We start from the raw sequence: 72089 nt of genomic DNA, 5'->3' as shown, positions 1-72089 counted from the left end.
ATATAGACCAGGTATGTGGTGGTGTTGGTGATCATGCAATAAACAGTATTTATTGCATGCAACATTCTCTTCCCTCCATGACTACTTCTAACATTCCAAACTTCTAAGCATCTTAAAATGGCTGCTATTTATTTTATTTTTTTAAACCTGTCCAACAAATGTTTCTGTCCTTTCCTCAAAAACTTACTCTAGTCTGAGACCCAGCTCAGGGAGTCCTGGTGCAGTGACTGTTTTAAATTCCAATTACTTGCAATGTCTCAAGGCTATTCTTATTTAGCTTGGTGACTCCCAAAGGCCCCATTCAGGATCAAAGCCCCATTGTGCTAGGTGCTGCATAAACATAAAGGAAAACACAGGCTTGGTATCAAAGGCCTGCAGCCTAAATCTACAAGGGCAGACCCCTGCATTCACATAGCATCACACTGGGATTCTGCATGGGTATATGGATCCCCCTGAGCAGAGCACATTGCAGGATTGGGGCCTAAAAGTGAGCTCCATTTTTCACCATTCATCATTGATCCATTGGTAAACAAACATTTCTAAATTTTAAAGTGTGAATGCAAATAAGAAGTAATATAATTTATTTCAGCATTCTGTATTTTGTGTTGAAAATTGAAGGGACTGACTTTCAGTACTCGGTACTGGTTAAAATAAGGGTGCTTTTTGTTTTTCTCTCAAAAGATTAGCATTTCATGAATGTGATTAAAGAGATTTGAAGTAAACAAATACTCCCTTGTTGGATGATAAATTTACATAGTTTCAGATATTGTTTCCTGTTACATTGTTATTTGTTCCTTTCTGACACACTAAGAAAGATAAAGACTCAGAGTCTGAGGGAATTATATTGAGGTATTTTGCATTAATGACATTAGAGAAGCTGACTGCTGTGGGAGGTTACTAATCAAGCAAAGCATATCATCTCCATTACCCAGGGAAGCCATGTGTGAGAAAGAAAACAGGAGGAAAACATGCAATATTTGCCACGATAGGAAAAAGTACAGTAGCATTTTTATGATGCCTCATTTATAAAAATAGAATTTTCATTTGTGTGCAGGTACTGCTGACTGAATACTTTCCACTGTGCTAAAAAAATCAACCAAACAAAAACCAAACACACAAAAAACGAAACATGCCTGGAAGCTTAAGATTTGTAAGCCCAAAACTGTAGAGAATTTGGTTGTACTGTAGGTAAACTCCTGTCCCAATGAGGGTATGATCTCTGAGATGACGTAGCCATAAAGTAAATTTTTCTCAGGATGACAAAGACAGAGAGATTATCAGCAGGAAAGGAACAAAATCTGTTTGTACTCGAGGACATTTTTGTTATAAATTTGATCTATTTATGCTTCTAAAAGGTTGTTAAAAAGCCTAATTAGCAACCAGAAATCAGAAGGACATCAACTGCAATCTATTGTTTTGTTTAATGTGGAATATGATGTGAATCTAGCCCAAAGCCTCCAAGTCAGCAGTGGGAAAGCTGCTTGTTCTATACAGAATAAAGTGAAATGTCTGTTGCCCTCAAACTTGTTTCCTCTCCACCCCCGCCCAAGTCTTTATGTTAAAGAACTAACTTGAACTAGACAGAATTCATTCATTTTACTTAACTATAGCTCAGAGGAAGTGAGGTAAAATGGATAATAACTGCATCTGGAAATCTGGAATGGTTATTTATACAAAGAGTGCCTAAGCAAAACTCTTCCTAACAAATGTAGATAGTGCTAGCCAGAGGTAAATCCCAGCGGTTATACCTACTGTATTTAAGTAGGTTAGCATACACTATCATCTTAAATCAAATTAAAGTAACATTGAATGTGTAAAAAACCACCAACTCCTGTGGAAGCTGCAGACATTGGAGAGGGGTTTATATACTAGTTTTCATGAGGATTTGATTAGTAAATTAGATTTGGAAGGGAGAGTGCAGTATTCTAGTGTAGAATGCTTCAACATTTATTCCAGTTCTAGTTAATTGACTACCTAATGAATCACTTCTAAATTCATCAAAGAAAAAGAATTCCCATAGATACTTATGGATTTCTTGGTCCTGGCCAACTTAGAAACGTGTATATGATACTGAGGTACTGAAAATTCTAGTGACCAGGAAAAAGAATGTCAATGGGAGACAACAGAAGCTAGCCCTTAACATTTTTTCTATCCCATAAATCTGTCTCTTCACTCCACATGAGCTTTCTCAGAACAAAGAGAATAGGAAGTGCTCTCAATATAGCCTACATCAGTAATCAGGGAGTACACAAGATGGATTGACAGTAGTATTAATTATGAAATTGTTAGAAAAAGTTATCAGATTATATACATAATCTAAAATCTTTTTAGGGCCCTTAAAACACTTATGCATGTGCATATAAACTTAAAGTTTATTCTCCTAATTATTATTTACACTTTGCCTAAATTATTTTCTGTCACCCTAACATTCCCCTGCATTGTTGTGATCCTAGATAAAATAGCACTGCAGTTGTGCACTAGAATCAGAAATCAAAATGACTCTGCTACTAAGAAAAACTGGCATGTATAGCTCACCATCCAAGTTAAGTGAAATACAAAACCAAAAGGAAACACACTATACATGGTGAAAATAAATAAGATTGTAAAGTCACATTTGTAATGATTTAAGATGTTGTTATTAATTACACAGGTAAACATACTTAGCCTCATCCCCAGCTAGTGTAGAGTCAACTGGGCTCCAGCATTTTACACCAGCTGTGGATTTGGCCCATTATATTTTAATTATTTTTGTCCCCCTTTATGTTGCATCATCTTTATGAAAGATCTGTGCAGACAATGATCATATCATTCCTTCTCATTCTCTTGTTTCACTGTTTTTAACAAAATATATTATTTATCAGCCTCATTTAATTGATAGACTTAGTTTGAGTTATTGTTTGGCTCAATGGAGCTGATTCAGACACACAAGTTGTATGTAACAGGAAGGAAGATTAACTCAGTTCCTCCCAGGATCTTTGTCCGGAGGTGCTTGTGTCACGAGGATTTTTACAGTATGATTAGCCCTCTTTCTTCACCCTCCTATTTGGCTCTGACCCACCAGCACCCATAGCAACATGTCCCTTGCTACAACAAGGGTGTTATTCTACTGCAACTTATCGCCACTCTGACCTTACAGTTGCAGACCAGTGATCCAGCAACATATGCATGCTCCATGATGTAACTGTCCAAAACAGAGTGGTATTGTAATTACACAGAAACTTGTTTCATTCCTTTAGATGATTACTTCTTTCAAAGTCTAGACTAGCTATAAAACAGGCCCATATATGGGTGGTGAGAGTGGCAAGAGAGTTAATTTAAAACTGGAGAAAAATGACACATTTCTTCAAATAGGTCAATGCAGACTGAACAGCAGGAAACACTTTGGAGGGTACATTCTAAGAGCTGATGTAAAGAGATGTCAAAGGAAGTCATTTGCAGTGCACAACATCAAGTTTGATTGGTTCTGCAAAACCCAGGAACGACAGTAAATGCTTTTTTGAGTGCCTTCTACTAGCACTACTATTTATATATTCATAACTATTGAGCCCTCCTCTAATAGTATGTCAGTAAAGTGGGTAAAATTAAAAGTCGGGCATTAGAGAAACTGCTGTCCAAGTAGAGTCGGTAAATTATAAATTGTCAAACATTATTTGACGAATTAGGAGAATATTCACTGAATGATATATTTAAATATTTTATTTCTAGTATCTCACCAATTCTTCCTATGAGGAATATAGAAGACAGTGCTGGCATAAAAGGATCCTAGAACTTCTTAGGCTGTGTTCTATCAATGCAAATTGTGCTTCCCTCCCATTTTGTTTTAAAGGGAAGGTAATTCAATGATGATTTTAGAACAAGGCGCATATTAATCGAACAACAAATAAGTGTGTGGCAGCAACAATTGTCATGGGTTTTTTAAAACCATTTCTGTGTGGCAAGAATGTTGTAGTCTTTTCTTTCTGATGTAGCCCTTAATTCAGCTTTCCATGCCTTCATCATGATGAGGTTGGATTATTCTAAACCATATTAAACTATTAGTTCAGAATGTACCTGCCCACTTATTAAGTGATGTTTCTCAAAGGGAGTAAATTACCTCAGTGCTCAGTGATCAGCACTTGCTACCAGTTGATTTCCAGATGAAATGCAACATGTTGGTTTTGTCCTGGAAAGACCCTTTTTTGATGTCATGGCAAATGCAATCAGCTGAGAAACTTGAGCTAAGAGCCTCTGGCTTGAAGCTGGTCATCCATCAGTGTTGCTAAAGCAATCTCCTGTACCATGATCTCATCTGAATCCCGAGCAGGACAATTCTGGTAACTGATACTTTTTAATGATTTTGCCTAGGAATGAGACAATGAAGATGACATGAAGGTCCATAACTTATGAGGAGAGGCTGAGGGAACTGGGATTGTTTAGTCTGCGGAAGAGAAGAATGAGGGGGGATTTGATAGCTGCTTTCAACTACCTGAAAGGGGGTTCCAGAGAGGATGGATCTAGACTGTTCTCAGTGTTAGCAGATGACAGAACAAGGAGTAATGGTCTCAAGTTGCAGTGGGGGAGGTTTAGGTTGGATATTAGGAAAAACTTTTTCACTAGGAGGATGGTGAAACACTGGAATGGGTTACCTAGGGAGGTGGTGGAATCTCCTTCCTTAGATATTTTTAAGGTCAGGCTTGACAAAGCCCTGGCTGGGATGATTTAGTTGTGGATTGGTCCTTCTTTGAGCAGGGGGTTGGACTAGATGACCTCCTGAGGTCCCTTCCAACCCTGATATTCTATGATTCTATGATAACAACCTTAGCAACCTGTTTATCTTCCTGATCTCTCTCCCTCCTTCCTTCCTCATTATCCAGGATTTGAAGAGAAATGGCCCTACCTAGTGGTTCCTGAGACTACAGAAAGGGAGAGCAGACCATCCACTAAAGACCTTCAAAGAAGGTTAGCAGGCAACTAGTCATACTCTGAATGAAGAAACTAGCTACAATTTTCAGAGTGGTCATCATGTTAGTCTGTATCAGCAAAAAGAACGAGGAGTGCTTGTGGTACCTTAGAGACTAACAAATTTATTTGGGCATAAGCTTTCGTGGGCTAAAACCCACTTCAACAGATGCATGCCGTGGAAAATACAGGAGGAAGATATAGATAGATAGATAGATAGATAGATAGATAGATAGATAGATAGATACAGAGTACATGAGAAAATGGGGGTTGCCATACCAACTCTAACAAGACTAATCAATTAAGGTGGGCTATTATCAGCAGGAGAAAAAAAACTTTTGTAGTTGAAGTGTTCTCTGACTGGTTCTTGATATCTGATTTGTGTCCATTTATTCTTTTGCGTAGAGACTGTCTGGTTTGGGCAATGTACATGACAGACAGGCATTGCTGGCACATGATGGCATATATAACATTGGTAGATGTGCAGGTGAACAAGCCTCTTGTGGTGTGGCTGATGTGATTAGGCCTATGATGGTGTCCCCTGAATAGATATATGGACACAGTTGGCAACGGGCTTTGTTGCAAGGATAGGTTCCTGGGTTAGTGGTTTTGTTGTGTGGTTGTTGGTGAGTATTTGCTTCAGTTGGGGGGCTGTCTGTAAGCAAGGGCTGGCCTCTCTCCCAAGATCTGTGAGAGTGATGGGTCGTCCTTCAGGATAGGTTGTAGATCCTTGATGATGTGTTGGAGAGGGTTTAGTTGGGGGCTGAAGGTGACGGCTAGTGGCCATCTGTTACTTTCTTTGTTGGTCCTGTCCTGCAGAAGGTGACTTCTGGGTACTCTTTTGGCTCTGTCAATCTGTTTCTTCAGCAGGTGAGTGTTGTAATTTTAAAGAACGCTTGATAGAGATCTTGTAGGTGTTTGTCTCTGTCTGAGGGATTGGAGCAAATGAGGTTGTATCTTAGAGCTTGGCTGTAGACAATGGATCGTGTGGTGTGGTCTGGATGAAAGCTGGAGGCATGTAGGTAAGTATAGTGGTCAGTAGGTTTCCGATATAGGGTGGTGTTTATGTGACCATCGCTTATTAGCACTGTAGTGTCCAGGAAGTGGATCTCTTCTATGGACTGGTCCAGGCTGAGGTTGAGGGTGGGGTGGAAATTGTTGAAATCATGGTGGAATTCCTCAAGGGCCTCTTTTCCATGGGTCCATATGACGAAGATGTCATCAATGTAGCACAAGTAGAGTAGGGGCGTTAGGGGATGAGAGTGGAGGAAGCGATGTTCTAAGTCAGCCATAAAAATGTTGGCATACTGTGGGGCCATGTGGGTACCCATAGCAGTGGGTTTTAGCCCATGAAAGCTTATGCCCAAATAAATTTGTTATTCTCTAAGGTGACACAGGTACTCCTTATTCTGCTAGCTACAATAGTTGACAGGGAAGGGTTTGTTGGAGTGTCTGTTTGATGAAAAGGGAATTGTGTGGGCACAGAAAGCTGCATGGCCTGATGAAGTCCTTCAATAAGTTAAGGTCAGAACCCGAATTCTCCACTGTTTGCTCCACTGCTAGATTTATATGGAGTTTTGCAATGTGGAGGCTGATTTGCTGCATGCTGTCACATGTAATTTGGCCATATTGCTGCTGGAATTTGAACGTTTTTTATTTTATCTGAATCTTTTTTGTGGGGAAGGTGGCCCAAAATCTCCTCCTGCCAAATTTCCAGGAATGTTTGCTAATTCAGTGTATGCCTGTTTTGGGATGCTGACTAGGGAAACCTTGTGCCCAATATACAGAGGGGATAGGACAAAGCTACCTGTGGAAATTTGACACTATAGTTCTCATAGTTAGGAACCTCAGTATGGAGGCACACAATATCAACGAATGCTTCTGGAACATTTTAGCCTAAATCTGTTAAGTTCACTGATCAGAGAAATAATCACATTTTTGTCTGTTCGTTTGTTTTCTTAATAACAATATTGGCTACATTCTAGTTGGAAAATACTTTCTGCAAATCTGAGATTTATGTAGTCCAAAACTGGAAAGTCTTGGTACCGCAAAAGAAAGTGCTATGGGCTAAATGAAATGAACAGGGGCCTGTTCTACTGAAAATGTACAGCTGTCTTCTTGCTTACAGTTTGGGGCATTTACATGATTGCGAAGGTTTGGCAAATCTGCCTACGTACATCTTATTCATTCTGACTGGTACTATGTATAACTCTAACCCTCAGTGTGTACTGAATCAGCCATTTGCTGATAGGGACCACATAATATATTGACATACTATCTGGAAACAGCTACAGGACAATCAAAGAAGTTGTTAATGTGGAATGATTTTGCTCTGGTTGAACAATGAAGATGCTAAAGAAATTGGCCAAGTTGAAGGAAACTGGTTACCTCAGGTAATCTGCAAGGAGGGAGGTTTGGAGCAATGGAAACTCCCCAGGAGAAAAGGAGAACAAAGGAAAAGTGTTAGATGCTGCTGCTAAAAAGGGACATGCTCGCTGAGCTAGAGGGAACCTGCTGATTACCTTACCAGCCCTAAGCAAGCTAAAGAGCACTTATTGCAAGGGCAGAGAGAGAGAGAACCTGAGCAGGAGGAGTGGAGGATCTTGGGACACTGCAAGGATTGACCAATACCTAAAGGGTTCTCAGAGCAGTGAGGAGGGAAGGGTTTGTGTGCAGGTTTGATTATGTTTGCATAGATATATAAGGCTCTATGCTTGCTCTAGGAATAATGTGTGTATCTGTGTAAGTTGTTACTTTACAAATTGCAAAGCCTCTGAGTTCCTTGGTGCAATGCTCACATATCCCTAAAAAAGAGTTAAACTGTCAGTCGGAGTAACCACAAGGGTGCAAGTCTTGGAAAGGGGGTGATAGAGCTACTGGGGAAACTTGGGGAGTTCAGCACTGAGACTGGGGTGTAGGCAGCTAGACTGCAGGGACCCAATTTTAGCAAGGGGTACAAGACAGGGACTGTGCACCCCAAGAGTGATCCTGAGATGCCAGAGACCAAGAGAGTGCCTGGATATTGCTCAGACTCAGTGGGCTTAGAAGCAGATAGGATCCAGTATTTGGATCCAAACAGTTATCTGTGGGGTGTCCACAAAGGGGAGCTTGATCAGGGCTGTGGCAGAGAAAATAAAATTCCAAGTACCTTAGCCCTTTATAAAAACGATTTTAAAATGCAGAGTGGCACTTCAAAACACTCTAGAAAAACCATAGAAAGGTTTCATAATGTAATGTTATTGCATTGCTATGTAAAAACAAAAATAGATGACCAATGTAATTTGCATTCTTAAAGTAGTTAATGAAGCATAGTAAGGTGCAGTGAAAATTTTCACTTGGATAAATAATGTCACAGTGTCCACAACATATACTGCAGTGTACCAAATATTTGAACTATAACTATCAACATCTACATATAAAATCAAGACACGTTGAGAGGTTCACATAATATTATTCATGCATAATTTCCTGTTCCTGCTGTTTTATTTTCCCACTTTTCGGTGACTATTTTTATGCTTATTATGACTTACTGTTTTAATATACACTGTGTAGTTAATAAAATAAAATCTTTCATTAGTGCTACTTTCAGATTTTTATGTTTGCTTTAGTTGTAATAAGATTTTTGTGAAAGTGTGTGCTTCCAATGAGATATTGCAATGCTTGAGATGGCTTCTATTAACACCTGTCCAGATTTTTTGTTTGGTTGGTTTCTAATGATAGTGACTGGCTTGTATACTGGTCACTAAAGCACAGTAATTTTTTTTCTAAAAATGTCACCCGGAAATGCATTCTGAAGTCCAGGAAGGGGAGTCAAACATTTAGAAGATTTCCAGCTTCAGACAAAGGGCTGGATTTCAATGGGACTATTTGAGGAGTAAAGCCTGAATGCACAAAAGGAGTTAGGCTCTTAAGTCCCTGTTTTAGGTGCCTAAATCCTAGTTTGGGGACCACTGCGCTGCACAAAATTCCTGCTTAAACTCAGTAGGCACCTAAACTCACTCAGTGTCTAAGTTTTTGCAGGAAAAGTTCCCTAGGCACCAAGGTTTCTGCCTCCGAGTGTGCATAGCACTGCCTCCCTATAGGTGTCTGGGTATCTATCTCCCATCTAAACTTCAGAGCAAGTTACAGACTAGTGGAAGACAAGTACTTGGCCATCGAACTTGTCGGAGGCATGCTCAGAGACCACATCAGGTCAGTTCATGTGGCAGCAGCAGCAGCTCCCTAGTAACCTTTAGCCCAGCAGTTAAGGTACTCACCTGGGATGTGGGAGACTTTTTGTTCACGAGTCCTTACCACTTACTGATAAGAAGGGATATGAACAGGGATCTACCACCTCTTAGGTGAGTGTCCTAGCCACTGGGATATGGGATATTTTGATGTGCGGAAATCCATCAGTCTCTCCTATTGAAGTTGTTGGTCTGTGGATAAATCATTAAAGTCATTAGAGCAGGGGAACAGGATCCGAGGTCTCCCACATGCTGGATGAGTGATCTAACCACCAGGTTATAGAGTCATTCTCATGCTTGTATGTGCACTCATGTGCATTTTCTCTCTCTCTCACACACACACACACACTCTTATGCACACAGTCAGGCCTAAGGCACCATTCAAACTGAGTTAAAGGAATCAAAGTCTCCCAAAAAGGGGTGGAATTATTTTGCATAAGAGTTATTATCCTGTCCCCATCACTTCTGAATATGATCCCTTTAGGGTGACCAGGTGTCCGGTTTTCGACTGGAACACCTGGTCAAAAAGGGACCCTGGCGGCTCCGGTCAGCACCGCCGACCAGGCTGTTAAAAGTCCAGTTGGCAGTGCTGCGAAGCTAAGGCAGGCTAGTCCCTACCTGTCCTTGCTCTGCGCTGTGCCCCGGAAGCGGCCAGCAGGTCCGGCTCCTAGGTGGCTGGGGGCTACATGTGCTGCCCCCTCCTCAAGCACCGGCTCTGCACTCCCATTAGCTGGGAACTGCGGCCAATGGGAGTTGCGGAGGTGGTGCCTGCTGGTGAGAGCAGTGCACAGAGCCACCTGCTGTGCCTCCGACTAGGAGCCGGACCTCCTGGTTGCTTCTGAGGTGCAGCATGGAGTCAGGACAAGCAGGAAGCCTTCCTTAGCACTGCTGTGCTTCTGACCAGGAGCCTCTCGAGGTAAACCCATGCCCCAACCCTGAGCCTCAACCCCCTGCCCCAGCCCTGATCCCCCCAAACCCAGAGCCCCCTCTTGTACCCCAAACCCCTTATCCCTGGTCCCAGCCCAGAGCCCGCACCCCAATCCAGAGCCCATACCCCCTCCCACACCCCAATTGTCTGCCCCAGCCCAGAGCCCCCTGCCACTTGCTGAACCACTCATATCCAGCCCCACCCAGAGCCAGCACCCCCAGCCAGAGCCCATACCCCCTCTGTACTCCTACCCCCTTCCCCATCCCAGAGCCCGCTCCCATACCCTGAACCCCTCTGCCCCACCCCACAGCCTGGAGCCCCCTCTTTCACCCCCAAACACCTCATCCCTGGCCCCACCCCAGAGTCTGCATCCCAGATGGAGCCCTCACCCCCCCACACACACCCTAACCTCCTGCCTCAACCCACAGCCCCCTCCCACATCCTGAATCCCTCATCCCAGAGCCCGCACCCCCAGCTGGAGCCCTCACCCCCTCCTGCACCCCAACTCCCTGCCCCAGCCCAGAGCCCCCTCCTGCACCCTGAACCCCTCATTCCTGGCCCCACCCTGGAGCCTGCACCCCCAGTTAGAGCCCTCATCCCCTTCTGCACCCCAGCCCAGTGAAAGTGAGTGAGGATGGGGAGAGCGAGCCACCGAGGGAGGGGGAATGTAGTGAGCCTGGGGCAGGGCCTCGGGGAAGGCGTGGGGCTAGTCTGTTTGGTTGTGTGCAATTAGAAAGTTGGCAACCCTAGATCCCTTCAGCACATGTTAAAATCTTGCCACCCAGTTCCTCTACTTGGTGCACACTTTTAAAGAAACAGGAGCTGTTTTTTTTTTATTCTGTCTTGCCATTTGTGTGGTTCTGATCAGCTAGTTTTAAAAAAAAAGTTAGTGTGAAGGCAATTGCATTTAATAGGATTTCAGAAAGATTACCTATTACAAACCTGGATTAGGTTTAAACATGGACACTGTCAGCAACCCAGGTTAAACAGAATCTTTGTAAAGTTTAAAGGTGACCTGCAAAGGAATGTTAAAAAAAATATTCTGACACATCTCCCTTTTATTTTTGGTTCTTTATGATATATAAATAATATCTGATTTTTAATAATAATAACATTAACATAAAATAAATAAATACAATTAAAATTAATAATAATAATTTCCTTTTTGCATTTGCCTTAGAAATATCAGGAATTCCACACCTTGTATTCCCTGGTTTTCTAGAGGACTTCCTGGGGCATGGGGAGAGTCTCCAAAATGTGGTGGTAGTGTTTGTTGGGGGAAAAGGGACATATTCAGTCTTTAACAAAGGCATCTCTTCTCCCAAGTATATACTGTAGTTAAATAGGTGTCAACAAAAACGATCAAATACAAATAATCTAATTAAAAATTCCTCTCTCAATCACTCAGTTTTCACCCTCCTGTGATGTAATAGGCTGTGTCTGCACTATGGAGACTATAACAGCATAGCTAGGATGACATAACCCAACAGAGCAGATGTCCAAAGCCAAGGAAAAAGCTTTTCTATCAGTGTAGGAACACCACCTCTCCGAACAAAGTCATCTGCATCAACAGAAGCATTCTTCCCTCGGCATAGTTGCATCGACAAAGGGGGTTAGTTTGGCCTAGCTATGTTGGCCGGAGATATGTTTTTTTCATACCGCTGACTGATGTAACTATGTAAGCCTAAGTTGTAAGGAAAGACCAAGTCTTGGTTTCACTAGTTCTCTGGCTGACACAGAACTCTGAATTTTTAATGTAAACAAAGAGCAAAATTTTAAAAGAAACCCACCCCTCACATTTTCACAAGCCCTGTCTCTATGCCTTTATATATCATAGAATCATAGAATATCAGGGTTGGAAGGGACCTCAGGAGGTCATCCAGTCCAACCCCCTGCTCAAAGCATAACGAAGAAAATTAATGGAAGGAAAAATAAAGAGTCTTTCAGCCCCCCACAATGAGGGTGTATGACTCCTCCTCCTGCAGCTTCCACCCTTGATTTGTCCTCTGCCGCAATACACTCCTCTTCTTTTTGAATTACATCATCAACCTATACATTTTTCTCCCCATTATCTACTGCTCCCTGACTCCACCCTCAATCCCTTCTGCTCCGAGTTTAATGTCTCCCACCCCTTTTTCTTCTCTTCTTACTACCCTAGCCTCATCCTTGGTGACTTCAATTCCTATGTTGTTGTCACATCTGATTTAGCTGGGTGTTTCCTTTCCCTCATCTCCTTCTTTGATTCACTTTTGCAATCACCAAAATGGCAAGAATGAATTTTACTATTATATAAAGTTTTACCCCCTTCCTTTAATCTCTGAATACTTCTCTGTCCTCATACCACAAGCTTCTTGGGGCAAGGACCCTCCTTTCTGCATGTTTGGAGCTGGGCAAAAAAAATGTTGACCAAATAAAAAAAAATGGGGATTTGAGTTAGCCAAAGTATTTGCTGAATTCATATGGAATTCACTGAATATTTCTGGTTAAAAATTACTCTGAAAAGGTAAAAATTAAATGTTTCAATTTTTCTATTCAAAACAACTTTTTATTTTGCCCTTTATTTCAATTTTTCTTTTTAAAGTTTTAAGAAAACAAAAACTAAAATGTTTCATTCAATTTCAAGCAATTTTTTCTCTGGTTTACTGAAAAAAAATGTCTTTTTGTCAACCAAAACTGAAATATTTATTATTTGTTTTTTAATTTTAATTTTCTATTTTATATATATATATATATATATATATATATATATATATATTTGGTGCTGAACCAAAAAGTAGGTTATTCCCACAACTGTAAGTAAATAATAATAATTAGCTATTTTTCCCTTTACGGGTCCACTTTAATGCAACATTTTTAGGCTCAGGGTGGAGCTGGGGAAAGTAGAAAGAGAGCAGCATAAAATTTTCTTATAAAATAATCTACTGGAGTCTTGTCTAATTTATCCAGAAAGGAAAACAAAAATGACAAGAGTGTTATACTGTCTCAGCAAGAGATTTACTAATTATGTACTCATTGGTCCATTTACCCATCTCTGATGTTTTCAATGACAGGGCTAAAAATTAGGGGTTTCCTTATTTGTATTTGTTGTACTGACGGTGATATTGTGTCCTTTTAGAAATAGAACATGTGTACCTTCATCCTACAACTGAACCTAAATGTAGTTTATAGTACCTCAGATGAAATGATGATGATGATGTTTCAGTCAATCTGCATAGGCTTTTAGAAATTAACTTAAAGAATTTCCCATGGCATAGAATTACTTTTTCTGCATCACTTAGTGAATCTAAGAAAAATCAATTGCATAAAACCCACTGTAGGGAAAACTCCTGTTTTGAATGACTGCAAATGTAAAAGAATTGTATACACCTACTGTACAGTACAACGCTAAATAATATCTCAATTCTGATATTTTAGTCTTTTTTTCCTTTTGTTTAGATGGAAAACAACCAAGGGATAACATTGCACATCAGAGGTTTCATATGTTTAACCATATTTGCAAATGATCATACTATGACCTTAATTAAATTTAAAATATAAGTAGGAGGTGATGTTCCCCCTTCCATACTAAAGCAATAATAAGCTCATATGTTTAAGTATCTAGCAGGATATAATGTTGTTTAAATCTGATTATATTTTTCCCCCTATGCAAGCGATGTTCATTGAATTCTACATTAAGGGAAAATTAAGTTCACAGCAATAATTATAAAAAGCTTTAGGGCAAAAACAATAATCAATTAATGTTAACATTTGGTGACCTATCAGTTTAAATCACAATACACGTTCTCCCATAAAACTTGCCTAAGGGAAACATAGGGCCTCCATAGTCACTAATGCAATGTTTACAAATTAGTGAATTCTTCTTAAAATAGGGTCTCAACCATTGTTAATCTCCTTAAATCAAAATTTGGAATTTCCTATAACCCTAATTTGTCTCCTGGCCAGTCAAGGACCTTTTATGTAGTGTATGGTGATAGTGTCACACCCCAATAATCCACAAAAGGTTGCTTCTACCAGAAAATTCAAAATGCCAACAGTGAAAGTTCTATAATACGTTGCCCTGAGAATCAATAAACAGGGTAACTGGGCTCAGATTTCCTTTTCTGTTCCAGGTGTGCCTTGCTGAGCCAATTAAGAGGGAGAGGCAGCACCTGGGGAACTGTAAGAGGCCTGGTGAGAAAGAGTACTAGAAAATCAGAGCAGACTGGTTCACACAGGAAGTGTAGAAGATAAGAGCCAAAAGGGAGAGAAGGTGGTTTCTGCAGGAAGGCTGAAGGCAGGAGAGTTCTAAGAGGGGTTTGCTGACTGGTGTTTCTGAGCCAGAACTGATGGCAAAAGGACTGGAAGCAGGAAAGGGAGTTGCCTGTGGGGTCTAAGCTGAAGACCTGGACCCAAGGGCTAGGGAAAGCTGAAGGAAGGGGGAGTAGTGGATGAGTACCTGCTGGCATCTCCATGCTGAAGAGCTGGCCCCAGAAGAACTGTGGAACAATTAGGGAGAGTAAAGGATACTCCCCTTGCAAAGATACTTCCAGCAGAAAGGTTGTGGGAATTCCTACTGGGGAGAATGGTGTCGCAGAAGAAAGCGGTCAGGTGACTGTCCTGGCAGAGGAATAGACAAAGATTGACAAAGATTCCAGGTGTGATGAAGATAAGCTTTCATGAGATTTCTGAGGACTTAAAGGGAAACTAAGATGAGGGGCTATGGGAGGGCTGCCACGAGGAGGTGCCTGAAGGTGGCTGCTTATTGACAAACAGACTGAGCAATATGAGGGGAACCATGCCACTGTCTATTCTGGTTTACTATTAAAGTTTTTAATCCTTTAAAACAAGGTAGGACAAAGAAGAGTCATATATTCTGTTCCCTCATGCTTTCCCACAGAGATTATAATTACATCAGAGAGGTCTCCAACTGTCAGGGCAAATGAATAGCAAAAGATTGCCTGATATTGCAGCCTTTATTAGAGTGAGTAATCTATATTCAAGCAAACAGTCCTATTGGCTTCTTACTTACACCTCACTGCGACTGCTCAGGCAAGTAATCCTTCTCCTACTCATATGAGTAAAGGTTGCAGGCCTGGACATGCCATTAGATATTTGTGTAGTCCTTATCCAAAACCTTCTTAATTTGCAAACTGGGCCAGAAACTTGTCTTCATGTTTGCTTGTTTTGTTTAGTTTGGTTTTTTTTTTTTTTTTTACTTGTAGTCAGGTGAGAAATACAGAAAACATAGTATTTCTAGGTGTTTTCCTACATTCACTTCCCCCTCAGGAAGTGAAGAGGTGCACAAGAATGGGAAGGGGGAGGGAAGAATAAAATATGTCATGGTAATTAGGCTTTTTTGCCAACTTCATAAAAGATCCTATTAGCCATGATTGGAGTTTTGAGTTAAGCTATAAATCTGCTCTTACTTTATCAGAACCATTCTGCATATCCCAAATGAGCTATCCTTGAAATGCCCTATTTATACCAATCGTTGTGCCGTTGGTAAAGTTATTACTTTAATTCGGTTTTTGTTACGCTACAACAAGAACTTGATATCACTTTCATGTAAATTAGATAGTCATATGTGGTTCCTTTCCTTTTGCAATTGCTATTTGCTCTATACTAAAGATGACTGGTGAAATTGTGGCTTAGTTTCAGACCATGGGATTTTTATTATTTGTATTGTGGTAGAATCTAGTCCTAGTTATGGATTGGCCCATTGTGCAAGGTGCTGTACAAGCTCGGGGGGTTGGGAGAGAGTGTCTGCTCCAGAAAGCTGGATCATACAAGTAGATATTACCCCCCAACCCCCGGCCCGAATTTTTTTTTCTCTTATACCTTGGTTGAGACCTGGAGTTCTGTGGTACGCTGCATCTTTTTGTCTTCCTTTTGCTGCTATGCTCTGAGACAGGTCTATTTTAAATCTTCTAACTGCTATGATAAGGAGAAACTGTGGTGCATCCCCTTTTCCTTCCCTATAGCCCTAATCTTAAAAACACTTCTGCTCATGTGTAACTTTCCTCACCAAAGAAGTTCTACCGATAGTTTTAGCTTCCATATACTTTTTCAGCTATTTTGACTACAGTGAGAACTCTCACATGAGTAAAGTTACATGCTTGCTGGATTGGGCCTATGATTTGAAGCAACATTTGCATAATCAGAGTTTCTTAATGTAGTGAATAGAAAAAGCAATGGTTTCTCAAATAATGATTGGGTTTTCTTTGTCTTGATCAATGTTAAGCTTCACAGCATAAAAAGACTTGGACTCCTGTGAAATCCACAAATGCTTTCCAACGTCAAAATATTTATAATACAAGTACTGGTGTTCAGTGAATCAGGATACAATGCACTAACAAAACTAAGTGATCTCTGAATGCTTTCTTCCCCCAGTTAGTTCAGAGTATTAGTAATATTTTACATTTCTACAGTGCCCTCCATTTGAGGATCTCAAATCACTTTTTCAAAGGTTCAGGTGCTAGTCCAGCTCTGACTTGAGCTTTGAAAAATAGGAGAGGTTTGTAATGATGGCTCAATGCACACACAATGTAGAAAAAAGTATGTTTTGGGGATGAGGAGAAAGCTCATTGCAGTTACAACTTCATCTGCCACATCATATGTGTGATGATCTTGAGAGTTAAACACTGCCATTTTTCCATTGTGGCTTGTAAAAATTGTGCACTGTGAAATGAAGTGTTTACAGAGAACATAAAACCTGTTAGTTTACTGGAAGAGCTTGTAAATGCCTAAATTCTGATTCTATTGCAATGTATATTGGTGTTTCATATGGAAATTACAAGACACACACAGGTGGGCCCTTACAATCTTTGAAATCACAGCCTGGTAAGAGTTGTGAGGGCTCCATCATAGTAATGACACATCTGAGACTTTGCAGGCTTCATAAGCACAATAGACAATGAAGACATGAGGACTTTGTAGGCTTTACAGGTAGGATGCTTATTTACAGTATTTGACACTTTGGCAATCTGTCTATACAAATGTCTGAATTCTGGTTGAAGTGTTATGCAAATTGCTGTATTGCACATCACACTGTAATGACAGCTGGGATCAAACCTGGGACTTCTATGCATAAGTGTCTGTCTGGCCTGCTACAGCCTTAGCTCATGCAGTAGAGTGTCACACTGACCAGGTCTGGGTTGCAACAGTATTTATATATCTCTTCCAAGCTGCAAACTCCAGCTGCACCTTCAAAGTGCTTTGCCTTCTCTATTGTCTGTTTCCTTTTGTTATGATTTGGTACTGTCCTAACAATATATGAATACTGTATGAGACTATGAACTTGGAAAGATACATATATAAACAAAGCTGCCAACTCCATTTTGAATGTGCTTCTTCATAGTCTTTGTCCCTTTCTTCCACATTGGGTTGAAGTCCCAACACATAACATAGGGCTGACAATAGAGGGTAGTTGACGTAAATATCCAATTGTTGGAAATCTAGTCACTCTCTAACAAAAGATTGATTCCCACCCAGAGGAACTGGTTTAGGAAGGAGAAAGGTTGCTTTGTCAAAAGAGTCACCTGGCAAGAGTTTGTGTTTATATGGGGAAGTTGGCATGGGGGGGTCTCCTAACAGACAAGACTGGAAGATGTTAGTAAAAATATTAATCTCTTGTTAGTCTTTTTATATTAGACTCAGGGTATGTCTACACTACGAAATTAGGTTGAATTTATAGAAGTCGTTTTTTTAGAAATCGGTTTTATATATTCAAGTGTGTGTGTCCCCACAGAAAATGCTCTAAGTGCATTAAGTGCATTAATTCGGCGGAGTGCTTCCACAGTACCGACGCTAGAGTCGACTTCCAGAGCATTGCACTGAGGGTACCTATCCCACAGTTTCCTCAGTCTCCGCTGCCCGTTGGAATTCTGGGTTGAGATCCCAATGCCTGATGGGGCTAAAACATTGTCGCGGGTGGTTCTGGCTACATATCGTCAGGCCCCCATTCCCTCCCTCCCTCCGTGAAAGCAAGGGCAGACAATCGTTTCGCGCCTTTTTTCCTGAGTTACCTGTGCAGACGCCATACCACGGCAAGCATGGAGCCCGCTCAGCTCACTGTCACCGTATGTCTCCTGGGTGCAGGCAGACGCGGTACTGCATTGCTACACAGTAGCAGCAACCCACTGCCTTGTGGCAGCAGACGGTACAATACGACTGGTAGCCGTCATCGTCATGTCCAAGGTGCTCCTGGCCACGTCGGCCAGGAGTGCCTGGGCAGACATGGGCGCAGGGACTAAATTTGGAGTGACTCGACCAGGTCATTCTCTTTAGTCCTGCAGTCAGTCCTATTGAACCATCTTATGGTGAGCAGGCAGGCGATACGGATTGCTAGCAGTCCTATTGCATCATCTTCTGCCAGGCAGCCATGAGATGTGGATGGCATGCAGTCCTTCTGCACCGTCTGCTGCCGCCAAAGATCTAAAAGATAGATGGAGTGGATCAAAACAAGAAATAGACCAGATTTGTTTTGTACTCATTTGCTTCCCCCCCCTCCCCCATCTAGGGGACTCATTTCTCTAGGTCACACTGCAGTCACTCACAGAGAAGGTGCAGGGAGGTAAACCTAGCCATGTATCAATCAGAGGCCAGACTAACCTCCTTGTTCCAATAAGAACAATAACTTAAGTGCACCATTTCTTATTGGAGCCCTCCGTGAAGTCCTGCCTGAAATACTCCTTGATGTAAAGCCACCCCCTTTGTTGATTTTAGCTCCCTAAAGCCAACCCTGTAAGCCGTGTCGTCAGTCGCCCCTCCCTCCGTCAGAGCAACTGCAGACAATCGTTCCGCGCCTTTTTTCTGTGTGGACGCCATACCAAGGCAAGCATGGAGGCCACTCAGCTCACTTTGGCAATTAGGAGCACATTAAACATCACACGCATTATCCAGCAGTATATGCAGCACCAGAACCTGGCACAGCGATACCAGGTGAGTAGGTGACGTCAGCGCGGTCGCGTGATTAATCAGGACATGGACACAGATTTCTCTGAAAGCATGGGCCCTGGCAATGCATGCATCATGGTGCTAATGAGGCAGGTTCATGCTGTGGAACGCCGATTCTGGGCTTGGGAAACAAGCACAGACTGGTGGGACAGCATAGTGTTGCAGGTCTGGGACGATTCCCAGTGGCTGCGAAACTTTCGCATGCGTAAGGGCACTTTCATGGAACTTTGTGACTTGCTTTCCCCTGCCCTGAAGCGCATGAATACCAAGATGAGAGCGGCCCTCACAGTTGAGAAGCGAGTGGCGATAGCCCTGTGGAAGCTTGTAACGCCAGACAGCTACCGGTCAGCTGGGAATCAATTTGGAGTGGGCAAATCTACTGTTGGGGCTGCTGTGATGCAAGTAGCCCACGCAATCAAAGATCTGCTGATATCAAGGGTAGTGACCCTGGGAAACGTGCAGGTCATAGCAGATGGCTTTGCTGCAATGGGATTCCCTAACTGTGGTGGGGCCATAGATGGAACCCATATCCCTATCTTGGCACCGGAGCACCAAGCCTGCGAGTACATAAACTGCAAGGGGTACTTTTCAATAGTGCTGCACGCTCTGGTGGATCACAAGGGACGTTTCACCAACATCAACGTGGGATGGCCGGGAAAGGTACATGACGCTCGCATCTTCAGGAACTCTGGTCTGTTTCAAAAGCTGCAGGAAGGGACTTTATTCCCAGACCAGAAAATAACTGTTGGGGATGTTGAAATGCCTATAGTTATCCTTGGGGACCCAGCCTACCCCTTAATGCCATGGCTCATGAAGCCGTACACAGGCAGCCTGGACAGTAGCCAGGAGCTGTTCAACTACAGGCTGAGCAAGTGCAGAATGGTGGTAGAATGTGCATTTGGACGTTTAAAGGCGCGCTGGCGCAGTTTACTGACTCGCTTAGACCTCAGCGAAACCAATATTCCCATTGTTATTACTGCTTGCTGTGTGCTCCACAATATCTGTGAGAGTAAGGGGGAGATGTTTATGGCAGGGTGGGAGGTTGAGGCAAATCACCTGGCTGCTGGTTATGCGCAGCCAGACACCAGGGCAGTTAGAAGAGCACAGGAGGGCGCGGTGTGCATCAGAGAAGCTTTGAAAACCAGTTTCATGACTGGCCAGGCTACGGTGTGAAAGTTCTCTTTGTTTCTCCTTGATGAAACCCCCCGCCCCTTGGGTCACTCTACTTCCCTGTAAGCTAACCACCCTCCCCTCCTCCCTTCGATCACGGCTTGCAGAGGCAATAAAGTCATTGTTGCTTCACATTCGTGCATTCTTTATTCATTCATCACACAAATAGGGGGATGACTACCAAGGTAGCCCAGGAGGGGTGGTGGAGGAGGGAAGGAAAATGCCACACAGCACTTCAAAATTTACAACTTTAAAATTTATTGAATGCCAGCCTTCTGTTTTTTGGGCAATCCTCTGTGGTGGAGTGGCTGGTTGGCCGGAGGGCCCCCCCACTGCATTCTTGGGCATCTGGGTGTGGAGGCTATGGAACTTGGGAAGGAGGGCGGTTGATTACACAGGGGCTGTAGTGACTGTCTGTGCTCCAGCTGCCTTTGCTGCAGCTCAACCATACACTGGTGCATACTGGTTTGATCCTCCAGCAGTCTCAGCTTGAATCCTGCCTCCATCACGCTGCCCGCCACATTTGAGCTTCAGCCCTGTCTTCAGTCCGCCACTTACTCTCTTCAGCCCGCCACCTCTCCTCCCGGTCATTTTGTGCTTTCCTGCACTCTGACATTATTTGCCTCCACGCATTCGTCTGTGCTCTGTCAGTGTGGGAGGACAGCATGAGCTCGGAGAACATTTCATCACAAGTGCGTTTTTTTTTTTCTTTCTAATCTTCACTAGCCTCTGGGAAGGAGAAGATCCTGTGATCATTGAAACACATGCAGCTGGTGGAGGAAAAAAAAAGGGACAGCGGTATTTTAAAAGACACATTTTATAAAACAGTGTCTACACTCTTTCAGGGTAAACCTTGCTGTTAACATTTACATACATAGCACATGTGCTCTCGTTACAAGGTCGCATTTTGCCTCCCCCCACCACGTGGCTACCCCCTCAACCCTGCCCCGTGGCTAACAGCGGGGAACATTTCTGTTCAGCCACAGGCAAACAGCCCAGCAGGAACGGGCTCCTCTGAGTGTCCCCTGAAGAAAAACACCCTATTTCAACCAGGTGACCATGAATGATATCTCACTCTCCTGAGGATAACACAGAGAGATAAAGAACGGATGTTGTTTGAATGCCAGCAAACATACACTGCAATGCTTTGTTCTACAATGATTCCCGAGTACGTGTTACTGGCCTGGAGTGGTAAAGTGTCCTACCATGAAGGACGCAATAAGGCTGCCCTCCCCAGAAACCTTTTGCAAAGGGAGTACATCCAGGAGAGCCGCGAATGCCAGGGCAAATTAATCCTTTCACATGCTTGCTTTTAAACCATGTATAGTATTTTAAAAGGTACACTCACCGGAGGTCCCTTCTCCGCCTGCCGGGTCCAGGAGGCAGCCTTGGGTGGGTTCGGGGGGTACTGGCTCCAAGTCCAGGGTGAGAAACAGTTCCTGGCTGTCGGGGAAAGCAGTTTCTCCGCTTGCTTGCTGTGAGCTATCTACAACCTCATCATCATCATCTTCTTCGTCCCCAAAACCTGCTTCCTTGTTGCCTCCATCTCCATTGAAGGAGTCAAACAACACGGCTGGGGTAGTGGTGGCTGAACCCCCTAAAATGGCAAGCAGCTCATCATAGAAGCGGCATGTTTGGGGCTCTGACCCGGAGCGGCCGTTCGCCTCTCTAGTTTTCTGGTAGGCTTGCCTCAGCTCCTTAAGTTTCATGTGGCACTGCTTTGGGTCCCTGTTATGGCCTCTGTCCTTCATGCCCTGGGAGATTTTGACAAAGGTTTTGGCATTTCGAAAACTGGAATGGAGTTCTGATAGCACAGATTCCTCTCCTCATACAGCGATCAGATCCCGTGCCTCCCGTTCGGTCCATGCTGGAGCTCTTTTGCGATTCTGGGACTCCATCATGGTCACCTCTGCTGATGAGCTCTGCATGGTCACCTGCAGCTTGCCACGCTGGCCAAACAGGAAATGAGATTCAAAAGTTCGCGATTCTTTTCCTGTCTACCTGGCCAGTGCATCTGAGTTGAGAGTGCTGTCCAGAGCGGTCAAAATGGAGCACTCTGGGATAGCTCCCGGAGGCCAATACTGTCGAATTGAGTCCACAGTACCCCAAATTCGACCCGGCAAGGCCGATTTAAGCGCTAATCCACTTGGCAGGGGTGGAGTAAGGAAATCGATTTTAAGAGCCCTTTAAGTCGAAATAAAGGGCTTCATCATGTGGACGGGTGCAGGTTTACATCGATTTAACGCTGCTAAATTCAACCTAAAGTCCTAGTGTTGACCAGGGCTCACAAACATCACAAAATCTCTTCTTTGTTAACCAAAGGTGCTGGCTAAAGTATAATGTTAGAGGGCTATGTTTTGGATGTCTTTGTCCTAGTAGGCCTGTATTTTATTAACCACTCTGAATTTTCACTGAGCCTAGTGTGTTATCAATAGGCTGAATTTTAACTGTACATTTTAGCATGTTAAATAATGAGTTGTGTGTCCTTTTTTACTCTAAACTCTTTGGGAAATGTCCAGAAAGGAACCACTTGTAACCTATATGGGACTTAACTAACTCGAAGTTTTATTTGACAGCATATTTTATTCACTCCAAACACAGTACAAACGTTTTAAAAGGGCAGAAGCAGTCTTGTGATAGGGTCACTTTCCCCCTCCAGGAGGGGGAGAGACTACCCCGCTTGTAACAGCTGGCATGAGGCAGGGAGCTGCCTGTCTTCCTGGACCCAGATGGTTCCCCAAGAACTCAAAGGGAAGGGTGAGCTTGAAAGTGAGGGACACTGTAGTTTCAGATGTTTGTTTTTTGTGTGTGATCTGTACTTTCCTGTGCTTCACATGATTAAGTGTGAAAGAGCATAATGGCATCAAACATTTTTGCCCAGAGTCTCTGTATGTTACATGATTCATAATTAGTGTGCCTTCAGAGAGAAGTAAATGGTAAACCAGAAGAGTAACCCCTTCTGGGGGAGAGAGGTGTGTTTAAATACAAGGGAATCTGAGAGTTGAGTGCTCTTCCCAGTGCCTAGGCAGTTGGACAGCAGGCTCCAGCTCTCAGGAAGGGATTCCAGATAGTGTTCTTATGGACCCCCGGGATTGGGGTAATAGATGGACTCCATTCAGGGTCTGTTAGCTTAAAGCACTTGAGGATCCAGGGACATGAAAGCTTGGATGCATCTCACGGCAGGTGCGTGGCTGGAAGGGAGTGCCCAGCTGGATCCATGACACTACCATGTTAGAATGAAATTCCAAAGGCTGGTGGCAAAAGAATAACAATCAAGGGTTGTTTGATGTTTAGAGCTATCCCATTTCAAAGGGAAAGCACTGAACAAATAGAATGGCTCTCCTGGTTGGGAACTGGTTTAGTAGGGGAGACGTTGGGTTAGCAGCAGTCACTGGCAGGGTTTGAGATCACCTGTTGATGCTGGAAAGGAGGGCAGTCACTTGACAAAGGCCGCGGGGAGAGGGGGGCGGGAAAAGTGTAAAAGTAAATGATTGTCTCACTTTTTATATCTGGGTGTTTAGCCATCTTCCTCCGGCTCAGGGGAGAGAAGCATTCCAGAGTATAGGGGCCTATATGAGGCAGAACAGTGGGGGGGGGGGGGGGGAATAAACATGGGGAAATAGTTTTATTTCCCCCCCACACACTGTTCCTCACACATTCTTGTCAACTGCAGGAAATGGCCCACCTTGATCATCACTACAGAAGGTGTGTTTTTTTTTTCCTCTCCTGCTGGTAATAGCTCACCTTACCTGATCACTCTCCTCACAGTGTGTATAGTAACACCCATTGTTTCATGTTCTCTGTGTATATACAATCTCCCCACTGTATTTTTCACTGAATGCATCTGATGAAGTGAGCTGTAGCTCACGAAAGCTTATGCTCAAATAAATTTGTTAGTCTCTAAGGTGCCACAAGTCCTCCTTTTCTTTTTGCGGATACAGACTAACACGGCTGCTACTCTGAAACCTAGCACAGGATAGCATACTCTGAGCGTAAGACAAGAATGTAGCAATAGGAGTGAGCTAGTTTCTATTGTCTTTTTAGTTCCTTTTTAAATATAGCTAGGGCCTGCAAGTCCACCAAACAGGAGGACAACAGAGGCAGTACATAGCAGAGATTCCTAGAGCTTATGTTTTTATAAGGCAAGTAATTTTATGTCTGCAGCATTGATCAAAGAATAAAATCTAGATCTAAGTCACCTTTCACTGTTTGAATAATTTAACCCTCCTGTACCTTTAACTGGTTTATTTGCCTGGACACTTTTTTTCCCCTCACCAGCCTTGTGAAATTAGCTAACCAGTTGCTTAATGTGGTAATGAGTAAAACCTTTATTTTATCTTTTTACTTCCTTATGAACTGATAGCATAGCACATCAGAGGAGACAGTCAGTGTCAGATTTCAAGGGCAATTTTATGATGCTTAATCGTCTTTCCAGTGGTTAACCACAGCACCCCTTTAGTAACAAACAAGCAATTATCATTTTAATTATTTTTTTTCTTTAGTCATTAAGATCGTAAATGAAATGAATAGCTTGTTAATACCAGACTGTGGGAACTTCTTGAGAGCCAGCATATTATGAAAAGAACGGATTAATGTTCTTTCTGCTGTCTTTCTATGTAGCTCACAGATGATACACTTGAATCTGATTTGTTGCAAAGCAGTGCAGATTAATGTAAATTAAGCCATACAGATAAGAGAAGCTCTAAAATAAAAATATTTTTAAAGAGTCTTTGTCTGGCAAAAGAATGTGCATTCCCTGGCATGTTCCAGCCTTTTTAAAAGGTAACTTTGCTCAGCCCATCAGTGGTGTGTGTGCTTTCTATTTATTTTATTTATTTATTTTTAACATTGAAAAGGTAAGAAGCATTTAGGTTTTTATCATCAAATACATTTCCCAGATAAAGTTGTAATTACAGTTGGCAGATCTGACCCTGTTCTTGGTGGCAGCAGTTTACAAAAGAAAAGAAGTTACATATCTCTTTCATTTTTTGTACATCACTGTCCAACTTCTGCCTGGTGCTTTTCAGTACAGTAAAAGAGAACTGGGTACAAAACATTGCAATTAAATAATTTTAGTGGGTTTTGTGGAAGCATGAGAAGAATATAGAAACAAACATGGTAAGATTTAGTATTTACTATAATGCAAGCAACCACCTAAAGTCCCTGACCAAGACTGGCACCCTATTGTACTAAACATTGAACAAACAGCATAAGCTCTTCAGGGTGATGGCTTTCTATCTAAGGAGACAAAGCAGATAAAGGCGGGGGGAAACATTCACAGGGTGGCAAAGTGACTTGCCCAATTTCACATAGCAGAGCTCTGAATAGAGCCTAGGTCTCGAGTGACAATCCACTGCCCTGCCCATAGGGACAACATGGTTTTCTTCCTCTCCATGGATTGTTGGAAGAATGGACTCCTCTGGAACCCTATCCACAAGTTGAAGGTTCATCCCTGGGCCAGGTTGGTGAAGCAAACGTTTCCTTTCCTAGGTTTAAATCCTCCCAGGTGTGAAATTGCTCTTCATATTCTCACAGGCTTGGCTCAAACAATATTTTTTAATTTTAAGTTTGAAATGTTCTTCAGTATGAAAAATACTGCTGACTTTCGGAGCTTCTGATGGCTGTTGCTAATTTGATCCATACAATTAACTTCAGACACTGCAGAAAGTTACCAGATGTGGACTGCTGTTTCCAATAAATGGCTATCACTTTGTGCAAAATGGGACAAATGGTTTTAAATCCATGTTTAAACTTGGCTTCACTATTTTGTGTGTTTACATGGGACTTGAAGGAACATAAATTGTTGAACCTCTCTATTTTGGTTAATAATTGATATCTAAATCACTCTGCAAGCTAGTTCCTCATCCTTTCCCAGGAGCAGGCACTGCGGGTTGTGTCTGTCTTCCATTGCTAGGTCCACCTCTACCCCTCCTGCTCCACTATCTCCAATTTGTGGATATAGGCCTCAAAAAGACCTCCCTTGGATATACCCTATGTCCCACCCCATGGGGCATGTGCACTGGGTTTTACTGTCTGGGGTAAGACAAAACTCTGATCCCTGAAATACACAGGAATTTATTTACTGCTCGGAACAAAATTGGAGTCATAATGTGCAGTGGTCTTGTCAGAACTCACAAGCAGTTGAGGGAAGGGCTGTATCGGTGGCTAACTGGGAGAGCCCCAGGGAGAACCCAGGATACTGCAGGAAGTTGTACTGATGATTCAGCGTGTGAGACACATCCTTTAAGTCCTCACTAAACCAATGCAAGATCCTGGTGTTGGAAGACCATGTACTGCAGAAATGCCATAAAATGTCAGCAATCCATATAATTTTGATCTGGCATACCAGTGTTTCTATCACTTTTTTTTTTTTAAACCCTTGTTAAAACCCCAGGGTTTGTCTACACTCAAAATGCTACAGCAGCAACAGGAAAGATTCTCCCATTGTTGTAGGTAATCCATCTCCACAAGAGGTAGTAGCGAGGTTGACAGAAGAATTCTTCCATCAACCTAGCTCTAGCTACATGGGGAACTTAGGTCAGCTCAACTATACTGCTCAGGAGTGTAGATTTTTCAGACCTCTGAACAATGTGGTTACAGTGACCTAATTTTCAAGTGTAGAGAGGTCTCAATCCTAGTTGCACCAACAAACTCCTAGGAATAGGGGTGGTAAGTGGCAGAAAACCTATTGTGTGGTTTTGGGAAGCCATTTAAGTCTAAGTGTGGACACCAGCTGATTAGAAAATTCCTCCTGGAAATGAATTTTAAAAATATGGAGGGCAGAGAGTTTATCCAAAAAATTTTCTGGATAGTCCCACAGCTGAGGGTACGTTTCTTGCAGGGACTGCAATTGCACAAGCACACACACTATCCTCTCTCTCACAGCAGAGACTATCCTCTCTCGCACTTCTTGACCTTTGCACATTTTTTGTTCTGGGTGAGCTTAGTATCCCAATAGCCCCCTCTCTTTTCCTCATCCCCTCTGCTTTTGTCCTCTGAGAAGTGCCATCTGGTCAGGTGATGGATGTGCATTGAACATACCAGTCATGCAGCCAGATAGTGAAGAGGATTGAGCCTTCAGTCTGTTGGGTACTTTTTGAATAAACACATGTATGTACTGTTGTGGGGGAGGCAGGTAGGAGGCTTTATCCATAATTCATCAGCTTTCTTTCTCCACCATTCTGAGCCTCAACCACTCATACAGAATTCCCTCTTTCCTCAGTCTTGGATAACCTTTAAATGGCAGAAAGCACTCTGTTTTCAGTCAGGGTTATGTTTCACCTTCATTCCTTCCCCATCTCTTTCTCCCCCTCTTTTAATCTTTCTGACTTTCAGGAGGAAGGGGAATTAAAGGTGTCTGAGCTTTGCCCATTCCCTTCCTCCTGTCAGGTTTCAGTTTCACCCTGCATATGCCCCCCAAAAAGCTATGACTAAGACCGTGGTGCATTGATCCTGTTGCTGTTTCAGAAGCTCCCAGAGGCTTTTACACTTGAATCTCATACCAGTTCTGCTGGGATTATATCTGGGGTTTATTGTGTGTTTGTTTTTGTTGTTGTTTTTGCTTGCCTCCCTATTCATACAAGGCACTTTGCACAGCTCACTTTTCATCATGAAGTTGAGACAAACATCATTAAACTTGTGATCTTTAGGGCTTTGTTCATCACAGTTTGAAACTCTGGCAAACCTTTTCCTACACAGATAGATGGATAACGATTAATACGTCTTGAAATTCAGCAACAAAATGGCCTGCTGCTCTCAGACTGAGGGAGGTTGTGGATCTTTCCTGTGTCTCAGTAAAACTCTCACATAAGGAAAAGTGATCATAAAAAATAGAATAGTATGGGGTAATCCCTGCCAAGGCTGAGGAGGCAATTTTAATAGAAGTGGTAGTCGGCTGTTAAAGGAGTAATGATCGTACTTCTCTTCTGTGTAGGTTCAGATGGATGCCTACAGAAGGGCCTTCATGTGGCAGGACAAAAGGATGAGTGATACTGAACCATGTGAGGATTTGTCTCCTCGAAGCTTGCAGGTTCTGTGACGTTCAGTGCCTGTGATTTGGCTGGTTACAGCAGAAATGTTCGATGGTTAGATATATACTGGTCAAAGATCATGTGATTTGATTTCTTTTTCAATGCCCTTTTCATTTCTAGGCTTCATCCCCAGAGAATTTCAGTTCTTCACTCTGATTTGTCCTTTATAACAAGGATGGTGAGTAGTAGATACCAGTGGATGAATGCAAATATGGGCTGGGGAAGAATGAATTCTTGGAGATGAATTCTTTGAATAGGAAGGTGGTGTGGGGAAGTGAGTCTCTGAGCATGGTTTGAAAACTGAACCCACCAGTAAAGAAAAATGAGGTCTGAATCAAGGAGGTGTCCCTTTTTCTTGAGGAAGGGGAATAAGAGATCTATGTTCTAAAAAGTGATTCTCAGAAGACCCTAAGCTGTTTACTCTGCTCCTCTGGTATCCTTTTGTCCTGGAAGGAGATGGGATTTTTGTATCTATCCTGATGGTAAAAATGACCTTCCCAAGGAGTTTATTCCCCAAATCCCGGGAAATGCTGCAACATATCCCATTATAAAAGGTATTTTCCCTTCCCTCCCTCTTCTGGAGATCCATTCTTTTGAGAAGAGAGTGGATGGGTGTGGGTTGTTTTTGTTGGTGTGGCTTTATTTTATTTATTTTTAAAGCCATCAGGGTATATGCTAAATCACCCATGTGGATCCTACTGGAGGATTAGGACCAATCTGTCTCTTTCAGGTCACGTGTAATTTTGGCTGATGCGGGTGAATCATCATACAGCCACCAAAGTTTATGTATGGCTTGTGCACATGCATACTTGGTTGCTTGTATCAGCAGAAATGCTTGTGTCACTGCAAAATGTGGTGTACCACAGGTAGGCATCCCAGTGCGCCACGCACTACCATGTGGCACAAAGCTGTGGGAAACTTTTTTGCAATGCATTATGGCATAGAAATGACTTGCCCACAGATCTCTGGGAGCAAGGGGTTAAGTTCCCAGCATGCAATTTTCTCCATCCCATAATATCATCCACATCCCACAATTTTAGCACCTTTTTTGAAGGGGAGGGGGGACCTCTCAAACACATGAGGAATTTTCAATGTCTGCTGTCTGTCAGAAGCATGGAGCCTGCAAAGCTCTGCAGTATTTTCATGAATGTTGCAAATACAGGGCACATGATTCTCCTATATATGAAGACCCACAGGAAGTATTGCAACAATGGGGGACATGATGATGTCTCTCAGGACAGTTTTGCTAAGGGACAAAATGAAAAATAATTCAAGGTCATTGGTGGCATTCACAGAGCAGCTGCAGACAGAGAAGCACTGCTTCTGAGCCCAAGAAATGGGCACTGACTGGTGGGATTGCATCATTAATGCAGGTTTTGGACAACAAGCGATGGCTGCAGAACTTGCTATTTGAATGAATTACAAACTTTTTGGAACTATAAGCTACTAAGCATATTTTTAGGCTTTGAAAAATGTCGTCCTCACCTTGGGGAATTTTCCTAGTTGAGGTAGGATTGTCCAGGCACTGCAAAGGCTGATCTTCCTTTGAGATCAATGGGAGCTCTACAGGTGGAAGGTTTAGGGATTCGCCCCATCATCTATAGTATTGATGTGAGCACTGACACCTGTGGCTACACTGGATAAAGTGCATAAGATAATAAAGGGGTAAGGAAAAATTTAAAGGAAGGCAGGATCACTGCAGTCTTGCCATTCAAACGTTTGTTTGACCTAAAAATCTGGAGGATTTATTTTTATTTATATAAAAATGTTTTTTATTTGCCTTCTTTTAGAAATGTTAAGTCTTATGTTTCCAAGCTTTCCTCCACAGCCACGAGGATAAAACTTTTCCTATGATGATGATAAAGGAGATTCTCAATCACATGACTCCAAGATCTTGGGGGAATATCCCCAAAATCACAAGACTCAAATCCATTCTTTCTCCCTATTTTTTTTTTTTTTTTTTTTTTGCATTTTCTCCCCCTATGGTCTCTTCGGGGCAGAGTCTCTCTGTTCTGTTCTGTGTGTGTGTGTGTGTGGCACCTAGCACAACAGGGTTCTGATTAGAGCTGATTGGAAACTTTCTCAATAAAAGGTTTTTACTGGAGAAAAATCTGATTTGCTAAATCCAAAACTGTTCATGAGAAAAGGTAGGATTTCATGCATCTCCCCAAATCTTCAAAATACAAAGGTTCATTCTCCAAACAGTCATCTTGAACTGAAATTTTAGTTTAAACCTTTTTGTTATATAAAATAGAAGGCTTAAAATTGCAACAATGTTTTGAAATGATCAAAATAAAACATTTTACCATGATCTGATTATATTTTGGATTCTCAGTTTGGGAAAACTCTCCAGATGTTGACTTTTCATCCTGATTTGGTGTATAGGAAACATTCAGTCTCAAATTTTCACAGGATGGGAAAACCATTTCCTGCCTAGATCTAGTTATGATTCCCAAATGTGGCCTTCAGACACCATTTTAGTTCAACTACCACAAAATAAATTAGGCAGTAGAAGGCATTGTAAGTATGTGAACAAGCATGTTTTTAAGTGACTCTCAGGTGCTTACAGCTGTGATGAAGCCATCAGAACCGGGTAATTGGCCTTCATCCATGTTCCCTTTTATCTGTAGTACTGTATTTGTTGGTTCCAAGCTATGTCTCTCATTTAGATTGTATCGGGTGCCTCTGAGTTGGGGCATATAATCTCTGTATTACCAAATAGCCTGTTACCATAGCTTGCAATATGCATTGCTATCTTTAGATGCAGCACTGATGCTATGGGGTTTTTTTTTGTTTGTTTTTGGTTTGTTTTTGTTTTTCTCCCAAGAGATCGGCTTTTCTTTGGATAGTTCCCAAGTGGCATATAGCAGCAGTGGAATACATATCACCCACATGATGCTTCTGTAACATAGCTCTGGTTGATGAGCCAGAACCTGCATAGACTGTGCAATTAGAAATGATAGCAGTGGCTGTGACCATCAAATAGGTCTTCCTTTTTTCTTTTTCTTTTCTTTTTTCCCCCTCCCTTTTTAAAGGCATTTGTCTGTACTAGGCTTTGTTCCAAAAAAGTAGCCTAAGGCAATGAGCTGAACTGATATTTAATACAGAAAAAGAACACATCTGAAAATCAGGTCCCTTATTTAGGTGCCTAAATGGATTTAAGTATGTCTTTACACACATATATAGTCCATTCTGTCAAATTTCAGTAACTTTATTTCTTACACTATCTGCCTTAAGTCACATGTGCTTTAATTACATACCCAGTATGGCTGTTCATAGGTTAAGACCAAAGCTCCATCTAGCCCAGTATCCTGTCTTCCAACAGTGTCCAATGCCAGGTGCCCCAGAGGGAATGAACAGAACAGGTAATCCTCAAGTGATCCATCCCCGTCTCCCAACCTTCTGGCAAACAGAGGCTAGAAACACCATCCCTGCCCATCCTGGCTATTACCCATTGATGGACCTATCCTCCGTGAATTTATCTAGTTCTTTTTTTTTGAACCCTGTTATAGTCTTGGCCTTCACAACATCTTCTGGCAAGGAGTTCCACAGGTTCACTGTGTGTTGTATGGAAAAAATACTTTTTTTTTTAAACCTGCTGCTTATCAGTTTCATTTGGTGGCCCCTAATTCTTGTGTTATGAGAGAGAGTAAATAACACTTTCTTATTTACTTTCTCCACACTAGTCATGGTTTTATAGACATATCCTATTCCGTCTCTTTTCCAAGATGAAAAGTCCCAGTCTTCTTAATCTGTCTTCATATGGAAGCTATTCCATACCTCTAATTATTTTTGTTGCCCTTTTTCTGAACCTTTTCCATGTCCAATATATTTTTTTGAGACGGGGTAACCACATCTGCACACAGTATTCAAGATGGAGGTGTAGCATAGACTTATATAGAGGCACTATATTTTCTTTCTTATCTATCCATTTATTAATGATCCCCAACATTAGTTTGCTTTTTTTGACTGCTGCTGCACATTGAGTGGATCTTTTCAGAGAAATATCCACAATGGCTCAAAGATCTCTTTCTTGAGTGGTAACAGCTAATTTAGACCCCATCATTTTATATGTATAATTGGGATTGTTTTCTAATGTGCATTACTTTGCATTTATCAACATTGAATTTCATCTGCCGTTTTGTTGCCCAGTCACCCAGTTTTGTGAGATCCTTTTGTAGTCAGTCTGCCTGGGACTTAACTATCTTGAGTAGGTTTGTAACATCTGCAAATTTTGCCACCTCACGGTTTTCCTTTATTCCCGATCATTTTATGAACATGTTGAATAGGACAGGTCCCAGCACAGACCCCTGGGGGACACGACGATTTACCTCTCTCCATTCTGAAAACTAACCTTTGGTAACTGGTTAAAAGATAAGAAACAATCCATGAGAGAACTTTCCCTCTTATCCTATGACTGCTTACTTTGTTTAGGAATATATCACTTTTCCCTCTATTTTTTTTTTAATTGAACATGAAATTGGATGCAATACTGTCAAAAAAAAAAAAAAGAGAGTCCTTGTGGCACCTTAGAGACTAACATACTTATTTGGGTATAAGCTTTTGTGGGCTAGAACCTACTTCATCAGATGCATGGAGTGGAAAATAGAAGAGCAGGTATAAATACACAGCACATGAAAAGATGGGAGTTGCCTCACCAAGTGTGAGGTCAGTCTAATGAGACAATTCAATTAACAACCAGATACCGAGGGAGCGAAAAAACTTTTGTAGTGGTAATGAGTGGCCCATATCAAACAGTTGACAAGGTGTGACTAACGGTAGGGGAAAATTAGTATGGGGGAAAATATGGTCTTGTTAGACTGACCTCATACTTAGTAAGGAGAGGACTAGAGACCTGACTTGGGCACTCCTGAAATGGACTAAGGAATGGGGAATACAGGTGTAATTACTGTGAAACTGACAGTATTGCGACAGGTTTCAGAGTGGTAGCTGTGTTAGTCTGTATCAGAAAAAAAAATATGAGGAGTCCTTGTGGCACCTTAGAGACTAACAAATTTATTTGGGCATGGCAAATATTGTGTGTGAAGTAGCCAAATTGTTTTCTGTATCCTTAGGAGTCTGTGGGGCATGACTGGAGGAGAGGAAAACATTTTCCAGGTGGTCTTGTGCTACTCTGGCTCTCTTGTGCTACTGAAGGTTCCTAAGTTGTCCAAGTTAGAATTGTGAAATTCCAAAACAGACTACAGCTAAAGCAAAGTTAACACAAACAAGTGCTTTAAGAAAGTCCCACTCTTCTTTCAGAGAAGGTTGTTTTTCTGTATTTGCATCAGAACTTAACACTGCATAATATTTTCAGATGAGCAAGAATTAATTTTTTCACATGCAACAAGCTTTCATTTTTTATACCAAGCAAAACAACCTGAGGTGAAACAAACAACCAAAAATTGCTTCTTCTCAAACCGCCTAAAGCATTTTTGTTCACTGATTTATGTAGCAGTTCATTTCCTCTCCCCCAATAGCTCTGATTCTGTGATGTAGCTAAACTTTTGATATCTGGGCCTATGTCTACGCTAACACTTTTTTCGGTATAACTTATGTTGCTTGAGGTGTGCGCACCAACCCCTCCTCCCCCCCAACCAACATAAATTTCAAAGATAGAAGCATCCGTATGGACAGCCGTAAGTCAGTGGGAGATGCGCTAACACCGTGCATTGGGGATGGTTTAATTATGTCAATGGGAGAGCAGGATTTGGTCCAATGTGGTTGTTTGTGTTTTAGTAAATGTACCCTGATTTTATAAATAGAAAAAAATAATCAGAATACAGAGGAATTAGAGTCTGAATTAAAAATATTGGAAGTTCATCTTCAGGTATTGTCTTGAAATATTTGTGATGTACCAGTGATATCTATACTTACCTTTTAGCCTGTAAAAATATATATTCTTGCTAGTTGTTTCCACAGAGGTCATAGGGGTTAGTTGGCTTGTGCATTTGCTTTTCGCTTCAAGAGACCTGGATTTAATTCTTGGCTCAACTTGCATGTTCAGTGATCTCATTCTGTTCCCCATTTGTACTCATAACAAACCAAACATGCATTGCAAAAGGACATGATTGACAAGCTTTGCTCTGCAGAGCCCTTAGACTGGACTAGCAGATGTCTTGAAGGTGAGGGCTGAATCACACTGTCAGGGCTGTGTGGGGAAGCTTGTACAGAGTCAGTGTCTATTGTCAGATTCAAGCTGTGGCTGCTATTTTCCTTACTCTCTCAAGTTCAAGAGGTACTTGTATGTTCATTCTTTAAAAAAAAAAAAAAAGTCCTGAATATATTCCTTATATTTGAAGCTGGGGGGGCATAGAGGTTTTGAAAGATTATCTGTGTTAAATCAAATCTCTGATATTAGCTTTAGCAGTCAAGAAAGCACTGTCATTTTGGATCCATTAATGCTGTCAGCAGTAATACTTTCCCTGAAGTGTTCATTGGCATGTACCAATCTACGTTTGGCACATGAAAGGAAGGATGGTGAGTTAAGGCACTGGATAGGGACTAGGGAAATCGGGGTTCAATTTCCAGCTCTGCTGTACACTGTGTGTGACCTTGAGCACAATCATTTTATTTCCTTGAGTGTTAGTCAGTTCTCCTGCTGTAAAAGGGAGATAATTATCTTGCAGGAGTGTTGTTATTCTGAATTCATTAATGTATCTGAAGTAAGCATTATAGACATGTCTACAAGTAATGCCTACACTTCATGTTTACCCTGGCTCTTGGAGAAGGTAATATTTATTCAATTACAGAGTTATGTTCATGCTATGCATATGAAAAGTGTTAGTAACGTCAACAAACGGTAATACTTTGACTGGTCTGAACCTTTTGCTAATGGCTGATTTCCTGCTTCTGATTCAGATTTAGGAAGTGGGACCTCAGTCCTATTCTTGAATCCATACAAACGGATTCTTTAGCACTCATGGTGTCCCATTAACTTCAGCACAGGAGTCCTCTTGGGTACAACTCGTTGGAGGATCATGGCCCAGATGTGTATCATAAAGATTATTCACCGTGCTCACAACATCCTTTTATTGACCTGTCTGATACGAGTGTCTGACATTTCTGATATCATTCTCAAATGATTGCAACAATATAGTATTTATCAGGCTTAGAAAGAATGTTTATGGGAAACTGTTGCTCTTCAGTTATGTTCATCTCCTTTAAAGTGTGCCTCAGGGCTCACTTTACGATTCCCAATTCTTCTTTCTGATACCTCTAGGCAAGATGTCTGTTTCTGTGATTTCATATTGAAACTGCTGTATTCATAGAATATAGAAATATTTTCCACTAACCTATTTAACCATGCATTCTTATTCACTTACTTTGGGGGGGCGCAGTCCTAGATATCTAGCAATACAGAGATGTTGATTAATCCATTTTATTGTTTCCTTCCTTCCAACACTCCTAAGAACAGATGTATGAATTAGAGATTAACAAAGCCCGGGGTGGTTTTTGTTTTTCATAAGCAGAGGTGATGCACATCTAGACTCAATTTAGCCCAAACCTCCATATTCCTCAGGTTTTTTGGGGGGAGGTTGGATAAGATGTTCTGGTTTGGGCTGCTCCTTAGATATTGCTCTGACACTGTCAAAGATACTTAGTTCTTGTTCCTATGTCACCACTTCTCTATATTTTCTTCTATAATTGTAAAGTGGCTTTTCATGTCCTCATTTGGGGGACTCAAATGGAGACCTGTAGATCTTGATTATTTCGAGGTGCTGACCGCTCCCGTTTGACTCCTGTCAGAGTTGCAGATGCACAGCAAATCAGCTCAGGATGTCTCATGTTGAGCACCTGGAAATCAGAACCCTAAAAATCAGAGGCTACTTCTGAAAATGTTGACCTGAAATAACTATCCATCAAAAATCTCCCACCTTGATAGCTTCTAGTGAAGAATGAGTGCTTGTCTGTTACAAATAGCACTGCTTAAAGTGATTTTATTTTTTTAACTGCTTTAGTTGCTAGCTTGTGTATAGACACTTCTGTTTCAGTTTAAGGATGATTTTTTTTTTAAATTAAATTCAGTAACAACCAGTAAACTAAACTGAAATAAGGCCTTCTTAATCTGAATTCAGAGTGTCTACATGCAACTATACCATCATAAAATCACATCTTAAAGTCTAATATTGAAAGCACTGGGAACTGGAGACTTTTTGAAGATATTGTAAGGTAAATTAAGTGATATCAAACTTCTTTGCTTTACTTTGATTAATTTAAACAATATTAATGTAACAATTTAACTACAAAGTTTTAAAAATAAAAAACAAAAACCCCACAGAATCTGAACCGTCCACTCCTGCTTTATATCATGAAACTGTCAAACATTTTTTTCTGTTTGTTAATTATTCTTTATAATCAAGATTTTTTTTAACCATATTTAGTGATTAGATGGGATTAGAATATCTCTTAGTTTTCTGTGTAGAAAGGAAAGGTGCTATTTCTCTGTTAGAATAGTCTTATCCATTTAGGTCAATCACTTTCACTTGCTATCCGCATTTTCTCTTTGCTCCATTCTAACATCTGTAATATCCAGATATATAATTTTATTTAGTGAATACTTAAATGGTTAAGTAAATATCCAATTCTGCTCTGACATACGTGTTATGCAATGCCACTGAAGTCCTCAAAGCTCTGATAAGTCAATATGATTGTATGGTCACGACCATTTGACAGAACAGCACAAATTAAAGGAACCTAAAATTAAAGCCCCCTCTTGAATTTTAAGCCCTAATAACTAATCAGTGACATTTTTCATTGAGCTGAGGCTGGCCGTGATTAGTTGCAGCATTTACGTCACTAGGTCATTCTGATTAATACAACAACCAGCTTTATACTTACAGGAGTCTTCAGGGAGAACAAAATAAAACTTGAATCAATGGAGCTGCGCTCCCTCTTCTTCCAAGAGGATAAAATGTTAACACATCTTTGCTTTACATTCTCATCGGTTACTTTTGAAATATATATGTTCATGTTTTAGATTGGAAGTGGAAAGATGGTGTTCTGGTTAAATCACTAGTTGGGGACTGACAGCCTCTGGAGTCACTTCATAACTCTCCCATAAGCTTCCTGCGTGGTCATGAGCAAATGATTTAATCTCTTGTACTTCAGCTTCCTCCCAACTGTAAAATGGGAATAATCATCCTTCCCTACCTCACAGTGTATTGTGTAAACAGATTTGTTTACAAGGTGCACAGAGATTCTATAGTGACAGGGTCTATGTAAATAGATTGCATTAATAGTCATATCTTGTCTCTGTCTGACTCTCTTTCAAGATGTAATTAATTCCCCATGTATCTTTTGCCCTTTGAAGTCTGATTAGCCAGGATACCTTAATTATGCATTCTTTATGGCTGGGAGTGTCCTTGTCCTCAAGCTAAAAGAGTTAATGTTCCTAAGTATGCCGAGCTTCTTGCCAATCTATATTTTCCCCGTGGATGAGATAAAAAAACTGATTGACACTGATTTGGGAGTAAATATGTACTTATCTTCCCACTTCACACAATACACCCCAAAGCAAAGCTTATGCCAACTTTGTGTAGGCTAAATTGGTTACACCTAACTGGGTAGATAAGCAGAGTGACAGGAATAGTGCATTCCTGGTCATGTTGAGCTGAAACCACACATGCAGGGCTGGGTCTCCCCTTGTCTCCACAAAGCCAGATTGCATTTGACAGCTGAGCTTTTCATGGGATGCTGCCCAGAAGCTTTCCCCAAGGGATCCTTGTTACCCTTGAGTTCTGCAGGTTCATTTAAGGAGATACATATAGAGAGGGAGCTTGGCTGTCTCTTCACCCCATTTCTATGCCCTGCAGTGTTCTTCATAGCGGCCATCACATTTTTCAGCTTAGAGGAAGAAAGACCATCTCATATTTAAAAAACAAACAAAAAAAACACTTTGCATTTTTATATGTGCCTTTTATCTGAAGCTCTCAAAGTACTTCAGAAAGATGAACAAGTATCATCTCTGCGGCATAGCCACATTAAATGACTTGTCTGAGGTCATGCAGCACATCCCACTTAGAGCTAGGAATTGAACTCTAATCTCCTGATGGATACCTATGCCTCTGTGCAAAGCATTGCATAACATTACTTCCCACATTTTGAGATTTGTTTCCTGTGCTCACCAAGCTGGTCCATTAGGGGCACAGCTCCATCTATGTCTTCTCTCTCTTGAAATGTGCTGTTTAATTGAATTGCTTTCTTACTTTTTGCCCAATCCTTCTTGCAAGCTTGTGTGTCCTTGCTCTTCTTCACTCTTTTTTTTTAGGGCTTCATATAGACATCACAGAAGTAGATCTTGAATAGTTAACAAACGTAGCTAGCACTTTCCCCTAGATAACCAGTCATGCCAGTTCCCCGGGTCTCTCTCTCCTCTAGAAGAGTGTTTCTCAACCAGGGGTACATGTACCCATGGTGGTATGTAGAGATCTTCCAGGGGGTACATCAACTCATCTAGATATTTGCCTAGTTTTACAACAGGCTACATTAGAAGCACTCGCGAAGTCTGTACGAGCCACAATTTCCCACAATGACTTATTTCACACAGACTGTTCTATGTACTATACACTGAAATGGAAGTACAATATCTAATATTCCAATTTATTTATTTTATAATTATACAGTGTAAATCAGAAAGTAAGCAATTTTTTCAGTAATAGTGTGCGGTGACACTTGTATTTTTATATCTGATTTTTGTAAGCAAGTAGTTTCACCACACTTAAACTATCTGCACATGGGAAGGCTTACTTTGAACCATATCCCTTGACTTGTGAAAGACCAATTTATTACTCTAACCACAAAGAGCCATTTGTATTTTTTTTTTTAAATGGAGAAGGTTGTTGCTTTTAGATGACAGTATTGGTAAAGCGGGATCTCAATGTTCTCTGAACCAATATGTAGGTATAATAGTATATGATTGTGTTTGTTTGTTTGTTTGTTTTTTCCAAGAACTCAGCTGGTAGAAACCAAAACTTTCTCTCCACTGGAAAGCTAAATGTTTCTAATCTGGTAAAGTAAGGAAGAGGAGAAAACCTTACATAATCAAAATGCTTTCATTTCATGCATGAAAAAACAAATACCCATGATGTCCTTGTGCAAAATGTTCCAAATGAAAACTAATAAGCTAACAAGACTCTCAAAATGTTTCAAATTACTTATTTAACAAGAATTTCCATGGCAGATGATAAGTTAAGGGTCCCTAACACCAAGAAAAAATTCAGGACCTGTTCTGTTTTGAGGCAGCCATGGGAGTGTTTGTTCCCTCAAGTGTGAGGAGTTAGGAGAAATGTCATATTTGTGATAGACAACAGCTCATAGACAAGAGGTGGTAGAATAAGGGTAAACAGCAGGAGATCTGGGGACCTGTAAGTTAACTGAAAGAGGATCTGAGCAGACAGACAAATCACAGGTGTCAGCATGTAGAAGGAAAAAGGGAGGTGGATGTCCCCATGCACCAGCCTCCCAGACAGAAGCTGCTGTCCATGCCACCTTCAAAGTAGTTTGTAAAGGTTTCCTTGGTATAAAATGTTCTCCTAGCACATTCATATTCTGTGCTCCAATCCATTCCCATTCCAAAACCTGACACTTAAAAAAAAAATCTATCAAACTATTTTCCAAATGAATCAAAAAGAATACGGTTGCTTTCATGAAGTCAAGAAATCAATATGATAAGTGAGGAGCAGGAAAGGATTTTATTTTCAAACCCAGAAGAGGTTCATATTTTCAGGGAAAGGAACTGTTACAGAGGCAGAATTGACCACTGCTGGCCTTTGGTGGTGGAGTTAAATATTAAAATGATTCAGGCAAGTCTAGTCACGCAGCTGGAAAAGAGTAGTGGGGTCTTTTCTTCCTCTTTTTATAAGGAAGGTGAAAGGATAACATTTTTCTAAAGCACTGAAGAGGTCAATAAATTGTACCCACTGGCAGTCTATGTACAGCTTTAGAGGCTGATGACAAACGATAAGTTATTTTCTTGGCAATCTGTCACCAGTGTAACTAAACGCATGGACACCACCGTCCCGACAGTGAGAGAAGAGGAGATTAACTGACTGGCACAGGCCTGCGTGGACTTCATTTGATTTTTCCTTTTATTCTCCCCCACTTTAGCAAATACTGGCACCCCGGAATTGATTCTCTATTGCTTTGTACCTTAGGTGGTCATTTATACTCATGAAAAGTGAGGGGAACAGCAGGTATGAAAACAAATTAGTGTTTATACCTATGCAGAGAGAGCAGTGTGTTTGTAAAGGACTTTAAGGTAGCAGAGATGAGGTTTTGGGACAATCTTCGGTGGCTTAGAAACCTTACTTGAGAAACTGAAATAGCTTAGATCTTAATATGTACTGTATCAATTTGTGGGACAGTGCTGGTCATACTTAGGTTGAAGCTTAGAGGGCAGGTGCTTCTGAATAAGGTGCAGGAGTCTATGATATAAGCAGCCCATAGGGGAAGTTCTTCTTTGCCCCTATTACTTCGTGGCTGCTTTATTTCCTGAAGCTGGAGGACTTTCCTATCTCACAGCCACTCTAATATAACTGTGGAGATCCCCATTATCCATGTCTTATTTTTTTTTCCTCCTTAATTCTACTAAGCTCTTGGTCTCTCAGGATTTTGTGGTAGAGTTTCACAACATTGTCTATACTACATTTTTTAAAAAAAGTCTTAAATTTCATTCCCTTCAATTTTATCGAGTTCTTCAAATTAGAAGGGAAAAAGGATAGATAACTAGGAGTACCCTTTCTATTCTCTATACCCTAATTATTTTACATTCCTTCAAGCTAAGCTTTTTTTTTTCATGGGAGACTGCCCAAAAGCAGCATGTTGTTCCCCGTCTAATTTGTCTCGTCTCTAAACAGTCCTAATCTTCTCTTCCCTCCTCCTATGGAAGTGATTCCATACTTTTTAGTCATTTTCATCTCCCCTTTCTGAATTCCCTCTACTCTCTTGCTCTATTTTTCTTTGTGGTGGTGAGTGACGAGAGCTGAAGGCACTTTTCCAGATGAATGTGTACCATCTATGTATATTACAATATTGCCAGTATTTTCTGTCAATTTTGTGACGCATCTTAACATTTTGGTTGCTATTTTGACTATTGCTGCACACAGAACAGATGTTTTCAATGTGCTCTCTGCAAAAACACCCAGAATAGCTACGGATAATTTAGAACTGTGGTGGAAAAATTAACCACGTGTTGTGTTTGGATCAGAACCAAGCCTGAGGCTCCTTTATTGATTACAAATGCAGGGGGGTAACAGCTTTAAGCCTCCCGATGCAAAGCACACACAGCTTTTTTAAAGCTTAAAACCACAGACAAATTACACATACTTTTGTCTTAATTACCTTATTTGGAATATAGCAGAACAAGCTTTTCCTGTTATTGACAGGTGTTCTTTTGTGGTTAACGTTTTTTAAGCTGTGCTGCTGTAATTGCCTTACAATGGAATTTTTCCACACTCTTTTTTCTTATGCTTCATATGCACTGTTAGCTTGACCAAAGTTTTAGGCCTACTTGGGAAGTTTAGGTCCACTTGGGTTCACTGAATTTTTCCTTCACAGAACCTAGCAATGCGTTTCCTTGCATTTGTCAACACTTTTCATCTGCCATGGTGTGGCTCAGTCACATAGCTTTGTCAGGTCCCTCCGGGCTTGACCAACCTAAATTTCGTGCCCTTTCAAATGTTGCCATTTTGCTGTACATCCCTTCTTATTCTCATTTGGAATTCTGAGACATCCTATGTTAACCTTTTGTCACATTGAAAATTGACAATTTATTTAAATAGTTTCTATCTACCTTGGTGCCCATTAGCACATATAGTGTTTCACAAGTATCCGCTATTTAACAAAAAGAACAGCTCACTTCAGCTCACGAAAGCTTATGCTCAAATAAATTGGTTAGTCTCTAAGGTGCCACAAGTACTCCTTTTCTTTTTGCGAATACAGACTAACACGGCTGTTACTCTGAAACCCGCTATTTAACAGTGTTCTTTCCCTTCACATTTGAGGGGGTGGGGGAAAGCCTTACAGATGAGGAAAATAAGACAGACAATTAACCTAGATAATGTCAGAAAGGGAGTCAGATGAATTAGGAGTTCCTTCTTTTCAGCTCTGTGCATAGTCATCCATCAGCCCGTGCCGCTTTCTGCAGTCCCCATGGCCTGGAGTGGCGAACCACATGCAGTGGGACCTGTGATAGGCCAAAACTGTGGACACAGCAGGTAAACAAACCGATCTGGCCCACCAGGGGGTTTACCCTGGTGGGCTGCGTGCCAAAGATTGCTGATCACTGGTCTGAGCAAGAAAAAGGACTGATTGGACTTGTAGGCACTAAGGTTTTGCATTGTTTTGTTTTTTAGTGCAGTTACTTTTTTGTACATGAACTTACAAATGTAAGATTAACTTTCATAATAAAGAGATTGCACTACAGTACTTTTATTAGGTGAATTGAACAATATGAATTTTTGTTTTCTACAGTGCCAATATTTGTAATAAATAAATATAAAGAGAGCACTGTACACTTTGTATTCTGTGTTATAATTCAAATCAATATATTTGAAAGTGTGGAAGACATCCAAAAATATTTTAAATAAATGGTATTCTATTATTTAACAGCACGATTAATTGTGATTTTTTTAATTGTCTTGACAGCCCCAGTGGAAATATAATGCATTGTGTTAGAGATAAATATCTATTGTTTGACTTTATTGTGTTGTCAGCTCATGTGAATGATAATTTATTAAGAAAATACCCTTCATTTTTCAAGCAGTGATAAAGAAAAAAGATCCTGAAGATTTTTTTTTTTAATTTCCATATTTCCTAAATCTAGATTAGATTATTTCAGCACCTTCTCTGGAAATCCTACAGTAAAAGTGATGGGCCCAATTCTCCTAGGAATATAAGATCATACTAGTAGTTCATCTAGCCCAGTATCCTGTCTCTGACAGTGGCCAGAAGCGGATGCTTCAGAGATAGATGTCCTGTAAGTAGGCAGTAATGGGATAACATGCTACCAGTGAAAGCTTCCTTCTCCTCCTCCCCACCCCTTTCCTTCCCCTAATAAGGTTGGCTTATGCCCTAAAACATTATACACCTTTCCAAAGCTTGTGTTCTTATCCTTATAAATGTTCTAATCCTGTTTTTTTTTTTTTGTTTTGTTTTTTTTTGAATCCTGCTAAACTCCTACCCTGAATATCTTGTGGCAAGGAATTCCACATCACATTGTGTGAAAGTGTTTCCCTTCACTAGTATAAATTCTGAAATCTCTCATTTTCATTCAATAACTTCTTTTTATATTACAAGAGTGGATGAAGGATGTTCTTGATCTCTTCTCTGTACTTATTTTTTTAAATATTCATTGTAAATCAAATCATTGCAAGACCATGGGTTTATGATGGTATAAAATTGTTATAAGTGGGAGGAGAATCTGGCTTGCTATCAATTGCATTTGCTTTATTAACTGTCTCTCTCAGCCCTGTGTTTCAAAAACATCTCATGCTTCTAAGTGAATTACCATAGTTTTTTTTACTTTAAATCAATTCCCTTTCCCTACAAAAAATGTTCAACCACTTGGACTGACTTTTTTCCTATAAAAGGGCATAGACAGGAAGAAACTCACCTATAACTTATCTCAAAAGGTAGAAATAGATTGATCAGAAATGAGGCATCCAATGTTTCCTCTAACTACAGGACCCATAATAGTAACTTTTTTATAATCATCTGAAGTCTGTTTTTTTTTTTAATCACTCTATAATAATAGCATTTGCCTAGTAATTATTTGATCAGTAGGTGGTTGAAGAGTTTTTATGTTCCACCTGCATTCTATTTTTTAATTTGATTAAACTTTTGACATTAACTTATCATATAGAATAATGTAGAAATTTTTGCTGCATGCAGGATTAGATTAAATGAAGAAGAGGGCGGAGAGAGCCAGGATTTTACTTGCATTGTTATTGTGATACATTCTGAATAAATGTACAGTGCAGCACTTTGCAGTAATGAATTTATTGTGACACAAGCAAGTTATGCCAGAAAACTACATATACACATTTTTCGGAGATCCTTAAGGCCATATTGTGCTACTGATTTATAGATCAAAATTCCTGTCAAACTCAATGGACATTTCTGCCTAAAGAGAGTCATAATGCAGGCCACATTCTGGACTAAAATACTCCTACTCAAAATACTCAAACTATGCAATGTTCAACTTTTGTTAATATTTCTGCCATTAATGTAGTATCTATGGCTTTCATTCAGTAAAGTAGTGTATACAGGCCTTCAGCATCTCTTGTTCCAGTTGAACGAATTTCTGCAACTTTTAGTGTGTGTGTGTGTGTGTGTATAAAATGTATTATCTTTTTGTTACACTATTCCTCAGTGCCTTTACAGAGTATTGTATTTCTACAATTAAAAAAAAAAATCTGGTGAAAATATTGTGCCTCAGATAAACCAATTATCCCATGATAAAAGTATGTATATTGGTTATACTTTAAAAGATTCTTCAATTTGGAGGTCTCGGTTCAGACATTTAAATTAGAGCAATTAAGAAGGCGCCTAAGTGCTTTTAATCAGGGACTGAAAAATTACCTGTTCCAGAGACATTCTACATTTCTCAAACCAGCTGAATCTTTTTACTGCTGGTTTTTTTGTTTGTTTTTTGTTTAAAACATTTTATTTACCATTTTAAGATTATCAAAAGATAAAAGTAAACATTTCGTATAAAGGTCAACAGCATTGAGAGAATAAAGTAAAAGAGTAGAGAAACTTTAGGGTTATATTTAAGTGGCACAATATATTTTAAAAAGAACATGTCTAATAGAAATACAACTTCAGTAATAGCATAATAAACCAAGTTCCATTGTAAAGTCTTAGTCTGATCATATTGCTGATTTCTAGCAATGATTCTACTAATATTGACAACATTTTAAGTAGGATCAAATGCTGTCAAATTGAGGGGCCAATGAGTTACTTTACTCATCTTTAAAAGAGAACCATCAGCTTTGTGAAAACTAAAAATAGGTGTTTTCCTCATGTTTAATATCTATATACTATAACTGCAGTGAAATTACTGAATTTGGACTAGGTAACTGAGTTCAGAACCTAATCTGGTGAACTTGGGGATCTTTTTCATCCACTCTGGGATGCTTGAAAGATGTCTCAGACCTCACTTATCAAGTGAAGGCTAACTGAACCAAATCACTGGATCATTGTTGCCACATCCTACTCAAAGCCCAACTGTGTGCTATACTGTGTGTGTACTTTTATGGTCATCATGGTATAAATAGGGTGCTATGACTGTGTGAGTATCCTTGTATCGTATGAAGATTTCCAGCTGACTGTCTTATAGTTCTGGGTCTAATGCGTTGTCATCTTGGATGATGGCTAAATAAAAATTTATAATGGTTCTCATTTTCAGCAGAAGGAAAAACTCATTCCAAACTGCTTGACTTTCCCTCTACAGCCCATAAAATAGCAAAAGTCTGCAATGTGACATCTGAGGGTTAAATTAATATAATTCTTGAAATTTTAATTTTTCAGTCACCTAATAACAGTACCACAAAGCTGCAGGAAAATCTCCATGAATTATTTAAGGTTTTTAATGGTGTCACTTTGCCTTTTTATGTTTATTCTCTGACTGTGTACATGGCTGAATCTAATTATCCTCAGCGGTCAAAGGTGACCTCTTTGTAATCAATTCATAGCTATGTAAAGTGATCCAGAGTTTGATAATTAAGTCTGTTTTTCACGTTCAACTGCGGTTGGATGGAAACTTTTAAATCTAATAAAGAAATGAAACAATTGTTTTAAAGGGGGGGGGGGGGTGAACGATCAAATTTGAAGTGAATTTTAAGCAGTTTGCAGACCAGATTTTGGAACCCTATTACATTTTTTTAAATTTATTTCCTCCACTAACTCAGATTGCGCTCTCCTCCTTTGCTGAATTGTCTCCTCTCAGAGGGAGTACATGCCTCAGATACTCTTAAGTGTATGTTGGGATTAAGGGGTCTTCAGAAAGCCTTTGCCCTTCCCTTCTATGTTTCAGACTTTTTTTTTTTTCCTCAACCAACAAACTTCCTTTTAGTTTACAAACCTTCAGCATGTGTCAAGTGCAGGGAGATAGGTTTTAAGGATCTGGTGAGTTTCCAACTCCAGAAGCTGAGTAGTTTTGCTTGGCCTAGAGACCAAGGCTTTTTCCACATCAAAACTGCAAGTGGCCTGAGAGCAGATCCTCCATCGGTTACCACTCTGTACTACAGTGTCAGGCAAGAGGGACCTCTAGCACAGAGGTACACATTGAAAGCAATTTCCTCTCTCTATGATATGAACCATCTTTACAAAATCTTTTTGACTTCAAAATCTGGTTGCTGGAAGCAGGATAGTTGGTGGTGGCTTTTTAAATTTGTTCATATGTATTTTATTTATGTGCTTAGGTGCTAAAGTGCTTAGGGATCAATTAACCCTTAACTGGGGGCAGGGCTACTCGGAGCTCAGGGGTTTAAAAAGCTAATGGGAGTTTTACAAGGGAGTTTAGAGAGGGACTGGAACAGCTAGATACACCTGATTAGCATTCTTTAAAGTAGGACAATGCACCCACCCACCGGGGGGAGAGACAAACTCCAACAAAAAAAAATCTGCAAGTCTATAAAATCATGACTGGTGTGGAGAAAGTAAACAAAGTGTTATTTACTCCTTCACATAACACAAGAAGTAAGTGGCAGGTTTTAAACAAACAAAAGGAAGTACTTCCTCACATCATGCATAATCAATCTGTGGAACTCATTGCCAGGGGATGTTGTAAAGGCCAAAACTATAACTGAGTCTTAAAAAAGAATTAGATAAGTTCATGGAGGATAGGTCCATCAATGGCTATTAGCCAAGCTGGTCAGAGTTGCAACCCCATCCACTAGGTGTCCCTAGCCTCTGATTGGGAGTGAATGGCGGAATGGGTCTCTTGATAATTACCTGGTCTCTTCAGTACCTCTGAAGTACCTGGCATTTGCCACAGTTGGAGTACAGGATACTGGGCTACATGGACCATTGGTCTGACCCAGTATGGCTGTTATGTATGTTCTTACATTGGGGAAACATGTTTTCACAGACACTTTTACCCAACCTCATATGAAGAATCCTAGGGGATCATTACTGGTATTTAAAACAAACAAACCCTACAACAAAGCATGCCATTTGTTGCAAACTGATCCATTCATAAAGGGGAAAATATAGCTATGCAATAGTATTTTTAGGAGCCAAGAACAATTTGTTTTCAGATGTGGTGTTCTGAAAGGTGGTGGGCCTACAAGACCGGGGAAATACCTCGCTCCACCTACTGCATATGTGTCATGGATAATGTGTTACGTTGCACATATATAGAACAAATATGCTGTAATGTGGTATAAGATGTTCTCTGTCAGCATGAGTTTGGGATGGCTACATTATTCACAACTGGTGAAGTCATAAGCAGGCTACCAAGATCATCCCAAATGAATGGCCACATTTCTTTCCTCCTCATTTTGTTCCTTTCTCTTTCTTCTCCTTTCCTTTTCTTATATTCTATATTTCCCCCTTTCTGATCTCCTTCAGATTTTATCAGTCTCTTGCTTCTCTGTCTAAAATTTCTTTTTCCCCAGTCTCCCAACTTTGCTCATTACCTTTCATCTCACTGTTCTACCGTAAAATCTCCCTCCTTTTTTCCCCAATCCTTGTCAATATTACCTTTTAGTTTCTACTGACATGCTGAGTTTATTCATCTTCTCCCTAAGTCAGTCTCTCTCGCCCTCTACCTTAACATAATGGCAACTGACGTACTATAATTTGTAAGAAGGCTGTTAAGATCTTTCTATGGAAGGCTATGCAGCATAACAGAATGTTGTAGTTTTCACATCCCCAGTCTACTCACCATCAACAGACACTTCAGTTCATCCTAAAATCTACCAACTTCAACTGCTCATCACTCTCCATTGTCCATAAAGGGATTACCTGGTATGACAGAATTTTTAAAACATCAAATATTTGGAAAACACCGCATAAGTGTATTTAGCATACTATATATGACATTTTTCTAGACAGTATCTCCACTATCAATGATTTTTTTTTCTCTTCAGCTCTATCCTTGATTCTAACTGTAGTAGCTTTTGTTTGATTCAATTATTTTGTCTTAAAATAATATGTAAGAAAAGTTGCTGATGCAATATGAAATTTGCAAATGTGATACCAAACTTGTTTAACCTGTCGAGAATTAATGATGTGATGACAATACGGTGGAACAATTGCTTTAGTTGGGTAATTTACACAGTTTAAACTGGGCAACCTCTAGACTTCAAATCAGTAGAATTAACCCATCAGCTGCTTGTTCCATTTTAAAATTTTTCTAAACTTACCATAGTGTTAATTATACAGGGGCAGCTGAAATGATGTTAGATTTGGCAGCCATTCAAGAAATAAGTGTAGTCACCTCTTTCAAAAAAAAAATAACTGCTTAATTGCATTCACTAGATATTTGTATAGATGTCTAGCTGTATTCAGATCTCTCCCACTTTCTCGATGGAGAAAGATCTAATGACAGATATAGATAGTTGGTCAAATTTTCAAAATGCCTAAGTGATTTAACAACATAAATCTCATTGATTTTCAATGAGATTTAGTCTTCCAAGTGAGTTTAAGCATTTTGGAAAAATGCTATCGAGGGTCAACGGACGCGTCCCTTTACCGCTGACATTGGCATATAGTGTATCACTTTATATGGAGGAAAATCTTCAACATTTTCAAACCTGAGTGGCTAATGTTTGGCTCTTAAATCCATAGGCTCCTAAATTGAAGTGGTCTGCTATTCAGAGCTTCTGAGTGCCCACACTTCCTGTTGAGTGAGGAGGTTTGAAAGTCAAGCCACTGAACTAGCTTCAGATTGAATATTTCAGTCAATTTTTTTTTCATTGTTGAGGAATCAAGCGCATATATTTTAGGTCACATAATCCCAACCACCTTGAATTTATTTGAGATGTGGACACCTATAGCTCCCATTAATTTCAGTTGGTGTTGTGAGTATACAGCATTTCTGAAAATCAGTGTTTTAGTCCCATTTTTACTCCTCGGTTGAAATGAACGCTCATAGCTATTCCTCTCCTGCACTGATTTCACTGGCAAAGTGGGCAAATTATTTCATCAGATGGAGGCTGAGTTAAAATACTATCTGCTTTTATTGAAACACCTGCAGTTCCAGCTAAGGAATCAGGCTAGAATATGTCAACCAGGTAGGGACAACAAACCAGCAAATCAACAGTTAAAGCAAATTATTCTACCCATTTGCCATGAAATATGTGGATTTACTCTTTGAGCCTTGAATGAGATCTAAAAACTTTTGTTGTGAATGAGGCATGACACATATTGTCAAAACCTCAGTCTCCCAAATACAGTGGAACTCCATTTTAATTTTATTTCACAGGCTAAGTACTACAGAGTACAAAGTTTATATTCTCATCATTGGAGAGGTTCCACTCTGGTTTGAAAAGGGGCCTTGGGCAACTTCCTGTTTTGTAGTTTGGTTGATCAAAGCTTTCTTCTAAATAGAAAACTATTCTAGCCATAAATATAAGAATATCTGCAGTATAACCTCACACATTTAAAAAAGATTTGCTTCTACAGTAAGCTAGTGTGAGCAAAAGGAAACCTTTCTCCGCAGCTAAAATGTTTAAAACCTCAGAATAGACTGAAACCAAGTGAAGATACTTTTTTTTTTTTAATTATTGTTTTATAAGGATATTTACAGGTAGGTGCACATAAAAACAGGTTCATAGGTAATTGGAGCAATTTCACTCTGCTTAAGAATATACACAGGAATGTGTTTGAAATATTGTAAGAGGATAGGTCTACAAATAACTGGTGTAGAATTGATAGAGAGGAAGGAACAGGAGTATTTTAGCTAGATGGTTCTACTCTGGTAAATATGTAGGTGTTTTAAGTTATTTGTAAATGTAAAATATCAGTCTATAACATTGTTGCAACACATAGCTATGTATATTTTTAAAAATATTCAGCATATGTGTTTTGATAAAAAGCCAATATAAGGAACTGGCATCTTGTTGGATGTAATAGAGATTAATAATTGCTATCTTTGGTGTGTGTGTGTGTGTGTATATATTACAAATAACGCTGGCTAAGGCTACACGCTCCTCTAATCAGTCTTAAAACAATCCAATTTAAACTTTAATTAATTACATATCTCCTATTCCTCGTCATTATTTTGGCCCCTAGTGATTGTTTGATTTTTTTCCCCCCTCTTATGAATCATTCTGTGGTGATGATATTTTCTTTCTTCTATTGTTTAGTGTTCTGAATATATATCTTTTTGTTTGTCCTTTTTTGTATATTTAAGGGCATGTCTCCAAGGATGGGCTTATGTCAAAATGCACACCAAAGAGTCTCAGGTGTGATTTACTGGTCTACATCCTGTGTGGCAGACATTGACCCTGACCTGAGTTAATTTTGTTTGCAATTACTGTGGTCCAGATGCAACAATAAGAAATGTACCAATTGCCTGGGAAGTGAGAGAGGTTCCATTTTGGAAACAGAATGGAAACTAGGACCTATGGAACCACTCCTTTGGTGTAGTCAAGCCAAAACAAGGCTGCTGGGTTTCTAATAAGGCCTAGAGTAATAAAGACAGCTACTCCTTGTTCAAGGGGATTTACGAGCTCAGAACTTTACTCAGAAGAGGATAGACCGGGGAGTCTTTGCAGGAAACCCTACTGCTAGATTTGGACATTGTATGGCTTGATTTAAATGGCTGCATTGGATTATTGGTCTGACCTCCTCAAAGGCTGGGGGTAGTTTAAGCAGCACATTAACTTTTTCTGTTCCTGTTCTTGTACCAATGCACAGTTGTCTTGAGATGAGGGATTTTTGTGACTCTTCTCCCCCATCCCCATCCCTTCAAAGACAAAAGACTTTTTGGTGATGGATGGGGACTGAACACAGCCACTGCCACATCCTTCTATAATCTATGCTTTGTATGTGTGAGTCATTGTGTTGCATAATGGCTAGTGATTTGACTGCAAATGCAAAAAATAGGGGGGATAAAAGACACCATTGTCTGGCTTCCTTGTAAAGCTGACAAGGTTTTGAATTTAAACCATTTGTCTGGACTGTGGACAAAGGGGCTGAACATAAAGGGATTTAATCCATATAATTAATATTTATAGCTCATGTGTTGAAGCACTGCAAACAGATATGTCCAGCGCCTCCTGCCAAAAGTTTTTTTTTTTTCTCCAACCAGTAAAAGAGCAAAAGGGCCATTTGTGAAATGTATCATCTTAGTTTTCCTCTTTCGGTTCTGGAGCGTGAGGTAGTTCACTTCTGTGGTTGGGCAAAGAGCATTTATATTGGTGAATTTCATTTTTTTTTTTAATAATCTGTAGCTAAAATGAAGATGGCTCTGTACAGTGCACATTGGGTTAAATTCCTGCTTCCTTTTTAGCAGTACCAGAATGCTTACTGTTTACCCCATGGAAGGAATTGTTCTGAAGCTAGTATATGTATGGGTATTCCCCACAGGGTATCATATATTTGTTTCTGGAAAGGTTTTTTAGAAGTTTATTGAATACTTATCAGACTTTTGTGTGTTCTAAGGCTTTGATACAGCAGAGCACGTGCTTAAGTGCTTAACTGTCTTAAATTTAAGCACCTGAGCAGCCTTTTCATGTTAATGGACCCAGGGCCTCAATAATAACCATCTACTGCTTGCATTCACAATTTTCTCTGAGAGCTGTGAATTTTTGTTTTCAGTAAGAATTATTTGGTCTTTTACAAGAAATTCCTCATTCTGGTGGGGGGATGAAGGGGTTCCTCATGCTCAGCTAATGCTTCCTTTAATGGTAAGTAAAGGCTTCTGATCTGTTGATTATTTCGTTTTGGGTTGAAAGCCAAAATGTTTGCTATTGCTCTTGATCTATTTGTTTTTATAATGCCTCCATCACCATAGTGTCTGGGTGCCTGACAAATCTTAATTAAGAACTAAGTGTAGTCAAACACCTATGAGGTACAGAAGTACTCTTATCCCCATTTACAGACAAACTAAGGCCTAGATTTTAAAAGTATTTAGTCACCCAACTCTTATGACTTAAGCACCTAAATACCTTTAAATGGTTTGCAGTGAGGAATATTAGCAGTTGACTTCTTGTAGTATCACATTCAGAATAGTGTGTGTGTGTGGGGGTTATACATACATTTTCTCGTGCGCGCGCACACACACACACTAGTACGAGTATCTATACTCTTGGCTAGCTTACAATGGAAGAGCAAGTATAATTTCTGCTTCCAGCATTTCTGTCAGACTTCTGTCAGGCCTAGTTCTTTTATTAGGTTGCAAAGTGAGTTTAAGCATTTATCTAGTAAATGGTAGGGAGTCAAACCATTACATTTTGGTTCAGTTCTGCTCCGGTTTCATCAATATTTCCTAATTCTCCAGGCTGGTCCCGGTTCAGGCCCCAAGGTAGAATGATGTTTCAGCAACACTACAACCACTTTGAAGCTGTTTTGAGTCAGTTCAGATACATTTCTTGCAGATTAATGTCACACATTTTCATGCTTGCATTGTAATTCCTAGCACGAACATACAATGATAAATATTTTCACTATAGAACAAGTGTTATTTTAAAACCACTTTTCTCCATGCACTGATACAACATACTCCAGAGTTCTGTCATATTTGATCACTGAGGACATAGGCGCAGACTTCCCAACTTTCCCCAGGGTGCTCGAACCTCCTTCTGCCCCCAGCCCCATCCCCACTCCACCCCTTCCATGAGGCTTCGCCCCTTCCCCAAAGTCTCTGCCCCCTCCCAGCCCCTATTCCAACCCCTTCCCAAAATCCCCGCCCCAGCCCTGCCTCTTCCCCCCCCTCCTCCCCTGAGCACGCCACATTCCTGCTCTTCCCCCTCCCTCCCAGCATGCCACCAGACAGCTGTTTGGCTGCAGCTGCAGGGAAGCGCTGGGAGGTAGGTGGAGGAGTGGGGATGTGGCGTGCTCAGGGGAGGAGGTGGGGGGGGGGGGTGCTAGCCCACTAATTTTTCCCTGTGGGTGCTTCAGCCCCGGAGCACCCACAGAGTCGGCGCCTATGACTGAGGTGACAAAATTAATTTCCACCCAAAAAATGACCTTTCTATGCTGATTTGTGCATCAGGAAAGGCAAACCTGATGTTAAGTGCCTCGTGGATCATCTATCTCCTTGCAGGGTTCAGGGCACAATTAAACTCCTCTTCCAAGATGCTTTTAGGGATAGACTTGGTAGAGATCCAGTAACTCTTGTAGAACCCCTTCAGTTTATCTTGTTATGTGTAATCTTCTGACTGAAATATGGGTGAGTTGAGAATGAGAATCACTATTCCTTTTTCCCTGCATGTGAAGACCAGGAAACTGATGTTTAAATAGTTTAGTGACTGAGTCTTGTGGTGTTACTGCCACAGGGCCTGATCTGCTTCATGGTCATGTTGTGCTAGGTACTGCATAAACACAAAGGCAGGCACAGTCCCTGCCTATCTCTTTTGAGCTTTTTTGTGTTCATGGGGTTTACAAAGGTGTTTTTCTTTTCCATATAACATGACAATGGAGAAATGGGTCTTTTTCAGATAACTTAATCTGTTTTTCTTTTTAAATAGATACTATGACTAATTTATTTTACCTCTATCAATAGAAATGTAACTTGTTAATTACACATTAGACAATAGGATCTACAAGGTCAGAATCCACCCTTTGGCTATGAATAGCTCTCATACTTACGTGGGGGAAAATTTCTGAGCTAAGGAAAAAGGGGCACACCTGTTGGGTACAGCTTGTCAGGAATTTTTCAGTGAAAAGGGTTTGTTGTTTTTTTCCCCTTTGGTCAGAAAATGCTGATTTGTTGAAATCGAAATTGTTCACAGGAAAGGGCAGGTTTCAAGAACTTCCCAGTTTTGGACATTTTTTTTGGCGGAGGGAGGGGTGGATGGGGGATTTTCGAAATGATGAATGTCCCATTTTCAAATTTTCTAAATGAAGGTTTTTATTTTCCGGGTTGAAAAGACTTTTTTATTTCAAAATCTGTTAATTATTATAGTTATTTAAAAACCATTGAAATGAAACATTGCAAAATTATGGGGGAAAAAAGTTGATTAACTCATTCTGATTTTTTTTTTTTTCAGTTCAGAAAAAAATATCAAGATTTTTGACTTTGCAATCTTGGAAATTCTTGCAGGATGTTTCTTATCCAGCTCTACCCAACGGGCGTGCCACTTTTTTCTTAGCTCAGAAACATTTCCTCGTGTAAGTATGAAAGCTATTCTTCGCCAAAGGGTGAATTCTGTATCGGTTGATTTGCTTTCATATTGCTTTGATATTGTCTGTCCTTCTTTGTTAGGGATTTTTGGTTGAAATTTTCAAAAGTATCAATTAGGAGCACAAGTCCCATAGGCTTTCATTGAGACTTGTGCTTCTAAATTGCTTAAATGCTTTTGAAAATCCCATCTTTAAGCCAGGCATCAAATGGGAGGTAACCTAGGACTGATGGCTAATTTTGTGTGTGTATGTTTCAATGCAAGAAAAATTGTATGAATCTTATGGAAAAAAAGCTATGTATTTTAGAAAGACAGAAAATTTAAAAGTTGAAGTCAAGGCCACTTGAAATACACCTCCTACAACTTGAGTTATACTTCAAACAAGCTGAAGAAGGCTTTAAATTGTCCCTTGCTGTCTTTTGCAGCTCATTATACTGGATGAAGATTTAATAAATTATAATCAAGCTGCAGAGTGTGACCCTGAAACAAATGAGTCTTGGCAGGCTTACAAAATTGTTGAACGTTCTTGTCCTCTCTTTTTTTCCCCAGAATCCCCTCCCTCCGAGATTGGAGGGCTCAGATAGGAAAGATCACTGTGGGCACAGGATAAGTGGACTAGGTAGTTCAGTCTTCCACCCCGTCTTGTATTTTACTGCCCTTAACTGTTTGCTAAGTGAATTCTCCTTTGTCAGTCTATAAGCTTTTAACTTATTCCTGTTCACATCAACTCTGCTCTCTCTGGGAATAATAACATCTTTGACCAGAGATACTTTTATTGTAATATTTCAGATAACTAGATTAGATAATAGGACTGTTTAAGTATTACTTTATACACTTGCATGCATGTACAGGAATACTGGGCTTATCTCATTGGAAAGGAGGAGAGTGTTTTTTCTTAAGGCTGTACTGAGAGGGAGAGAGCATATGCATCAAAGACACTCCTCATGTCTGTAAAGAACAAAAAACCTAGGGGGCATTATCTGAAGAGAAGGGTACTGAAAGGAGAAAGGAGTGAGGCTGAGTTACTTTTGCAGGGGCATCTTTATAGTTACCTGCAATGAAAACTGTACCTTCCCTCCATACTTGCCAGACAGTAACAGAATTTGGACCCCGTTTCTAGGTACTTTGGATAAAGTTGAGAACACTTCTATTCCACTGAAGTCCTGCTCCTTTTCCCCTCCCCCACTCTCCCAGTCTCCTCCTTCTCTCCTCTCTCTTCATACTTATCTTCTATTTTGTTTTTATCACCTACCCTAACACCTAAAACACGTTATGTCTATGTAGTATTGCCTGGTCTCAAAGCTTTGACAAAGTTATCCAATTTCATGATTCCATAATTCTATTGGAGATCCCATGATATATGAAGTATCTGGAATCATACACAAGCGCTAAGTCATTTACCTCTTCGTTCATTTCATTGTCTGTTTCTATATAAAAATCAATTTTTTAAAAACTCCATAGAGTATATGGACTTTTTTGTATTAACAAGAAGAGCTGACAAATCCCAACAGTTCTTCAGTCATTCATTATTGAACTGAGGTAGTCAGTGGTGTCTCTTTTCAGAGTAGCAGCCGTGTTAGTCTGTATTCTCACAAAGAAAAGGAGTACTTGTGGCACCTGTCAAGGTTCCTCCCCCACTCTGAACTCTAGGGTACAGATGTGGGGACCTGCATGAAAACCTCCTAAGCTTACTTTTTACCAGCTTAGGTTAAAATTTCCTCAAGGTACAAATTAACTTTATCCTTTGTCCTTGGAATATCCACTGCCACCACCAAACTCTAACTGGGTTTACTGGGAAACGTAGTTTGGACACGTCTTTCCCCCCAAAATCCTCCCAACCCTTGCACCCCACTTCCTGGGAAAAGTTTGGTAAAAATCCTCACCAATTTGCATAGGTGACCACAGACCCAAACCCTTGGATCTGAGAACAATGAAAAAGCATTCAGCTTTCTTACAAGAATAATTTTAATAGAAATAGAAGTAAATAGAAGTAAAGAAATCCCCCCTGTAAAATCAGGATGGTAGATACCTTACAGGGTAATTAGATTCAAAACATAGAGAATCCCTCTAGGCAAAACCTTAAGTTACAAAAAAGACACACAGACAGAAATAGTCATTCTATTCAGCACAATTCTTTTCTCAGCCATTTAAAGAAATCATAATCTAACACATACCTAGCTAGATTACTTATTAAAAGTTCTAAGACTCCATTCCTGGTCTATCCCCGGCAAAAGCAGCATATAGACAGACACAGACCCTTTGTTTCTCTCCCTCCTCCCAGCTTTTGAAAGTATCTTGTCTCCTCATTGGTCATTTTGGTCAGGTGCCAGCGAGGTTACCTTTAGCTTCTTAACCCTTTACAGGTGAGAGGATTTTTCCTCTGGCCAGGAGGGATTTTAAAGGGGTTTACCCTTCCCTTTATATTTATGACAGCACCTTAGAGACTAACAAATTTATTTGAGCGTAAGCTTTCGTGAGCTGTGTTCTACAACATAATGATCTTCATTTTGTTTTACTTCCATCCCCATTACTGCAAGCATCTCTCTAAACTCCTCGGAATTACTTTAGTGTTGTTGTCATTTCCCTGGGCTATTTCCCTGGGCTAATCTAGGCCTTTTGTTTCTGAGCTCCACTTTTTCACAGCCCCTCCAGACTCTTTGTACTTTCCTTGGCAGCTCTTTTTCGACTATTTACTTGACCCGTATCTGAAGACTTGGCCACTTTTTTGGTGTGTTTGTGCAGACTGATATATACATTGTCATTCTGGAGAAGTAGGTCAAACTGATCCTGATTTGGTAGTGGTTGAAAATTGTGACCACTTGTGTGACTTGTTCAATGTCCTATCTGTAACCCAGGGACCTCCTTGGTGTCAGCAGGAAGAGGGCACAGGAATGCTTCAGGATTACAGTGACCCCGGGTCTAGTATCCACATTCTAGATGCAAGGCCTCTACTGGGTCACACCAGTCCTCATAATCTCTGTGCAATGAATATATAGATATATATGTAATTATGTCTGTGTATGTGTATGTATACTGAAAATTTTATATTATTATTATTATTATTATTATGATTATTGTCTGTAACTTGGGAGGGGTCACCAAAAGATAAGCATGTTTTATTTTGGGCAAGATTTTTTATCTGTCCGGTTACATGTAAATTAAGTGTTGTATGGTTCACAATAGATGCCTATTTACAGCCTGAGCTGAATGCTATTGAAGGGATTGTGCAATCTCTGAGATAATTTATAGGAAGAAATAAACCAGCAGGAGGGAGTCGTGTTTGCAAGTGAAGACCATGGGTTTTTTTTGACTCTAACAATACATACAGGAATCCATTCTGGACCTTCACCTTGGCAGTAAACGGACAGTATGTTTTGTGTCATGAAAAAAGGAGAACAGCCAGCTTTTTAAAAACTCTGGAGAGACTGTGTGCTGAGCTAGACTTAACTAGACACCTTCTTGTTTAATAAAATCAGTCTAGGTTCTCAAATGCATATTCTGACCTTTATTTTATATATAGCCATGTGTTTCCAGTATTTCTACTTGCTAACACCTGCATCTCCGTTTGTTCTATAAACTTCTTGCTTTCGCTATAAAGGTGTCAAAGTTCTCTGTGGTAAAGAGGACTGTGCTTTAAGATATAACTGGTAAGCTGGGATATACTGCCACTTTGGGAGCAGAGGCTCTGAGAGTTTTGTAAGGTGTCTAGTGGATCAGGGGCTGGACATTCCCTCGGAGGGCTTGGGGGTTAGCGTGTACCTCTCGTTAACCTTTAAAGAGAGAACTGGGCCTGTGGAGCGTGGAAGGCAGTGTTTGTGTTGCCAGAGGCTGGTGGAGTTGGGGAACTGACCCACAGCAGGTACAGACAAGACGTAGTCACCTGCTCTTAGTGTGAGGAAGATGTGCCTCACAACACTGGATACCCCAGGGAAGTATCACACTAGCTGAAATTATTTTAATGGTCTTAGTACAGTTCCCGGTGGACCAATGTGCACATAGAGGGTGGGGGAGGGAATACTTTAAATAATAATAATTATTTTGATTTAGGTTACACCAGCCTGGTGCAGGATGCTTTCCAAACACACAGGAAGAAACCATTCCATACCTGAAGAGTTTACTGTTAAAGACGAACAAAAAATAGGAGAAGGGGACATGACGTACATGCAAAGTGGCCAGGATGAAGTAGGACATGTATCCTGTTAATTACATTTTTTTAAGTTGAATTCAATGGGTGTTGAAGTAAATGGCAAAACTCTCATTGTCTTCAGTGGGGTTGGGATGTCACTCATTGTTTACTTGACTCCCCCTTCTCCTTCCACAATTCAGCAGCTTCATCTGCTCCAGGCTCTAATTCCACATTCTCAATTTCTTTGTGACCCTCCCTCCCAACATACAACTCCTTATCTCCACATAAAGAGCACTTCACTTTAAATATCTAATTAAATAGTTAAGTAGAAAACTTAACACATTTCTTGAATATGTCACAAAAGAAATAATTTGTGAACTAAGGATCTGCAAGTATTACAAAGAGCACAATGATTGAACGTCGGTGCACAGTATTTACATTATACATAATCAGGGATCGGCAACCTTTGGCAGGTTCGGGCGCAGGTTTGCTTGCCGCGTCAGCAGGTTCGGCCGATCGCAGCTCCCACTGGCCGCGATTCGCCGCTCCAGGCCAATGGGGGCTGTAGGAACTGGCACGGGCCAAGGGATGTGCTGGCTGCCCTTCCTGCAGCCCCCATTGGCCTGGAGTAGCGAACCGCGGCCAGTGGAAGCTGCAATCAGCCGAACCTGTGAACGCGGCAGGTAAACAAACTGGCCCGGCCCGCCAGGGGGCTTACCCTGGTGGGCCATGTGCCAAAGGTTGCCGATCCCTGTAATATATAATCGCTGTTTAAGGATCTGATCCCATAAACACTAACAAAAATAGTCTTTACTTACCTAGGTAGTCTCACTGGCTCACGCAAGAAAGGATCATAGGCTCAGACACTGAATTTGCAATACGTCCATTAGAACAGCAAAGCTTCCAGGTTTTTGCAATATTTTTCTTTCAATTATCTCTAAATTGTTCAGAATGTTTGCTGCTGCTATTATGATTAAACATTTTTCTGGGTATTTTATTGTTTGGATAGAAGGGGTTGTGCAATGTTTCTGATTGCTGTGTCCATGGAATCAAAGGCTGAGCTGAGCATTTCATTAGAAGCCTCAATTCGCAGGCAGGCAATGTGATTCATTTTCTAATAATTACGAAAAATAATGGGGTGAATCTTCATATAATGAGTTCTAATCTCTTTATTTTGAAACTTTTTATCTGCTCCGATCATAATTAATATAGTGACTCAGAATATTGAGATTCCTTTTATAATAAAATATACTGGAAACAAATATTTCATTATATTGGTTTTCTTTCTGATTTAATTTTAAAAGATAAATTTAGTTACATTTTATGCAATTCATTGTTTTTTAATTTAAAAAAATCATTTTTCTCTTTTTGAACTGCTTTCCATTATTCTGTATTTGCTATTTTAAAAGATTCCTCCTGCTAACTGTTATCTCTTTCCACCATCCAGCACTCTTCAGAGAGGATGGTGGAAACAGCCATTTTGTTGACGTCCATATTTCTTGAACTCTTTGTAGATTGGATCAAAATTAGAAGTCACAACTCGACAAAATTCTATGCAAGGGAGTCAAAGTGTTTGGAAATCCTCATGGTCTTCTGTGGGCTTCCACATATGGGTGAGGTAGGTAACTTCTTATGTATAGTGTCTTTTCTTTGAAAGAATGCAAAGATTTTAACAAATTTAAACTGTTATACAAAGTTGGTCAATCACTGAAATATAGCCATCTCTGGAATAAAACAGTTGATAGTAGTAGAGGGCAACCTGAGGCCTGTGGGCCACACACGGCCCATCAGGGTAAGCTGCTGGCAGGCTGCTAGACCATTTGTTTACATTTGCATGGCCGCCCGCAGTTCCCAGTGGCGGCAGTTTGCCGTTCCTGTTTACAATGTAAACAAATGTAAACACCTTGCCAGTGACTTACCCTGACGGGCTGCAGGTTGACCACCACTAGTTTATAGGTACATAACAATGCTATGCAAAAGCTTAGGACAACTCCTATATTTGGTTATAGCTGTGGAGGGATGGTAGCTTGTAAGAATATAGTTGTTCAGGTTGGAAACTGGCAAGGACACCAGGAAAAAGCACTACCTACCGCATCGTTAGCATTAGCTCCTGCAGAATATACATATTACATTTCCATTCAAAGACTAACTCCTACCACCATGAAATTTGATATGATAGCAGTGCAAAAGGCAGCATTGCGTAACAGTGGGAGAAGGATGGACACTTTGGAAATTTAGGGCACTGCAACAAGAAACCTCTGGGCCAGTGAACTGAGCCTAAGGCTGGGAGCCACAAACCTTGGTTCTGTGCCTGACTCACATCACCTTGAATAAGTCACTTAACACTTCTTCTCTTCATTTTGCCAACTACAAAATTTAGATCATGTTTATCTGCCTTCGTGAAATACTTCCAGAACTGACTGAAAAGTGATATATGCAAGGTTCCACTGTACAGTATATTTTCAGTGATATTGACACCAGTGAGACACATAATATACAAAGCACTAATGCTTCTCTGTTTTTCCCTTGGCAAAAGGAAATGAGGTAGAATATACCATCGTGCTTATTGTTTGCATAACAAGTACTATGTCTGATATTTCCTTTCTAAACATTACCACGTTTCTTAGTGCACTATACAGGAAACGACAAGAAATGAGAGCAGAGATAAAGCTGATTGCATTGCAACTTCCACTCTGAATTATTTTTATTTCACTTTATAGGGCTTTGGGTACTAAATCTGCTTGCCATTTCAAAAGTTTTGGCATTGTAAAATGGCTGGAGACTGTTACTCTTTTTGCCTCCATGGCCATGGTTCATGCATTTAGTTAAAAATGTGAAACCAGGGAGTGTGTGTGTGTGTATATATATGTGAGTTTTTGTTTCTTCTCAAAACCCTTTCCTCTACACCACTTGAATTCCCTGCATGCCTCCAAATTATTAGCATCATTGCTTGATATTGAAATACTTTCTATTGTTGACAGCATGTATCAAGACACTTGCATAACTAATTAAAACAATTGCATAATTGTATTGTAACTCTGTCCCCTATTATCATTACTTGTCATAGTTGTAGTTAAAAGCATTGGGATAGATCACTGTTGTCATTGTGAGAAAAATGCCTGCATCTCCAAAGGCTGCAGAAAAGAACTAGATATTTGGGGCCTAGTAGGGAGGGGTTTCCAAACCCCAAGCAGGCTGGTGGGAATTTGGGACAAACTAAAAAACCGGGGAGAGGGAGAAACCCTACTACAATAGATTACAGTACATACTGTGCTGAACAGGGATTATCGCTTGCTGTGTAATTTATTTCTGGAGAGAATTCACCATGGGGACTAATAGTGGGAAGGCAGAACTTCAACTGGTGTAAATTGTCATAGCTGCATTGGCTTCAGGCTTGGAAGCTGAAGATCTGCCCTTGTATCTCTGCATAATGACCTACCTTTGAATTTATGGAACTTCTTTATAAACAGACAAATCTCTTAATTCATTCTGACTTCTTTTAAACACAGTGGTGTATCAGGAATTCCTCCTAGTTGTCTTTTTTTTTTTTTTTCTTTATGGCTGTTTTCCTTTCATTGTCAAAACATATAGGTATCAAGAGAGAGACTGAAATCCTAAGAGGGAAAATCAAACCACTCATATTGTTCAGTGATTTCCAGATACTATAGTAGCTTTTTAAAGTCTGAAAAAACAAGTTAGAAAAGACAAGTATTTGGGGTTTTATACAAGAAATGATACAACCAGGCTTTGTTTGAGAGACCTTTTTCATCTCTACTAACAAATGAAATGTAGCCTTGCACTGTAGAGAAGAGTGTCTTTCATAAGAGAGGGAGTTGCAGATACAGTTATTAGCTTAATGTTCTTTCTAAGTGGCTCTGATAACTCTATGGCATCCAAAATCCAGGCTGATGATGTTATAGAGGGCATTTTAACTGTGGATAGTCCATTTCCCAGTATTCCCATCCAGTTAAATAAAATATACATTTAGGCTATTGATGATCAGAAATAAATCATGCAAATGGTCCATTCCCCGAAGATACCATTTTTCATGCACCTTAATACACAAATAAACATTTCTTTACTTCCTTGTTTGGATTTATTAGTTATGGATCTGGATACATTGTACTCCATGATGACAATCATTTCATTACTTAATCATCCATGGCGTATATCCCTGAGCCACATAATGTGATGATTCTAGAGTCAGTCAGCTGAAGACAGGGAAGCATTAGACTGTGTACGGTCACATAAGGGCTGTCATTTCCAACTATTCCCATAGTTTCACCTTCCTAAAATGGAAACCGGCCCATGGCATAATTGCAGTTCATCAGTGCAATAGGACAGTGTATATTGTAACATACAACCCTTTGCCACCTAACTTTTGTTTTAACTTGAAATGGAACCAAAATCAAAAACCCCTTACTAGTGCTGCATTAGTGTTATTTAAATCTACAACAATTCTGCTCTTGCTTCTTTGCTGGTAACATAAATGATTTTTTTAGGAATAACATTAGAATTGTACATTTTGTAAGTTATTTTCCTTACTGTATTAGTAGCAGTAGTTGTTGCAGTAGCTTCTACATAATATATATCATATGCATTATGCATTATTCAGAATTCTAGGTACTAAAATGAGAATAACAATTTGAATACTTCCTTTTCTCCACCCTTTTAATCTATATTGTCTGTTAGATTGTAAATTCTTTGGGGCAGGGATTGTCTCCTGCTATGTGTGTGCACAGCTTCTAAAACAATGATGTCCTTATCTTGGTTTTCCCTTGCAGTCACTACCACAATGAAAAATAACCAGCCGTAGTTACTATTTATCATTTTTAAGAAAAGAACAAGTTGGAGGGTTGCTACACATAGCCCACCATTCTAGTTTGCTGTTCATCTAACCACAGTTACCAATTTCTAGTGTAGCTGCTGCTGGGTAATGGTTACTCTTCTTCACTCAAATAAAATAAATAGTCCAAAGTATGTTTGGACTAAAAAAGGGAACTTAACAGGACCTTTCAACTTTTGAGTTCACGTTCTCGGATTCCTAATACTTATTTCTGGTGTGGTAAAAGAATCTTTTTGGAAGTGGCTGGTATTTTATTAGCTCTTTTTTCATTACTCAGAAATAGCTAGAACAATCTTATAACTCAGAGGGAACTAGCAGTTGTTATGGAATGAGAATACAGAAAGAGCATTGTTATCCTTGGGTACCAAATGCCTTCAGCTACCCAAAAGTGCCACAAGAATATACGTTCAGGAGAGCTTTATATTCATTATTACTTAGAAGATCTATATTAGATGAACGCAATTTCCTAAGAAGGATGACTAAGGCACTCAGGTAACTAGCACATGTCTATGAAGAGAATCCTTGCTCAAGGACACTTTCTCTTCTCTGTTTGCGTGCATTACTTTCTGTATGGCTCGTATAACCCTGAGAACTATACAAATCCTTCCAAGTTGAGTGTGGAAGAATGTTTTTGTGCCATGATTTGCTACCAAAATTTCCTAACTCACTCAGTGATACATGTGGCATTCCTTGAATAAAATACTCCTCTATCCCACCATAAGTCTAACAATTCTATAGTCATTTCCCATTCCAGAAAATGCTGGCTATTTTCCCACCCCAGCTCAAATTCATTAATCTAGCGATACCCTAACCCTGGCACAACACCTCAATCTGGCATTTGTTCCTACCTCGTGATGGTCCCCTTATCTAGCATGTGTTCCTAATAGCAGTGATGATGGCAGGCCCTTGCCCTTCTGCCTCTGCTGGATATATTAGTGACAAGCTGATCAGCCCACAGTCTCTGTCTCTGGGTGGGTTGGTTTGGTGTGGGAGAGATATCCTCTGAGAATGATGGAGAATCAGTTCCTTCTGGTTTAGATGAGTGAAACTTTTTGAAGAGGACAGTAATTAATTGTAAATTGTGACTAATTTATGTGAAAAAATATGCAAAAATATCCTTGTTAACATGAGAATATGGCAGGTTTCAGAGTAACAGCCGTGTTAGTCTGTATTCGTAAAAAGAAAAGGAGTACTTGTGGCACCTTAGAGACTAACCAGTTTATTTGAGCATGAGCTTTCGTGAGCTACAGCTCACTTCATCGGATGCATAGCATATCGTGGAAACTGCAGAAGACATTATATACACACAGAGACCATGAAACAAAACTTCCTCCCACCTCACTCCCCCGCTGGCAACAGCTTATCTAAAGTGATCCTCAAGTAGAGCCATTTCCAGCACAAATCCAGGTTTTCTCACCCTTCCCCCCCCCCCCCCCCCCCCCAACACACACACACACATACAAACTCACTCTCCTGCTGGCAACAGCCCATCCCCCTTTGAAACTCCTCTTTATAATGCGCATGATAATCAAGGTGGGTCACCTCCAGCACTAATCCAGGTTTTCTCACCCCCCCCACACCCCCCCCATTTCCAAAAACCACACACACAAACTCATTCTCCTGCTGGCAACAGCTCATCTTACAATGTGCACAGCAATAATCCTAGTTTAACCAGAACGTCTTGGGGGGGGGGGGGGGGGGTTTGCAGGAAAAAAACAAGGGGAGACAGGCTACCTTGCATAATGACTTAGCCACTCCCAGTCTCTATTCAAGCCCAAATTAATAGTATCCAATTTGCAAATGAATTCCAATTCAGCAGTTTCTCGCTGGAGTCTGGATTTGAAGTTTTTTTGCTTTAAGATAGCGACCCTCATGTCTGTGATTGCGTGACCAGAGAGATTGAAGTGTTCTCCGACTGGTTTATGAATGTTATAATTCTTGACATCTGATTTGTGTCCATTTATTCTTTTACGTAGAGACTGTCCAGTTTGACCAATGTACATGGCAGAGGGGCATTGCTGGCACATGATGGCATATATCACATTGGTGGATGTGCAGGTGAACGAGCCTCTGATAGTGTGGCTGATGTTGTTAGGCCCTGTGATGGTGTCCCCTGAATAGATATGTGGGCACAGTTGGCAACAGGCTTTGTTGCAAGGATAGGTTCCTGGGCTAGTGGTTCTGTTGTGTGGTATGTGGTTGTTGGTGAGTATTCGCTTCAGGTTGGGGGGCTGTCTGTAGGCAAGGACTGGCCTTTCTCCCAAGATTTGTGAGAGTGTTGGGTCATCCTTCAGGATAGGTTGTAGATCCTTAATAATGCGTTGGAGGGGTTTTAGTTGGGGGCTGAAGGTGACGGCTAGTGGCGTTCTGTTATTTTCTTTGTTAGGCCTGTCCTGTAGTAGGTGACTTCTGGGAACTCTTCTGGCTCTATCAATCTGTTTCTTCACTTCCGCAGGCGGGTATTGTAGTTGTAAGAATGCTTGATAGAGATCTTGTAGGTGTTTGTCTCTGTCTGAGGGGTTGGAGCAAATGCGGTTGTATCGCAGAGCTTGGCTGTAGACGATGGATCGTGTGGTGTGGTCAGGGTGAAAGCTGGAGGCATGTAAGTAAGAATAGCGGTCAGTAGGTTTCCTGTATAGGGTGGTGTTGATGTGACCATCGTTTATTAGCACTGTAGTGTCCAGGAAGTGGATCTCTTGTGTGGACTGGACCAGGCTGAGGTTGATGGTGGGATGGAAATTGTTGAAATCATGGTGGAATTCCTCAAGGGCTTCTTTTCCATGGGTCCAGATGATGAAGATGTCATCAATATAGCGCAAGTAAAGTAGGGGCGTTAGGGGACGAGAGCTGAGAGTTGTTTTAGAACAACGCTTCCTCAGCTCTCGTCCCCTAACGCCCCTACTTTACTTGCGCTATATTGATGACATCTTCATCATCTGGACCCATGGAAAAGAAGCCCTTGAGGAATTCCACCATGATTTCAACAATTTCCATCCCACCATCAACCTCAGCCTGGTCCAGTCCACACAAGAGATCCACTTCCTGGACACTACAGTGCTAATAAACGATGGTCACATCAACACCACCCTATACAGGAAACCTACTGACCGCTATTCTTACTTACATGCCTCCAGCTTTCACCCTGACCACACCACACGATCCATCGTCTACAGCCAAGCTCTGCGATACAACCGCATTTGCTCCAACCCCTCAGACAGAGACAAACACCTACAAGATCTCTATCAAGCATTCTTACAACTACAATACCCGCCTGCGGAAGTGAAGAAACAGATTGATAGAGCCAGAAGAGTTCCCAGAAGTCACCTACTACAGGACAGGCCTAACAAAGAAAATAACAGAACGCCACTAGCCGTCACCTTCAGCCCCCAACTAAAACCCCTCCAACGCATTATTAAGGATCTACAACCTATCCTGAAGGATGACCCAACACTCTCACAAATCTTGGGAGAAAGGCCAGTCCTTGCCTACAGACAGCCCCCCAACCTGAAGCGAATACTCACCAACAACCACATACCACACAACAGAACCACTAGCCCAGGAACCTATCCTTGCAACAAAGCCTGTTGCCAACTGTGCCCACATATCTATTCAGGGGACACCATCACAGGGCCTAACAACATCAGCCACACTATCAGAGGCTCGTTCACCTGCACATCCACCAATGTGATATATGCCATCATGTGCCAGCAATGCCCCTCTGCCATGTACATTGGTCAAACTGGACAGTCTCTACGTAAAAGAATAAATGGACACAAATCAGATGTCAAGAATTATAACATTCATAAACCAGTCGGAGAACACTTCAATCTCTCTGGTCACGCAATCACAGACATGAGGGTCGCTATCTTAAAGCAAAAAAACTTCAAATCCAGACTCCAGCGAGAAACTGCTGAATTGGAATTCATTTGCAAATTGGATACTATTAATTTGGGCTTGAATAGAGACTGGGAGTGGCTAAGTCATTATGCAAGGTAGCCTGTCTCCCCTTGTTTTTTTCCTGCAAACCCCCCCCCCCCCCCCCCCCCAAGACGTTCTGGTTAAACTAGGATTATTGCTGTGCACATTGTAAGATGAGCTGTTGCCAGCAGGAGAATGAGTTTGTGTGTGTGGTTTTTGGAAAAGGGGGGGGTGTGGGGGGGGTGAGAAAACCTGGATTAGTGCTGGAGGTGACCCACCTTGATTATCATGCGCATTATAAAGAGGAGTTTCAAAGGGGGATGGGCTGTTGCCAGCAGGAGAGTGAGTTTGTATGTGTGTGTGTGTGTTGGGGGGGGGGGGGGGGAAGGGTGAGAAAACCTGGATTTGTGCTGGAAATGGCTCTACTTGAGGATCACTTTAGATAAGCTGTTGCCAGCGGGGGAGTGAGGTGGGAGGAAGTTTTGTTTCATGGTCTCTGTGTGTATATAATGTCTTCTGCAGTTTCCACGATATGCTATGCATCCGATGAAGTGAGCTGTAGCTCACGAAAGCTCATGCTCAAATAAACTGGTTAGTCTCTAAGGTGCCACAAGTACTCCTTATGAGAATATGGGTGTATATATACAAGGAACGCCCCTCTATATGAACAATTTCCCACTTACAGGAACCTTGGTGAAAAGCAAATCAAATGAGTCACAAACCTAGTCAAACTGAAAGTGTTTGGAATTCAAATGAATATACATGAACACTTTTTGCAGTAGTCAATCATCAATTGAGACTCAGAAAGAGTATACTAGATTAGTGACCTGTAGGTACTGGCAATAATTGCATAGTACAGAAAATATTTTGAAAATATAGATTTTTGATTCCTACAAAATTATTCACCTTCTAAGCCCTGGTCTACACTACGAGTTTAGGACAAATTTAGCAGCATTAGATCAATTTTAACCCTGCACCCGTCCACATGACAAAGCCATTTTTGTTTATTTAAAGGGCTCTTAAAATCAATTTCTGTACTCCTCCCCGACGAGGGGATTAGCGCTGATATCGACATCACCGGGTCAAATTTGGGGTAGTGTGGACGCAATTCGACAGTATTGGCCTCTGGGAGCTATCCCAGAGTGCTCCATTGTGACCGCTCTGGACAGCACTTTGAACTCAGATGCACTAGCCAGGTACACAGGAAAAGCCCCAGGAACTTTTGAATTTCATTTCCTGTTTGGCCAGCATGGCGAACTCATCAGCACAGGTGACCATGCAGTCCCCTCAGAATGTTTCTACCCTCCCCCTATCCTCTCCGTCCCTGAGGTTATCACAGATTAGAAGGTGAAAAAAAACGCACTCGCGATGACATGTTTTCCGAGCTCATGCAGTCCTCCAGCACTGATAGGGCACAGCTCAATGCATGGAGGCATTCAGTGGCAGAGGCCAGGAAAGAATTGCTGTGTTTGCTTAACAGCAAAAGTATCATGCCTCGCTAGCGATCCTGCCTGAGCCAGGTCGCTGTGTCACATGCATTCCGCTCTGTCAGCCTTGGGCGGGGGCATGACCCCTTTTTAAGCAGGAAGGCCATAGATATAGACATTACATTATGTAGCTTCTGTAGCTAGAGAAAAGATTCCTGTGCATTCGGCAAAGTTTGTGGCAAAAAAAGAGAAGCCCTGTGGCACACCAAACTGTTGTTAATATACAACTACACATTACATAAAGTATAATAGGGACCACGTGAGGGATACATTCAAGTTGGGTTTCTGTAGTGTAGTGGTTATCCTGTTCACCTAACATGTGAAATGTCCCTGGTTTGAAGCCAGGCAGAAACAGGTCACTGTTCCTTTTTCTGACTCCCCTCCTGCATTTTTAGTCGTAGAACAGACCGCGCTGTGAAATTTTACTTTGAATAATATCAATTATGAGTTAAATAATGTGGAAGCTCTCTCTAAGTTATAGTCCCAGGTCCCTTACCCTTTCAGCTGCTCTGATAAATTGACGTTTTTGTTAGGGGCGGGGGAAAATTTTCATAAAGCCTTTTATAGGGACTAAATGCTATCTAGGACTCTGAAATAATCTTAACGTGGCCCACAGAGTGCAGTCCTTCGTTCTGTATTTGTCATTCCACAAGTTGAATGGCTCCTTACTACTGTCCAGGCTTCATGAGCCATGGGAGCAAGGAGTAGGCTGGGGTAGTTGCGACCGCATGGTGCTGCCAGCTGGAAGAGCAGCCTGAGGCAGAAGCCTCCAGCTCGCATGATATTCCAGGCAGGACTGAATCTCCATGAGACGAAACTTAAAGAAGAGAATGACCTGGACTCACTCCCATTTGGTGCTCTAAGAGGAGAATAGACAAATATGTCCAGGTGCCCCGATTGACCTCACCAAGGTCTGCCAGGAGCACCCAGGAGACGTACAACAGCTATCATTCCAACTGCACCATCTGCCGTGAAAGCAAGGAGCTGCTGCTGTGTAGCAAGGCAGTACCGCGTCTGCCAGCAGCATCCAGGAGACATACGGTGACGGTGAGCTGAGCAGGCTGTGAGCGGGGCTGTGGACGGGACCCCGGCTGGCAGGAGCCGGCAGATGGAGCACCAGACCAGCAGCGAGCAGTGCCGCTCAGCCCGCTGCCAATCCGGGGCTCCGTCCGCCAGCCCTGCTCAGCCCAATTTCTGCCTGGGGTTCCAATCATCCAGGCAGGCAGCGAGCTGAGCAGGGCCGGTGGACGGGACCCTGGAAAAAAGGCGCAAAACGATTGTCTGCCATTGCTTTCACAGAGGAGGGAGGGGGGCCTGACAACATATACCCAAAACCACCCGCGACAAAGTTTTTGCCCCATCAGGCATTGGGAGCTTAACCCAGAATTCCAGTGGGCAGTGGAGACTGTGGGATAGCTACCCACCGTGCACCGCTCTGTAAGTCGATGCTAGTCATGGTAGTGAGGACGCACTACGCCAACTTAATGCGCTTAGTGTGGACATATGCAATCGACTGTATAAAATTGAATTCTGAAAATCAACTTCTATAAAATCAACCTAATTTTATAGTGTAGACTTACCCTTAAAGTTCTCTTAAGACCTTTTTGAGAAACAAGCTCCACACCCATGATTACAAAATCTGTAGGAAGAGAATACAGTATAAATGTGTCTTTAGGGATCAAAATTCAATATCTGAATCTGAGGATCCATGAACAATGGGGAAATTCCAGAGGACTGGGGAGAAAAGCTAATTTTGTGCTAATATTAAAAATAGTATTCAGGATGAACTGGGTAACTATAGGCTGGTTAGCTTGACGCTGACACTGAGAAAAATCGTGTGAAGGCAGTAAAAATAAAATGAAGGATCGTGGCATAATTAATTCCAATCAACATGGTTTTATGGAGACTAGGTCTTATCCAACAAATGTTTGTCATTTTTGTATGAGGTTACAGTTTTGCTTGAAAAAGGTAACTGGCCTGTTGACATAATATTCTTTAAGTATTGAGTGAGTTTTGGCACCTACAGGGCTCCAAGGTAGCTGAATGAAAGTTTTGTGAATCCCTGTGGGACCTGGTTCTCGGCATCTAAATCCTGATGTGAATCTAACTCTTTGTCTTTGAGTGAGACATTTGACTGCATGACATTATGATGAAAAAATTAGCACAATACAAAGTCAGTGCATCACACATTCAACAGATTTAAAATTAATTGATCAGTCTCGATAAGTATTTATACATGTGGAATCATCACCTAATGAGGGTATTTCTAATAGAGTCCCACAAAGATCTATTCTTGGTCCACTGCTATTCAGTATCTTTATTTTTCCAGATCATTGATATAAAATCATTACTGATAAAATGTACAAATAACACAAATTGGTAGTGTAATAAATTATGATAAAGACAGGTCAGTTCTACAGTATGACTTGGATTGGGAAAATCACATGGCATCATGTATCTTCACAAACCCGAAACTCTGACTCTTTTTGCCAAAAGGTTTACTAAGAGTCATGTGCCTTTTTGGTGAACCTGAGTTAATTTATAGTTTTACAACAAAGTCACAGGAGATTCACAGGTAGTTGCTAGTCACACTTATAGGAGGAGGGGCTGTATTTTAAAGCAGTGATTCTGGAAGAGTCCCTTCGTGTAACGGTGGATAACCAACTGAACATGACCCTGGGCAAATGCAATCCTTGGATGTATAAATGGGGAAACATTGAGTAGGAGGAAGGAAATATTACTACAATTGTATATGGAATTAATTAGGCTATTACTGGAACACTGTGCATATCTGGTGTATTCAATTTTAAAAAGATATTGATAAATTGGAAGGGGGACAGAAAATGCTACAAGAGTGGTTTGAAATCTGGAAAGTCTGGTTTCAATGAGAAACTAAAGAAGCTCAATCAGTTTAGTTTAACAAAGAGATGAAGAGGCATTTGATCAGACTGACTAAATTTTTGATAGAAAAGGTCTTTTTAATCTCGCAAAGGCATGATGCGATCAGGCTGGAAGATGAATCTAGATAAATTTTGGATTAGAAATAAGGTACAATCGTTAACACTGTGGGTAATAAACCTTTGGACCAATTTACTTTGGCATGTGGTAGATTCTCAGTCATGTGAAATCTTTTAATCAAGTTTTGGTCTATTTCTAAAAAAGAGGTTCTAGCTCAGCCAGAAACTTTGA

Source organism: Chelonia mydas, chromosome 2 (genome assembly GCF_015237465.2).
Source record: "Chelonia mydas isolate rCheMyd1 chromosome 2, rCheMyd1.pri.v2, whole genome shotgun sequence".
In the NCBI taxonomy this organism is placed as follows: domain Eukaryota; kingdom Metazoa; phylum Chordata; order Testudines; family Cheloniidae; genus Chelonia; species Chelonia mydas.
Note: the sequence above shows the minus strand (reverse complement) of the source record.